General features: G+C 38.1%; 2 protein-coding genes and 1 non-coding gene across 3 annotated transcripts; 2 read left to right on the forward strand and 1 right to left on the reverse strand.

Moving 5' to 3' along the window:
• Window positions 1-30,207: 30,207 nt before the first annotated feature.
• On the reverse strand, window positions 30,208-55,548 carry LOC112170462 (embryogenesis-associated protein EMB8). The gene is made up of 14 exons (XM_024307759.2): window positions 54,502-55,548; window positions 54,351-54,412; window positions 48,847-48,947; window positions 48,246-48,335; window positions 35,315-35,437; window positions 34,532-34,609; window positions 32,902-32,987; window positions 32,603-32,651; window positions 31,790-31,846; window positions 31,672-31,688; window positions 31,377-31,490; window positions 31,175-31,258; window positions 30,885-30,951; window positions 30,208-30,673 (listed from the first exon to the last, which is right to left on the reverse strand). The coding sequence occupies exons 1-14, from the start codon at window positions 54,954-54,956 to the stop codon at window positions 30,353-30,355; spliced, it is 1,704 nt and encodes a 567-aa protein (XP_024163527.2). The 5' UTR covers window positions 54,957-55,548; the 3' UTR covers window positions 30,208-30,352.
• On the forward strand, window positions 33,744-33,894 carry LOC112174946. Its single transcript, XR_002926256.1, has one exon. It is a non-coding gene; the product is annotated as a small nucleolar RNA snoR135 (small nucleolar RNA).
• Window positions 55,549-57,993: 2,445 nt separating the features above from the next.
• Window positions 57,994-60,675, forward strand: LOC112168765. Its single transcript, XM_040507487.1, has 11 exons — window positions 57,994-58,079; window positions 58,198-58,278; window positions 58,364-58,458; window positions 58,542-58,623; window positions 59,221-59,345; window positions 59,542-59,608; window positions 59,708-59,770; window positions 59,939-60,045; window positions 60,138-60,205; window positions 60,339-60,458; window positions 60,541-60,675. Exons 1-10 carry the CDS (start codon window positions 58,038-58,040, stop codon window positions 60,428-60,430), a joined length of 822 nt encoding a protein of 273 aa, XP_040363421.1. The 5' UTR covers window positions 57,994-58,037; the 3' UTR covers window positions 60,431-60,458; window positions 60,541-60,675.
• Window positions 60,676-60,948: the final 273 nt, after the last annotated feature.

Genomic DNA, 60,948 nt, shown 5'->3' on the forward strand with positions numbered 1-60,948 from the left:
ACATAATGTCATGAGTTATCAATAACCAATTCCCGTTACCCCATGAATTACCTATATGGCAGACAGGCTAGAGCTTTAACTGAAACGTAACCACTCATCCGGCCAAAGACGTGATTACCTAATATTCTGCACAAGGTCATAGACCTTCGATCCTCGGGCCGCACAGTCCCTTGGAGCAAATCATTAAAGCAGTCGCACAGGACTCAAAAACATTACACAAATCGCAACGCTTTTGAAAACAATCGAAATCAACATTTCCATAATCATTGTTTTCCGAAAAGCCATAACACAAAATAATAAAACGCATCAATTCATGCATATTATTTTCATACCCAAATCTCAACACTTTTCCCAAGGTCATAGACCTTCAATCCTCTGGCCGCACAGTCCCTTGGAGCAAAACATTAAAGGAGTCGCACTGGACCCAAAATGTGTCACAAATCTCAACACTTTTGAAAACAATCGAAATCAACATTTTCATAATCATTGTTTTCCGAAAAGCCATAACACAAAACAATTAAAACGCATCATTCATGCCTATTGTTTTCATAAATCCACAAACCACCAAAACATATATATATTTCACGTAAATATATATATATATATGTAGTCATCCACTCAGGAATGCTTACTAATACCAACTATAGTTTGCAGTTAAATCAATAACTCTCAAAACGATAAAGGTAATTCCGTTCGTAAATGAACCTTGGGAGATTACTCACCTCGAAACTCCCGCTGCGTCTTCAATACAGAACAAGGCAGCCACACCACAAAATAACTGTCCAAGGATACCTCGTCAAGTACCTAATCACATACGGTTTCAACTTAGCAACAATCCACAACCGATTTAAGTCCGAAACCCCTATTTTGAACTAAAATCCCCAAATTGACGCCAATCGAGGCGAAACCATATCCGAGACCACCCAATGTCTCTGAAATACTTCTACGATCGATATGCCAAAACCACAAGTCGATCGGATAGTCGGATCCTCACGGATTGAATCATCAAACGGTCCAAAACCGTAAAAACCCTAACATACTCATACGATCTCCAAAAATTACAAACAGTATATCGAAATGCTTGTATCGACGAGTAGATCGAACTCAGGAACAGAAACTATCCCTGAGGTGGCCAGAAACCGCCGGAAACACCACCACAGTGGCGGCACCGCCGCCAGACCAATGTCAGAATTTGACAAAACTTCCAACACCAAAGTTCTTCATCTCAACTCCAATTTAAACTTTCATAACTAACACAAAGTCTAAATCATAGCTGTTTGGCCGGAATTTACCTCGCAATATCTGAAATTCGATGAACCCTAGAATTTCAAAGCTTCTATTCATCCTCCACAAGTGAAATCGTCCCAAGCCGCTTTGGGAGAAGCATCAACGTCCTACGGGCTTCAAAAGCCCTCAAGAAACACTGGCTATGGTGGCCGGAATCGAAAGTTCCGATCTGGGTTCGAAGCATCGCCGCCGCCAAACTTCCCGGCCTTGTAGCGCCGTCTACGATGCTTCCCACGATGAATCACCACCACGGACATGTAGAGGGGACTGAGGAGAGCAGGATTCCCTTTGGAATCGAAGCAAAAGGTGGCTGGAGAAGGAAGAACGACGCCGGCGAAGGTGAGGGGGCGAACCGGGCTCGGGAGAGAAGAGAGAGAAAAGGTTTCCAAAAAGGGAAATATGATTTTTCTGGAAATTTTCCGCAAAAATCCCATATATACTAAAATGGAAACTTTTTCCGACGGCCATAACTTCCTCATACGAACTCCGATTTCCGCGTTCCACATGTCCACAAACTCGTATCGACGAGTTCTACGACTTTCGTGAAGGAAGTTTTTAGAGAAACCCAATGAATAAAAAGTCAACCTTTGCAGCCCCCCTAAAACCATATTCTTCGAATAAAAATTCGTCAAACACTTCCGCTCCATCCACGAGCCACGAAACCGTCCCATAACCATAAATTAGATTCCGGAAATTCCTCGGAAAATAATTACAAATTTCCGGGGTATCATAATAATGCTGGAAATTCATCACAACCCGGAATTTTCAGACCACGAATAAAGAACATGGCTTTTTTAACTTCATTCATGTCAACAGGAAGATGCAAATTACTCATATCAACATCATCAATGTGAGGGAAAAGTCATGGGATTAAGTATCTTGTATAAGAGAAAGTAGACTCAGGAAAAAGATTTTGAAAAAAAAAATTGACAGCAATATTCTTCATAACTCCAATTTCAGTCTGCCAATGACCATTATTATTATCATAGAACTCCTCGATCTTTTTTTTTTCTTCTTCTCACAAGTGTAGTTAAATGAAACAACTTGATGTTTCTATCCCCTCCTTGCAACCACTGATCTCTAGACTATTGTTTCCAAAACAAGTTTTCTTGATCCCTTAAAGTTTCGTACTCTCTAACACTCTCAGGATTGATGAGAAATGAATTACTATAACTATCAGTAGCTCTGAATGCCACCAATGCGAGCAAGAAGATGCCTTTTCCTTTTGAAGATGCTGCCAAATATATTGACATTCCACTACTGCAAATCATGGGAGAGGTCAGTGGTTTTTTTAACAAACTCTCCATCATAGGATTACCAAGAGTCAGCAACAAAGATAGAAAAGTCACGGTGAGTTAACCACATCGCTTGAAATCTGAAATGAGTGACTCTTCTATTAACATAATGGACTAAATTCAGTTTGCCCCTTCAACTTTGGGACAAACATCAGTTTGGTCCCTGACCTTTTTTTGTAATCATAATGGTCCTTGCATTTCTATTTTCCATCACGCAAGTCCAAAATTCAAATTTAGCTTGAAAGCTGACGTCATATGCTGAGCTGGACCAGACATCCGGGCCCACTTTTCAGCTTTGTCCTCTCATTTTGTGCGAAATGTCCTAAGTAACCCATGTTACTGTTTTGAGCCAATTATGGCCCCATTACACGATCGAAAACCAGTAATCAAAAACTAAACCCTCCTCTCCTTTCTTTTCCTTACCCACAACCCTCCCGCCGCTGCTTAGGGTCAATTGCAGCCACAACCTCATGACCCCGAAATCAAATCTCCAGCTTTCAACAACCTCTTTCCACCACCCCTTTTATCACTTTTGGGTCACTAGAACCCATTACCACCACCTGGACAGGTCTGGGAATGTCAAACCCCCCATCTGCACACCCAACAAATTTCATCACCAATTTCTTGGATTGCTTACCCAAACCTTGATGAAGTTGAAGATGCGAGAATGAAGATGCAAAGATGAAGATCATGTCTGCATGAGAGGTGAGGTCGGATCTGTGCAAGATGAAAGGCGGTGGAGGAGGGCATGCGGTGGCTGAAGAACTGAACCAATGCCCACTTCTTTCTCCATAAGCTCCGTCGACGTGTGCGGCGGCTCTGGTAGCAAACAAAGGTTAGGACCAAGGGGTTTTGATGAATTGTGAGGCTCTAATTCTAGGTAGGGTGGTCATGCATCTCGGACATGGCCGGAAAAGACGAATCAGCCCTTGCATAACCCAGATTCCGACAACGGCACATACTGTGTCGTCCGGCTTCGGGTGGCAATGAAACTTTTGGGTGTTCTTCTCTATTGCTTGCTGAGTGCAGTGGTGATGGTGGTGTGGTGAGGAGATGGCCGGAAACCGTTGAGGGTCGTGGAACAGTGGCGTCACAGGTTTGGAGGTCGTGTGAGGTGACCGGAGGGTCTTGATCGGGTTTTCAGTTGTGGTTCAGATGATGATGGCTGTGTAGTGAAGTGGTGACTGGAGGTGGTGGTCTCCAGTGATGGCAGTGATGCAGAGGAAGAGAAGAAGAAGAGAGGTCGGGAAGAGAGAGAGAGGTCGTGCGGCAAGAGAGAGAGGCAAAGTGAAGCTAGAGAGAGAGAAATTAGATAGAAAAAAGAAAAAAGAAAAAAGAAAAAAAAGAAATTAGATAATAAAAGAAAAAAGGAATTAAATTAAATCAGAAATGTCTATTTTGCCCTTATTAGCAATTTAAAATCTGAAAAGTGGGCCCGGATGTGTGGTTCAGCTCAGCATATGACGTCACCTTTCGAGATAAATTTGAATTTTGGACTTGCGTGATGTAAAATAGAAGTGCAAGGACCATCATGATTAAAAAAAACGGTCAGAGACCAAACTGATGATGTTTGCCCCAAAGTTGAAGGGAGCAAACTGAATTTAGTCCTGACATAATTATTAGAATGTAATATTAGCAAAATGGGACAGTGATCTGATTTCATTTTAGGATGATGTCTGATGAAAGACTCAAAGAAATATGTTCTCCAATCACAGTTGCAGAAAACTCTATCCAATCTCTCTTTAATTCTATTATTAAACCAATTGCAGCAAGAACCAAGAAAACTCATATCAATAACATAGTTACTATCAACCCAATGCCTAAGACCTCCAATTCTACCACATATAGAACCAAAGCTCTTATTAGCACAAGAATAGAGCTCATTAAAGTCTCTCCATAAAAATCCAAAGAACATGATGAGTTAAGGCTAGACTTTCCAAATACTTCCACAGATTACTTCTCATTGAATTGATAGGGCTAGCATAAAGAACAGTAAGCATCCAAGCAATACCATTTGGTTGAGAGATTTTAGCAGTGATTGACTGACAATTTGATGTAGGACGAGATTTTAGCCAATTTCAACAAAAAATCTCAAAAAGAAAGAAGCGTCTTCACATTAAGAAAAATAATTTGAATATTGGAAATTGGTATTCAAATAGGCTTCTTAATGATGGAATTAATCATAAATTACTCTTTTGGATAGATCGGGATTCTCGAGCAAAATCTTGATTGGGATTCCAAGCATAATATTTTTTAGTATCTAGGATTCTATTTCCGATTTTTATTTAATCAGGTTTAATTAGGTTTCCTAGTTTTAGTCTATAATAAATTGTTCTTTTTGTTTTCTAGTTGTATTAGGTTTTTGTTATGTGCCCTATATAAGGCACCTCTTAGATTGTAATTTTCATTCAAGTTATCAATAAAAAAAAACCAAATATTAGAGAAGTTTTTTTATGTTTCTTACTGCTGTGCCCATAATTGCTAGTGGATTATAGCTCATCTCATATGGCTTTCGACACTTGACGGAGTCTCTTGCTATCATGTTAACGCTTCCCGCATCACAATTCATATCAACAATGTCAAGTTTACTGATTATAATTCCAAAATAGTCAAGTGTCACTAGAAAAACTATTAGCTTCGATCAATATCTTCATAATCAGTAAAGCCAAGAGATAGTAAAGTATCCTTAGCTTTAGAAAACTGAACTGGAGGCTCACAAAGAGCTAAAATGTAAATAGACTATAGTTTAACAAGATCTATAATATCATACCTAAACTTCTCACTTCCAACACGTCTAGAATTCCAAAAAAGAATTTTATGCATTGAGCAAAACAGGGAAAGTGAGGGTGGAAACCCAAATAATTGATCAACCACAATGAAGGATAGGTTAGTTTTTTCAACAAGAGTCTATGAAATATCAGTTTGAGCATGCTTATTAGGAAAGGCAGAACTAACCTGACCATTGCTAGAAGTACCTTCTCCAAATGAGTCCACAGCAGTACCGTGGGAGGAGTCAATTATTTTAAACATGCAATTATGACAACAACAAAAAAAGCATGCTATGAATGCGGCAATGAATACGGCTATAAATGCGGTCATGATTATGGCTATAAATACGACAATCATTGCAGCTATAATAATTACAACTATAAATATGGAAATAATTGTAGTTATAAGTGCAAAATTGATGACAGTCGTGAATGCAGTATACGGCCATTAGTACAGTAATGATGATCGTCGTAAATGAGATAATGAATTCATCCCTAATTTTGATGATAATTATAACAGTAAATGCGATAACGGTTACTCAGTGATGCTCACCTATAAATAGAGGGCTCAATAGCCAGGTAAACCACCTCATTCCGACTCATTTGACTACACTCAACTAAGAAACGTACTGACTTAGGCATCAGAGAGTTTTCTGCAGGTACCCCTCCTTCTCCTTGAGCTGACGGTCAAACTTTGAGTCAACGCTTCAGGGAAGCTAGGCGACTGTTCCTGGTAAGCTCTAGATCCAGTTCGCATTTATTGGTGAGTCAAAATCATCTTCAGAATTTTTCATCACCAACAAGTACAAGAAGCATTAACAAAATTGTTCTCAAGATGACAATGCCCAAAAGATGCAACAATATTAATATGAGGATGAGCACCTTGTACTGATGAACTAGAAGCATTTAAATTAGATTTACCTGTATTATTGTGGTGATTTGAGACTTTAGTCTTTCTAACTTGATATGTGATGGTCCCTTTGCTCGAAACATGACTAGAGTCACTTCCTATATTGACCTTAGCGGAATTTGTTTAACATGTACTCAAGTTGAAGAAACTTATTCAATGGCCACCGATGATTGCTTTTGGTCTCAAATCTTTTGGGTTGCTTTTTTCAATAAACGTTGGTTACATTTATTACAATTCCTATAGTTGATTTTCTATGTCATGAGAAAGAAGTTGACCATATGAAACGTTAAAAAGCAAACGATTTCCCATTTTTTACTTTCCTTGAATAATTAATCTAAGTGAAAGCACCTAATTTAATCCTATTGAACATGGAATCATAGTCTAGAAAGCTAGCTACTCAAGAACACATTCAATGCATGAATAGCAAAGAAAGGATGTCAACCAAAGTGCACAACCTAGTATGAAAAAGTTCATCTATTTGCAAGCCTCCTTAATTGATTTTGACTTTTGTCCAAAGTCTTTACTACTTATGATTTAGGGTCACAAAACTATTAGGTGAATTGTTAACCTAAATCTAGCTCCAATTACATGCATATATCCTAAGTTGGCACCAAAGAACACATACATATAAAAGTTTTCTATAATTCAAAATCAATTAAGCAATCTCACATAAGCAACATAAAAATCAACACATAGAAATCACAACTTTATTTCAAAACATATAAACAGGCTTTAAACTTTGCCCTTAAGTCATGTTAACTAGAATTCATAACTCTACGAATCAAACAAAGGAAAACAAAAGAAAGTATGAAATACACCGTGAAAGATGAATGACAAAGCCTTGAGACGAAGAACTTGACGATCCTTGAAAGCAAGCAATCTTCTAAGGATGACACAAGGGTGGATGGCGGCTAGGATCTTGATGTATTGTATGACTTCTTCTCCTCCTTGGTTGAGATGCAGAGCTTCTGAAGACTAGAGAATGGAGAGAATTTTTTGTGTTTAGAATTATGGGAGAATTGGTGTCAATGACGTCCCAAGGATGATGCTATATATAGGAAACGGCTTCTTTGTCTCCAAGGTTCTGGATCCTTCTTTTTATTTTCTAGGAATTATCTGCTTGCACCACATAACTCCAACCAATCAATTAATTCCACGTCAGCTTTGCTATGTCATCCAACCAATGAGAAGCTTCCAATTTAACGCCTTGATTTAAGGGAGATTATATTTTTGCCGAATTTAAATAAATAATTTCTGATTTATCTCTTCAGTTTCGGCTAATAATGAATGTGGACTTCAAGGAATGTATGTGGACCTGTTTTCAACCTTTCTACATGTTGTAACCCCTTGAAATTCTCCTTCATTATCTGTAGAAGTCTCCCTTTGTCCATAATCATGTCTAGATGCATTTAGAATTTAATTGAGATGTCATTGTCCAGATATATTCTTGAAATTCGGCTAAAATCAGTCTATGTCTAATACGGACTCCAAATTTGATTTTTAACCATTTTTTCTTGTCAAAAAGGGTTATTATCACAAATGGTACCTAAACTTATCCTCTATTTTATTGATGGTACCTGAACTTCAATTTTGATCACAACTAATACCCGAACTTTTCGATTTCATTTTAAATGGTATCTAAAGCCACCTTCGGTCACTATTCTGATAAAAAAAGTCAAATTAAAAAAAAAAAAAAAAAACAAGTTCCAGGCAAGTCTATTACCAAAAAGATCATCACTTTGATCGCAGCCCTTGAAATCACGAAAGATCATCACTATGATTGCCTCACATGCCGTTTTTAGTCGGAATAATGACTGAAGGTGGCTCTAGGTACCATTACAAAAGAACACCAAATAATTCAGGTACTGGTTGTGACAAAAAATAAAGTTTAGGTACTATCGATACGATTGACGTATAGTTTAGGTACTATTTGTGATTTTTACTGTGATGCCCCGGAAATTGGCATTTATTTTCCGAGGAATTTTCATAATCTAAATTGTGGTTATTGGACGGTTTCGTGGCTCGTGGAAGGAGCGGAAGTGTTTCGGACGAATTATTTTTCGAAGAATATGGTTTTAGGGGGGGGGGGGGGGGGGGGGGGGGTGCAAAGGTTGACTTTTTATACGTTGGATTTCTTCGAAAACTTCCTTCACAAAAGTTGTAGAGCGCGTCGATACGAGTTCGTGGACATGTGGAACACGGAAATCGGAGTTTGTATGAGGAAGTTATGGCCGTCGGAAAAAGTTTCCATTTTGGTATATATGGGATTTTTCCGGAAATTATTTCAGAATTTCCAACTTTCCATTTTCGGAAATAATTTCTCTCCTCTCTCCCGAGCCGCAGTTAGGGACCGATTTTCTTTTGCCGGTTTCTTTGTCGTCCGGCCACCTTTGGACGCGATTTAAAGTGGGTTCTCTTCGCTTCATCCTTCTCTAGAAGTCTGTGGAAGGATTGAAGAGAGATTCGAGCTGTGGAGGGAGCTACATTGACTGGAAGTGGCCGCGGTGGATCTGCAAATTACTTTCGTCAGAGCTGGAGATTCCGGCCACCTTTGCTGGTAATTCTTGAGGGCTTTTGGAGCCCAGAGGACGTAGAAGCTTCCTCCTAAAGTGGTTTGCAACGATTCAAAGTTTGGCAGTCGAATTTTGAAGATTGAGATTCTAGGGTTCATCGGAATTCAAAGTTTTCGAGATAAATTCTGGCCATATGACTTTGATTCAGACTTTGTGCTAGTTATGAAAGCTGTAATTGGAGTTGAGATAAAGAACTTTGGTGTTGGGTGGTCTCGGATGTAGTTTCACCTCGATTGGCATTACTTTCAGGGTTGTCATTCGATTTGGGGATTCGAACTTTAAGCACTTGGTGATTCACTTATTTGAGATTATTGGTGATTAGGTGCTTCTCAAGGTGATTTGGACGAGTTGTTGGTGTGAGTGTTAGTTCGGTTATGTATTGAAGACGTAGCAGGACTTCGAGGTGAATAATCTCACAATGTTCATTTATGAACGGGTTACCTTATCGTTTTGATAGTTATTTAGTTAACTGCAAACTATAGTTGGTATTAGTAGCATTCCTGAGTGAATGTCTACGTCTATATATATTTACGTGAAATATATATATGTAGGTGGATTTGTATGATAAAACAATAATTGAGGGTGCATTCATTTTATTGTTTTGGGGTGTGACTTTTCGTGTAACAATATTGTGTGAAGGGGTTGATTTCTATTGTTTTGAAAAGTGTTGTGTATTGTGGAACATTTTTATTTCGCAGGTGGCTTATGAGTCATGTACCGGGAGTAATTGATAGAGATCAATTACGGAGAATCTTTTATTTTAGATTTATGTAACATTTTGGGTCCAATACGACTCCTTTAATGCTTTGGTATTTATACCGTAGATCCAAAGACTTACGAGTTGAGGATCGTGGATCACGAAATGTGATCGTGAGTGGGAAAATCGGAAATTCATGCCGTTGGCCGGGTAGTGGATACGATCAGTTAGAGCTCTAGTCTGTCCGCCGTGATTTGTTTCTTGATTGAAACATGTGAGTTTATCTCGTTATTCGTGTGAGTTTATCCCGTGATTTGTGTAAGTTGTTTCTTGATTGAAACGTGTGAATTTATCTCATGATTCGTGTAGGTTTAACCCTTGATTTGTGTGAGTTGTTTCTTGGTTGAAACGTGTGAGTTTATCTCGTGATTCGTGTGGGTTTATCCCGTGATTTGTGAGTTGTTTTCAGTTACTCATACGGGCTTGCAAAAGCTTACCGGGTTTGTTGTGTAGCAACCCGGTGCACCATTCAAAAGGTGTAGGGGTTAATCCTGCAGGTCAGGATAATCGTGACTGATGCTGAGGTAGCGCCATTTGCATATTTACGGTAGGAAGCCATTTTTGTGACTTTACCGTTATTAAGACTTCCGCTTGTAGTGAGCTCTGAGGAGCATTTACGTTTTATTTTGTTGTTGACAATTTAATTCGTAAGCTTGGATAATATATAACTCTGTGGAGCGAGTGTATATTAACTTTGAGGGTTCAGGGCATCAGTATGTACTTAGTTTAAAGGGAAAAAGTTTCCAGGTATTTTGTATTGATGGCTGAACGATAACGCATGTATAATTATGGGCTTATATATCAATTTTTATTTGTGTTAAAAATCAAGGGCGTGACATTTACCTTGTCAAAAATGACTCCCAATCCATATCACCTTTGTAGAGGACGTTTGAGCTTGTTCTTGGGCTCTCCTTGTCCGCCCAGGTATACTATTGTCATCAGGACTCCTAGTCCAACGAGGACTCTTCACATGAAATGTTCTTAAATCTTCTGGAATCTTCTTTTGCTTTCCTAGTTCAACTGGGACTCCTTGTGTCATTAGGATTCCCTTTCCTGCCAGGAGTAGGTTTCCTAGTCCAACTAGGATTCTGCATTTTTCTTCATTTCTCCGAACATGTTTCCTAGTTAACCCAGGATTCCTACTTTTACTGGGTTTCCTAGTTAGATCAGGATTTCTTGGTCGGATCAGGATTTCCTGGCTGGACCAGGAAAACTTCATTTCTTCATTTCAGCTCATTTTTGCAGCCTTCGTGCCTTTCCTCTATCATTTCCAACATTCCCTTGCTTCTTATGTACCTTTAAGCTCATTTCTTCTCCATTTGCTCCAAGGTACCTAAAAAAGAAACTTTATTAAAATTGATTTATTTAAGGAAATAACTAAGTAAAATATGAGGAAATAACTATAAAAACATCGCATTAAAATACTCCTATCAAGGTCTGATGGCTTTTGTAGCAGTACCAATATGGTAGCGTATGTGGTAATGCCTATATAATGACTAGTGAAATGAGCTATGTGGAGAGTTTTCATGGCAATGCCTGTGTGGTAAGTGTTGTGTAAAGTCGTTGGTTGCGTAGTTAAGGTAATAATGATTGTGGTTATTGCTGTTATGATTGTGTTTTCTTGTAAGTGAAAGCATGTTGATTTTGATTGTGTGGAGTTACATATTTGGTTATTGAGTTATTTGATTCCTTCGTAATCTCCTGAAACAAATTATATGCAGAGATTACTGTTTTCTGAATTGATTGATTTAATGTAATCTCCTGAACTAAACCATATGCAAGGGGGTTACTATGACTCTGATTGACTCATTTTAATGTAATCTCTTGAATTAAACTTTATGCAGGAGTTACTATAATTCTGAATTGTGTGATTTTATGTGATCTCCTGAACTAATTTTTATGCAGGGATTATTGGTTATTACTTTGTTTAATTGTGGGTGTTTTTATGGTTTTAGATTTACATTGTTTCATAAAATTGTTGTTGCATTTTAAAGTGATTTAAATGTCACGAAGGTAACAAATGTATTGTTTTCTGAGAAGGGAGTTGAGAGTTAAGTGATGCTGATTGTGGATTTCTCCTTTAATGTTACTTGAGGTGGAATTATTTTGGTTGTGGTTTTGTGTAATTGAATACTGAGTTGAGAGTTTGTAGCATGTGAGTTTTAGTCAAGAGTTGATTTACTTAAGCATGATTTGAAAGATGTGAACTTGTTGATGCTATTGTGATAAATGCATATCAATTTTGTTAAATTGCGATGACTTAAGCATGTGTTCATGTTATGTTGTTTTGAGTTTAGTCACACGAGCTTCAAAAGCTTACCGGGTTTGTTGTTGCAACTTAGTGCACTATTTAATGGTGTAGGGTTTAATCTTGTAGGTTAGAGTAATGTGGTTGAAGCTGAGGTCAGTTGCTGTTGCAATCATAGGTTTAGGAACTTATTTTGTTGCTTAACACTTGTTAGTCTTCCGCTATGTAGTGAATGTGGTGAGTGTATACTTACTGAATTATTGTTTCAATTTGATTTGTAAACTTAGTGTAATGTAATATGTGACTCTAAAGAATGAGTATGTACTGACATTGTGAGTTCAGGGCATCATCGTGTACTTGTTTTAAAGGAAAAAAAAAATTTACTGGTATTTTGTGTTGATGTCTGAACCATCACGCCTGATGTATTTGTATTTGTTTAACTTGTTTATTTATTAGACTAAATTCTGATTATTACCCTGTACTTTCAAGGGTTCATCAGTTTAGTCCCTGCACTTCTAATTTAATCAGAAAAGTTCTTGCACTCTCTAATTTCATCAAATCAATCCAATCCGTCACCACTCTGTCAATTTTCAGGGAAAATTTCCAAACTACCCATCTGCATTCACAACACTAACACGTCAGCGGGCTGCCTAGTGATGGGTAGTTTGGGAATTTTTCCTATGAGAAGGTCCCACGTCAGCATTTTAACAGCCAAAATTGACGGAATAGTGATGGATTGGATCGATTTGATGAAATTGGAGAGTGCAAGGACTTTTCTGATTAAATTAGAAGGGCAGGGATTGAACTGATGAACCCTTGAAAGTACAAGGTAGTAAGCAGAATTTAATCCTTATTTATTTGTGCTTGAAAATCGAGGTGTGACAGGTGGTCCTTGGATTATTGCTGGGTAGACTCTAGTAGTGCAACAATGGAGACCTGATTCAATCATAATACTGAGAAAATTAATAAAATGGCTATGTGAGTTAGAGTTTAAGGGCTTCATGTTATACACTTCAAGCAATTTGCACTTTCTGGTATTAGCAAAATTCTTGGTGATATGGTCAAGATCGATAGAATGATTCTATCCCAATCTAAAGGTAAATTTGCGAGGTTTTGCATTGAAATTGATTTAGAGAAGCCCTAACTTCCATTTGTTGAAGTTGAAGGAATTGCACATGGTGTTGTTTATGAAGGTATATCCTTTATCTGCTTTAATTGTGGCTGCTATGGGCATCCAACTGTTGATTCTACCAATCCTGATTGGAATGTTGGAACTGTAAACCCTGATTCAACAAATAGTATTCCTACTGCTACTACTATTGAACCTTATAATAGTCATAATACTACAACTAATGCTTCTAGTCACTTTTTTGATTTGGAAACAGGGGGTGAAACTCAAGTGAGAGCTAAAGTTGCAGGTCATGGCCCATAGATATTGATGTCTTACAAGAACATACGAAAAGATCAATTCCAATAAAGTTCCTACTAAGAGAATGCCAACTCAATCTGGGTCTCGATATGCTCTTCTCGAGACTTATACTGAAGGGGATAATGATGCTTTGAGAGAAGAATAGCCTACTATTGTTAAAACCTTAGTGGCAGATGATAAAATTCTTGAGCCTGCAATGGTTGGCAAATGGAAAAAAGTCCAACAAAAGATGAAAAAGACTTCTACTGATTCTAGGAAATATGTGATTCCTCCCAAGACCATTCCCCAGAACAAGAACATTATTGACCAAAAAAAAAAAAAACTTTGAAAGACATTACTAATGGTTAGGCCCACCCTTGCTTCAACATTCATAACCAAAGTTCAATTATCATTATGACCATCCTGGAGGTACAAATAACATAAATAAATGTAACCTAATCTTGCCAGGAAAAGGAAACCTAATATGACTAGGAGTCCCTGTTGAACAAGAAAAGCAATTTGGATGGTTATAGAACATCCCGGAAATGAAGAATCCTTATTGGATTGGAAAACCTGTTGGCATAAGGAGTCCTGATGACAGTAGGATACTGCGTGAATTAGGAGAGCCCAAGAATATTTAAGAAGCATCTAGCAGAAGTCCAAAGCATCTATAGAAAGGACTTCACCTCAAAACAATTTAAGAGTTTCTGTTGTGCATTTTACGAAAAATTTATTTTAAAACAAATTGCCTAGTGGATTTGTAGAATGTAAATCAAATTTTCGGTTTATGTTTTAGAGACCTATGGCACTGTAACATATTTAACCTGGTGAGGTGCAGTTTGGGGTGTTACAATATTTCCTCATCAACATGGAAATATGGAAAATATTATGCACTCTGGTCAACATATATAGGAGGCAAGCCAACTCTATAGGCCACTTCTCCAACCCTTTCTAATAATTCAAAGGGTCCCACAAACTGAGGACTCAACTTCCCTTGAAACCTGAATCTCTTTACTCCCTAAATGGGGGATATCTTTAAGAACACACGATCATCCACTTGAAATTCCACTCTACTCCTTTTGACATATGCATAACCATCTTGCCTATTTTGGGAAGTGCGTAGGTATTCTCGAATCATTTTATCTTTTCCACAGTTTATTTTACTAACTCAGGCTCCAATAACTTCCTTTCACCCAAATCATTCCAAAAATAGGAGACCTGCATTTCCTACCATATAACACTTCAAATGGTGCCATCTCAACACTTGCCTGGTAAATATTATTATAAACAAACTCCGCCAAGTTAGATGATCGTCCCATGAACCTTTCAAATCAATAGCGAATGCCCTCAACATATCCTCTAAAATTAATTTGATAGTCTTTTTTGACTGGTCGTCGGTCTGAGGGTTGAAAGTGGCGCTAAAGTTCAATTTTGTTCCCAAAGCCACATACAAACTTCTCAAAAATCCTAACATAAAACTTCAATCTCTATTTGACACATTGTCACAGGAACCCCAGGTAGCTTCACTATTTTCTTGACGTGACACCCCAGGTAGCTTCACTATTTTCTTGACATACAGCTTTGGCAATTTAGCCAAGGTATAGCCGGTTTTGATGGCTAGAAAGTGGGCCGATTTTGTTAACCAATGAACTATAGACACTAGCAACAATATGCAAGCATAGCACGTAAGCTAACCAACACAAGGCCTGCATGGCTTGACACCAGTTCACATGGCTCGATACACCAAGGTGGGGGTATTGGGACCATGACTCAGTCATTAGTATAGAGTAGCCAAAGCAATTATTTCTTGCTGCTATATTCATGAAGGAGTGCTTGGTAGTAGGTGACAAGCCCTGAGAAAATGAGCATCCATTGCACATCGAAAACAAGGAAAAACTCCTCTACCTGGAAAGGTATTTAAAGGGTTGAACCACCCTCATTAAGGGGAGGACCCCTAATTAAGTATTGTTACTCTATCATATTATATACATAGCCCTGGTTTTGGCATCAGAGTGGCCTCATCGGGTCATCTACTCAGCATCGCTCTTTCTATATGCCTTTACCCGACTATAGATAAAAACATTTGGCTCCGCCTGTAGGAAACAAGGTGTTAGCCCACGACTGGTCATTACCATGGCTGAGTAGACCGATGATGTAGACAACCAACTAAAGGATACCGCGCGTACTCTCATATTTACCACTGATGCCTTCGTTAGTCAGGTGATAACTCGACCGTGGGAAACGAAGGGTTAGGAGCTCTGGACCTCACGGAGCCAACAGCTAGGACATCTGTACCAGCTAGTAAGAAACCGTAATGATGTTGAAACTCATGAAGGCCAACATATTCGCTCTCCAGGAATAGAGTCACCTAGACCGGAAGCAAAGCTGTCTCAATTACGAAAGCTCGTTTGCTCAAGAAAGACTCCAGGAACTAGAGGACGAGAACGCGACTTTGGCATGTTACTGGACTGTAAGATACAACAAAATGAGGTCCTGATGCGAGCGCTGGTCACACTATTACCTACCCTACAAGGAGTGTCCGGGCAACTCCCTAAACCGCAGCAGCTGGGGTAAACCAGTGGGTGGTCCATAAATCTGCCACTTTAACCTTGGCGTGTATGCCAGATCTACCACCCCCACCATTACCCACGAGAGTAGTCTGGAGGCGCAACCCCAACAACATATTCCCGATGAAAACATTACTCCCTCAGTTCAATTGAGCCAGTCTATCGCTGGACTTCAATCTACAATAGAGCTAAGAGAGAAGCGAGCTACATGGCACCCAAATAAATGCTGGATTCGAGGATCGTTCCAGCCTTTTACCCAATAGGCCTGCAACTTGGTGTGTTCCCTGTCATAAGTCCCTGAAAATAGATTACACAGGGACTAGCGATCCCTATCAACACCTAGATGCGTTCAGATAGTGGATGAGCGCAAAAGGTTACTCAGATGAGATTTGTTGCAATATGTTCTAGGAAAATCTCTCCGGGGAGGCAAAGTTGGTTCTATGAATTAGCGGCCTGTTCAATAAAATCATTCAAGCAACTTGCTGACAAATTTGCAGCCCATTTCATCCTACGAACTGATGGATACCACACCTCGACCTAACTCTTCCAGATCCAATGAGGCAAGAAGGAGAGCCTGAAGGCTAGGGGTGGGCTCGCGAAAACCGAAAAAAAACCGCACTGAAACCCGAACCGAAGCCGAACAAAACCGCACGGAAAAAAAACCGAACAGAAACAAAAAACCGCACCGAAACAGATTATGTTCGGTTCAGTTTTCGGTTTCGGCCCGGTGAAAACTGAACCGAACTGCAAACCGAAACACTGTTCATAATATTCAAAACGGCGTCGTTTTGTTTTAGGGTTTGGAGATTAACCAAGCAGCCTCAGATCCATCGAATCTTCATTCCTCATTTCCTCAGTTCCTCACATCACAAGTTCACAGCGACTGAAGCCACCCCTAACACCGCCTCAGGCCCTCAACCCTGACGACACTTCCTGAGTCTCGACTATTTCGCCATCTTCATTATCCTCTTCATGGGACTCAGCAGCCTTCCATCTTTCAAACTTTGAAAGGTAAGTTCTTTCTCCGGCAGCTTTCTAGTTTCCATCCATTTGATTTTCACCGATCTGTCGATTTGATGTGTAAAATCTCTGTCTATGTGTAGCTGTCGGAGCTCCTACCGTCCACCGCCACTTCGAACCTTAATACGCCTGAGTTCCCAATTCAAGAAGCTTCTCCTCAACCGTAACTCCTCAAGTCCTCACTCCTCACCCGCTCACTAAGTCACCGTACTGACGTACTCACTACTTAGCGTCAACGATCCAGGTTAGGTCCTGCTAATTTAAGAGATTTCATTGTGCTTTTGTTTAAGAGATTTCATCTTTTTACTTTTAATCTTGCTAATTTTGTGTTCTTCTGCGTATCAATACCAGCATAAGGAAACACAAATCAGCTGCTACAAGTTATAGTGGTGATCCGAAATCGACCTCATCATCTCAGGTAGCAATTTTGTTTCTTTTTAGTGCTATGGGTTTTGGATGTTCTGGATATTGGATATTTGGATGTGTTGAGCATGTATGAACGTGACTTTGCTAGTTTGCGAATTGCTGCATTTTTCATTTTTTCTGTTTGCTGGTTTGCCTATTGCATGCATTTGTTAGCTTAAGGTTGAGTACTGTATTTTTCTATTAATTCTTTAGTAACTTGCTTTTGAGTTTGGATCAGAATGATTTGTTGTTTAATTACCTGGAGGGGTGTCTATCTCTTCTATCTTTGTTTTTTCTTTTTGGTGTGAAAACTTGACGTGTGATTAAGTTTGGATGGACTGTTTGTTTACTTCCAAAAGACTATAAGCTTGAGTAATGTTTCTTTCTCTTTCAATATGTAATCAGTTTCTACTAGTATTGAGTGTACCTGTGTTTTGTTTTAGAAATTGTCCACTTGAGTAATTTGGACCGTGCTTTAGCAAGGGAGGAAGAAGTTAAGAAGAGGCTTTGTGTTGACTGTGTTCCGATTGAAAGGTAAGTAATGAGATGTGCTTTTGTGCTTTTGTTTAACAGATTTCATTGATTTACTTTTATTATTGCAATTTTTTTGTTATTATTGTTGTAGATTAGCTTGGAATAGACTTGCAGATTTGGGCTAGTTCTAGATTTGATATTGCTGAAAATGAAGAGGCAATTGGAGAAATCTAAGTCATGTGGTACAAGTTCAACCTCAGCCCCTAAACATAAATCGTCTTCATCATCTCAGGTTGTCTCTTACAAATGAATTCTTCATTTTCTTTTTTATGACAAATGAACTTTAAATGAAATTAATTCTTTTGGTCTATAGAACCTGGAATTTTCAGACATTAATACTTCATTTTGGACATTAAGGCAAGGAGCCTGCATATTGTTTCTGTTTGGTCTATATACTGTTTCTATTTTGGTTTCTTATTGCAGTTTCTGTTTGGTCTATATACACAGCAGTTTTATGTTTTCTGTTTTGTAATTTTTATTGCAGTTTATATATTTTGTTTCTGTTTGCAGTTTTATTTTTTGGTTTCTTATTGCAGTTTCTGTTTGGTCTATATACACAGCAGTTTCTGTTTTCTATTTTGTAATTGTATTGCAGTTTATGTATTTTGTTTCTGTTTGCAGTTTTATTTTTGCAGTTTCTGTTTGGTCTATATACATTGCAGTTTCTGTTTTCTGTTTTGTATTGCAGTTTGATTTTTGCACTTTCTTACTGCAGTTTCTGTTTTTGGTTTCTTATTGCAGTTTCTGCTTTATACTAGTGCTCATTAACTTTCGTATTCTGTTTTCACTTTCTTACTGCAGTTTCTGTTCTGTTTTGCAGATCAACACTAGTGTTGGTGAATCTACAACACCAATACCTCCCCACGAAGGAACTTCTACTGCAACTCCGGAAGTTCAAGGAACTCAAGGAAGTCAAGCAACCGAGCTTGAAGATGATGGAAGTGTGGAAAGCATTCTTTTTGTGATGTTTAATCTTTTAGTGAACTTAATTTGTGAGGTTAGTGTTGATGTAATGATGGACTTTTATAAATTATGGACTCTATATTTTTTGACAATTTCATATGTTGATGCTAGAATTTGATGGATTATTGGACTATGTCAATTGAATTATATGGACTATGGAGTATCGAATTATAGATTATTGTCGATTGAAGTACAAAGCATGTATTAGTAAACTTGTAGACTTCTTGTTATAGATTATTATTATTATAGGTTCGAAGAAACAAAAACTTCTTGAGTTACAATATCAAAGAAGTATGAGTTACAATACCAAAGAAGTATTTTTGATAAAAATATGTTTTTCTAAAAAAAAAAAAAAAAAAAACCGAAACTGGGCAGAACCGACCGAACCGTTCGGTTTAGTTTGGTTTTCAGTGCCAACTTCGCAAAATGCAAAAACCGCACCGAACCGCACCGATTCTAATTTCGGTTCGGTTTTCAGTTTAGGCTCAGAACCGAACCCACCCCTACCGAATGCATTTGTCAATTGTTGGCATATGGCAACAATAAAGGACCGAGATAGGGGTTAGCAGAAATAGCCTTTCGCCAAGGGCTTAGACCGAAGAACTTTTCTTATGTGATCAACACCAATTCGCATGTAGACTACGATAAGCTCATGACAACTACCATAAGGCATATGTATGAGGAGTTTGAGACCTATGGTACTGGATCCTTGTTGAGAACTCAGCAGGCAACCGAGAACAAGTAGACACAAAACCCCTCAATCTACGAAGAAAACAAGAAGCGAGAGTGGAATTAGGAGCCTAATCGGTCGAGGTATACCTTGAATATGAGAAGTAAAGACTAGGGAAGCAAGAGCGGTGATCGGTAGGCCAAACCATATCAAAGGGAAGACAAGAATAAATCTGATAGCTATGCTAAGCCCTCATCTCCCAAGTTATGAGGTTTTCATAGTCCTTACCGTGTCCTGCGAGATGATCGGGGATAAAAATAGAGATGAAATACCTGAGACACCTCCAAGGAAGTTCCCAAAGAGAAAACTCACATAATGGGACATTGGTAGGTAAAGTACGTATCACGATGATGCAGGACATAACACCTAGCATCATATAGAAGAAAATGATCGAGTCATTAGTACAAAGGGGCAAGCTGCAACGGTGGCGAAACCTATCGACGTCTATTGCAAGTTTCTCACAATCTACAGTGGAGAGCAGAGAAGTTAACTCTCCTATCAGGCTAAAAAATGATGTACTCGGGCAAGGAGCACCATTGAGTTGTTCAGTTTCAACAAAGGCGGATCAACTACCGCTAAGAGCAGCTGAAAATCAATCACCTTCCATGAAGAAGAGAAGGCAAGTGTTTGGATGCCTCCTCACAACGACCCGTTTCTCATTACCATCTAGATTGATCATTATCTCACCAAGTGGGTACTTGTCGACACTAGGACGTCTGTTAATGTATGTAAGTATTTGGGCCAATACCATTCAACACACACTTTCCTATCACCACAGGGAGATCAAAGATTACAGAATAACAGGAGAATATGTCTCCTACATTTTAGGAAATCCAAAGGAACAAGAAGAAGATTGCAGAATCAGATAATACAGCGAAAATCAAGGAAGATCGCCTCACTGATCTTGCGTTTAAGGTAGGACTCATACATATCATTTTACATGATTTGCATATCGGATAAATGATCTGATATGCTTATCTTCATTAAGATGTTTTCATCTTGCGAGATTGGATATGCACGAAAATAAGGAAAAGTATTTTCTGTTTTAAAGCCTTTACATGTATATCTTATTCAGTGATGCAATAGGAGATTTGAAAAAGGGGGAGTCTTGCACCTCTATAAAAGGTTTCGAAACAGTTTTCTGGTGTAGGTTTTTTGACTCTAAAACAATTAGTTTTCGTTGTGTGTTGCTTAGCCTTCACATACTGGTTTTCATGTCAAAACTTCAACTGTTATTTATATAGTTTGATTTCTCACTACATACATACCATGAGCCATATTTGTAATCAGTGAGATCAGTGAGTTTGTGATCCAAGCAACTGAGGGGGAGATCTATAGTATAGAGATTACACTAAGCATTGGCTACGTGTGTAGAATAGTTTCTGCTACAGCAAACAAGTTAGCATTGTGTGCTAGTAAAGTGATTGTGATCAATATCACTACTTGTTATTGTATTCTCTTTACACATAGTGGATTTACCTTTCGTGTAGGCTACGTAAACAGCCTCGCAGTGAAGTTTCCTCAGTGGAGAGGTTTACACTGCGTCAGCAAAACTTGTGTTTGTTTTACGTGGATTGGTTGATTATTTAGTATTGTCTTTTATTCACATCATTGTTCCATCTGGTGTTTTCAATTGGCATCAGAGCGAGTTCTAGAACTGTCTAGTGATCCCAGGAAAGATGGAACACTCACGCGATAGGGCTGCTGGTGGATCTATAAATAGTCCTCCATGGTTCGATGGTGGATGTGAAAAATATACTCAGTGGAAGATATACATGAAATCATATCTTTATGCTCAAGATGAACATGTGTGGAATATTGTAGAAAATGGCTGGACTATACCTATGGTAAAAGCAAAAGGAGAAAGCTCTTCCACTACAAATCCCAAACCAAGGAAGGACTGGACTGAGGAAGAAGTTCGTGATCTGCAAGCAGATTTCAAGGCCAAGAACAGCATTTTCACTGCCCTATCTGAACGGGAAAAACTGAGGATAAGTCACTGTGATACTGCCAAGCAGGCATGGGACCTTCTACAGACTACATATGAAGGAAATAAAAAGGTACGTGCACAGAAATTACAAGCACTGGTCTTTGAATTTGAAACTATGACTATGGGAGATGATGAAACCATTGATGACTTCCATGGTAGAATTCTTAAAATTTCTGGTCCGTGTCGGAGTCTGGGAGCACCTTTCGATGAAGATAAGATTGTCAAAAAAATCCTCAGAGCCTTGCCAGAAAAGTTTCACTCAAAAGTCACTAGTATAGAGGACTCTTTTGACATTGATGAATATCCACTTGATGAGCTCATCGGCAATCTCAAAACCTATGAGATGAGGTTAAAACCTGAAAAGAAAAACAAGGGAGTTGCCTTCAAAGCCGTAAAAGGAGCAGAAGAAGAAGAAGAAACACTAGATCTCGCTCTACTAACGAAGGAATTCAAAAAATTCCTCAAAAGCAAGAACTCCACTAGAAATCCAAATGCTCCTAGAAAAAACTCTTATGGAGGAAGCAGTAGTAGCGGTGATTACAACAGCAAGAGTGGAAAAGGAAGCTTCAAGGGAAACCTCTCAGGAAAGCCGAAATGTTATGAATGTGGTGGCTATGGTCATATCTCTACTGACTGTGGAAATAGGAAGCATGGAAACAACAACAACAAGTCTCTTCTCTCAACTTGGAGTGATGATGAATCTCAAGAAGTTGAAAATCTGGCTCTTGTATGATCACTTCTACCTGATTCAGACAGTGATGAGGCCTTCTCTGATGATGAAACAAATGTCCGCTGCAGACAACTCTACAAAGCCTCAAAGGTTACTCTGCTTAGAAACTTGAATTTGGAAAAAGAAGTTGAATCTCTGAGAATCGAAAAAGAAAAGGCGGAGCGTCTATTGGAATCTTCACACTCTGCATGGAAATTAGAGAAAAGCAAACCTATGAGTGATCTACTAGACGACCAAGAGCTGTTGGCATGGAAGATTGAAAAAAATGAGTGCCTCAACAGGATCAAATTACTAGAACTGGATGTTAAAGGACAACAAGCATTAAACCTGGAATTGTCGGCTAAAAATGAGTCTCTTCAAGATGAATTGAGATTGACTCAAGAAAGATTCACCAAGTTTGATATCAGCTCCAACTCCATGTCAAAATTGCTCGGATCTGGAAAAGCTCCCCATGACACTTGTGGTTTAGGATACACTGGAGAGAATTCCAAAAGTACCAAGTTTGTAAGAGCATCAAGACATTCTGGAGAAAAAGAAGAAGTCACCACTAATGATCATGTCAAGATTATGAAGGAAGGCAAGACAATTCCAAACTGTCAGGTAAACATTGACCAAGATTTCCCCACTGGTCAAAACAGGTACGCAAACTCCAGAACCTTTGTTCCTATTTGTCATCAATGTGGTAAGATAGGCCATATCAGACCTAGGTGTAATGAAAGACTTTCAAACTCACAGTTCTCTCAAGAAAAATGTACGGTTGAATCCCTACAGGTTGAGCTTAAAGAACAAAAAGAACTCATTAACAGACTAGCTGAAATTGTTTCTAAGAAGGACTTTCAAACTGGAAAAAGGAAAAAGATCTGGACCAAGAAAAATGAAAGTAATTATCTTAGTTCTTATGAAACTAATGATACATGTCTTTTCGCATGTGCAAGCAAAGCTCAACAAGGCTCTCACATTGAGGCAACTTGTTTGGTAGCCTTGACTGCATTAGCTGACAAGCGACGAGATTTCTGGTATGTTGACAGTGGTTGCTCAAGACACATGACTGGAGACAAATCTTGGTTCACATCCTTTGACGATGAAAACACAACTGGATCAGTCACGTTTGGAGATGGAAGGAAGGCAAATATTCTAGCTCAAGGCACAGTAAACACTGCAGGTATACCTAATCTTAAAAATGTCTTATTTGTTGAAGGCTTAACTGCAAACCTGATTAGCGTCAGTCACTTAGCTGATGACTATGAAGACGTATGGTTTAACAAACAAAGATGTTTGGTCTTAAATCAGAAAGGAGAAGGTATCATGGGAGGTAAGAGATCTACTGATAACTGTTATCATATTCAAGCTAATGAATCTTCTAGCGTGCAGTCTTGTTTGTCTGTAAAATCTACAGAGGAAACCTTTGAACTTTGGCACAGGAAGATGGGACATGTTAACTATCAGGACTTGCTGAAATTATCTTCCAAGCAATGTGTCAGAGGCTTGCCAAATTTAAGGGGCAAAACTGACAAGATATGTGGAGAATGTAAAATCGGAAAACAAACAAAGGCACCTCACAGAGTGATAAATTCTACAACAACCTCAACAGTATTGGAGCTGTTACACATGGACCTCATGGGACCGGCTCAATCTGAGAGTATTGGAGGTAAGAGTTATATACTAGTAGTTGTAGATGATTTCTCAAGATACACTTGGGTAAGCTTCTTAAAAGACAAGACTGAAACGTTTGAGTCTTTTAAACACTTGAGTCAAAAATTGATTGTTGAGAAGAAATCATCTAATACCAGTATAGTGAGAGTAAGATCAGATAATGGTACTGAATTTAAAAACTCTGCGTTTTCTAACTATTTTCTTGAGCTTGGTGTGTCACATGAATTCTCAGCTCCAATCACTCCACAGCAAAATGGTATTGTGGAAAGGAAAAACAGGGTATTGTTAGACATGGCTCGAGTAATGCTACATGCTGCAGGTCTCAGCACAAATTTTTGGGCTGAGGCTGTCAGCACTGCGTGCTATACAATGAATAGAGTCCTTCTCATACCAGGTACTGAACAAACAGCATATGAGCTATGGAAAGGTAAAAAACCAAATGTGGGGTACTTTCATATTTTTGGAAGTCCTTGCTACATTTTACGAGATAGAGAACACCTCGGTAAATTTGATGCTAGAAGTGATGATGGTGTGTTCTTGGGATATTCTCCGAACAGTAGAGCTTATCGAGTTTACAATAAAAGAACTCGAATTATTATGGAATCTATTAATGTCTCTATTAATGATCAATATATGAAACAGGAAGAATCATTTGCTGATCCGTCTCCCTCTTCTACTACACAACCTCAGAACACAGAACATCCAAATGCAGAAGAAGGAGAAGAAATCTCTGAAAACATCTTCGAACCAGCTCCAAATCCAAGGAGAGGGTTCAAGCAAGTTCAAAAGGACCACTCCACTCAAGATATCATCGGGAATCTAACAGATGGAACAACCACCAGGAGAAAAGCTACAGCACAGGTAAACCCCTCCGAGGTAAGTCAAGAGAATGTGTTCCTATGTTTCGTTACCAAAAATCTGCTAAGCATGAATATTATCTCTCACTTTGGTTTTGTGTCCATTATTGAACCAAAGAACATTAAGGAAGCCTTGTTGGATGATAACTGGATTAGTGCTATGCAGGATGAGCTGAATCAGTTTACTAGGAATGATGTGTGGTATTTAGTACCTCGACCTAGAAATTGCAATATCATAGGAACCAAATGGATTTTCAGAAACAAAAGTGATGAAAAAGGGAATGTGATTAGAAACAAAGCCAGACTAGTTGCTCAGGGATATTCTCAGGTTGAAGGTCTTGACTTTGACGAGACCTTTGCTCCTGTAGCTAGACTAGAATCAGTTCGCTTACTTCTCTCTGTAGCATGTCATCTCAGGTTCACTTTATTTCAAATGGATGTCAAAACTGCCTTTTTGAATGGGATCCTTCAGGAAGAAGTTTATGTAGAACAACCTCCGGGTTTCAAAGATCCACATAACTTAGATCATGTCTACCGACTCAAGAAAGCCCTGTATGGTCTGAAGCAGGCTCCCAGAGCCTGGTATGCAAGGCTTTCTACACATCTTGTGGAAAAAGGGTATACCAGAGGCTCCATTGACAAAACATTGTTTGTCAAACGAACTAAAAATGATATTATCATTGCTCAAGTGTATGTTGACGATATTTTTTTTGGTTCCACATCCAAATACCTTGTCAAAGAATTTCAATCCGTCATGGAAAGTGAATTTGAAATGAGTATGTGTGGTGAACTAACCTTCTTTCTTGGATTGCAAGTAAGACAGATGAAAACAGGACTGTTTCTATCTTAAACCAAATACGCTGAGAATTTGATCAAGAAATTTGGTCTCGAATCTAAGAAGACAGTGAGTAATCCCATGAGTACCACTACTAAGCTGCATGAAGACCAGGAAGGGAAATCCGTTGATCCGACACTCTTTCGTAGCATGATTGGAAGTTTACTGTATCTTACTGCCAGTCGACCTGATATTTCCTACAGTGTGGGAGTATGTGCTCGCTTTCAAGCAAATCCCAAAGAATCCCACTTAGAAGCTGTCAAAAGAATCATTCGATACATTTCAGGTATAGTCACCTGTGGTATTTTCTATACATTCGATACTAACGTGGAGATCGCAAGGTACTCTGATGCTGACTGGGGAGGCAACCTAAAGGATAGGAAAAGCACTTCTGGAGGCTGTTTCTTTATTGGCAACAATCTTGTAGCTTGGCACAGCAAGAAACAAAATTGCATTTCTTTGTCCACTGCAGAAGCTGAATATGTTGCTGCTGGGAGCTGTTGCACACAAATGCTGTGGATGAAACAAATGCTTCATGATTATGGCATTTCTCAAGGTAAGTTGTCTATCTTCTGTGATAATACAAGTGCCATTAACATCACAAAGAATCCTGTTCAACACTCTCGAACAAAACACATTGATCTTCGATATCATTTCATTAGGGATTTGGTTGAGCAAAACATTCTTGAATTAAGCTTTATGCCCACTGAGAGTCAACTTGCTGATCTATTCACTAAACCTCTTGACACTGCTAGGTTTGAAATGTTGAGAAATGCTCTTGGCATATGTTCTAAGCATTAAGGTACTAGAATGTCTGTCCAATGTTGATTGAGAGATTAATGCTATTGATACACTTGGACCACCATCACTCGTGAACTGCATATGTTTTCAACTATGTACATTATCTGACCATGCCTTATTCTGGACTAATGCTTCTGTACTCATGATTAGTCATTGACCCATGTCGCATTACTTTGTCATTCATTTATTACTTTATGTGGTGGCAAGTTTCGTGTTCATTGTCATGGGAGAATACTTGAAGAGGCAAAACGTTTAATATGCTCAGATGGCTAATTTTCTACTCTCAAAGTAATCAGGTCCTTGTTGTGGTGAACTTTCAAGGATTTGTAAGAAACGAGAATGATTATCTATATCCTATCACTCAAAGTAATCAGATCTTGGTTGTGGTGAACTTTCCAAGGTTTGCAAGAAACGAGTTGATTCGTGCACCGTGTGCGTCTAATATGAAACTTCAAACAATCACTCGAGACTCTCTTCTTGGAGCATCCTTGCTATGCTCAGTACCCTAAGATCATCTGGTCTGGGAGCTGCTAAGACGAGTCTTGCTACATGAGTTCTTGTTTACACCATAAAGAAGTCTATGCCTCAAATCATAGGTATCTGGGAAAAATATGTCCCACTCCCTCTCGGAGTTCTTCTGAGCTTGATCTATGGTTGCCGTTTATCCTCTTCACTTCTTCTCTCCTTCACTGAACATGTTTCACGCCCCATGCCCTACTTATGACCTTGATCTATGCGTACACTAGGTCATGATTAATACTGAGTACACATCCTAATTGTTGATGGAATACATCATGGTCTCTACATGGAAATATGTTCTGTTCATTAATTAATTCATGCTCCTTGTGTTTCCACTTTGCTTTAATCTCTCTATTCGATATGACCACTGCATTCATTACCTTGATACTTAGCTCAAGAATAGATTGTGTGATACGGTCGCTGATTTTGTGCTTCTAGTTGTCTCTTTGCATTCTAACTTAATTGCACTTACTTCTCTTATTGGTTACGCCTAAATTAAGAAGGAGACGAAATCTGCATGCGTGTATCTAGGAGAAATCAATTGTCATAACTCTTCTTCCTTTGTGACGCTATCCCAATCGGTGTATCGTTTGGTTTTCCCAAACCCTACCGGCTCTATATATCTAGTCTCTTCTGTCTCTCGGATGTTATTCTTGTTTGTCTCAGTGTGCAGGTTATCTCATCATGGTTCGCACAAAGATCACCACTCGCCTTGGCGGACACCAGCGTCTTCCTCCTCCTGATGAGGGCCGTCAGGCCGCTGCCCGAGCCGGCATCCTTCATCCCGGCATGCACCGTGAACGCAGCCGGAGCCCTCTTCGTCGTCCCTCTCCTTCTGGTGCCCCCTCTGCTGTTCCTCCTCCTTCTGTATCTCTGGATAGCCTTCGTGACTCCATCCTGGTGACTGACTGGCGGCTTGCATGTCTTACTACTGACATGGACGACATGCACTCTCTTCTGGTTCGCACTCATCATGCCGTAACCAACCTAACCAAGGAAATCCGGAACCTGCAGCGTCACCCTCCCGGGTTTGACGCTCCCGGTCCCTCCACCGCTGTTCCGGCAGCAGTCGCCCCTGCGGAGAGCTCGACCTCGATGGATAGCGAGGAATTTCACGACCATGTCATCAAGCTTATGGAGGAAGTCGAAGGGCATTCCCCTTCAAAGGGGGAGAAGTGATTTCTTTTTATTTTTACTTTGAATTTTTTTTATTTTAAACTCTGTTGGACAATGTTTATTTTTGCTTTTGGGGTGTAAGTGCATAAGCACAAACTAACTAGGATGCTTATTAGTTCATCATATTTTGTGATATTTCCTTATGGCTACTTGGATCCGGAAAAGGATGGAAACTGATTCCTTGATCCAAGAAGCCACTCTTTGTTCTCCTCTATTATCGGTAATAATCTATGATGCAGGGGTTCAAGCAAGAAAAACATCATGTGTTGAATGGGAATGCCCAAAGGGGGAGATTGTAAGTATTTGGGCCAATACCATTCAACACACACTTTCCTATCACCACAGGGAGATCAAAGATTACAGAATAACAGGAGAATATGTCTCCTACATTTTAGGAAATCCAAAGGAACAAGAAGAAGATTGCAGAATCAGATAATACAGCGAAAATCAAGGAAGATCGCCTCACTGATCTTGCGTTTAAGGTAGGACTCATACATATCATTTTACATGATTTGCATATCGGATAAATGATCTGATATGCTTATCTTCATTAAGATGTTTTCATCTTGCGAGATTGGATATGCACGAAAATAAGGAAAAGTATTTTCTGTTTTAAAGCCTTTACATGTATATCTTATTCAGTGATGCAATAGGAGATTTGAAAAAGGGGGAGTCTTGCACCTCTATAAAAGGTTTCGAAACAGTTTTCTGGTGTAGGTTTTTTGACTCTAAAACAATTAGTTTTCGTTGTGTGTTGCTTAGCCTTCACATACTGGTTTTCATGTCAAAACTTCAACTGTTATTTATATAGTTTGATTTCTCACTACATACATACCATGAGCCATATTTGTAATCAGTGAGATCAGTGAGTTTGTGATCCAAGCAACTGAGGGGGAGATCTATAGTATAGAGATTACACTAAGCATTGGCTACGTGTGTAGAATAGTTTCTGCTACAGCAAACAAGTTAGCATTGTGTGCTAGTAAAGTGATTGTGATCAATATCACTACTTGTTATTGTATTCTCTTTACACATAGTGGATTTACCTTTTGTGTAGGCTACGTAAATAGCCTCGCAGTGAAGTTTCCTCAGTGGAGAGGTTTACACTGCGTCAGCAAAACTTGTGTTTGTTTTACGTGGATTGGTTGATTATTTAGTATTGTCTTTTATTCACATCATTGTTCCATCTGGTGTTTTCAATGTACTATTTAGAGACGCTTACAAAGCATTGCAACGAGGAACGTCCAAGTTGTCTTAGGACAATGAACTGTTGATAACTTAGGTGAAAGCCCAAATTATGCTTCGGTGGAGACGAAATTTATTGTGGTGGACTGCTTGTCATCTTACAACACTATCCTCGAGCTGCCCACTTTGTGGAGCCTGAAAACCTTCATGGCAGGTCACATGCTTATGATGAAAGTACCTACAACGGTGGGTGTAGTGGCTATACGAAGAGATTAGAGTGTAGCCCAACAATGTTATTCCCTCACGGTTTTCTTGAGAATGGGGAAAAACTAAGGTCCTGTTGATGGAAAATGAGCCTTCACCTTCAGACATATATGAGGAGCGACCTGGTGCCACTGAAGAGGCCGAGCCTAAGGTCTTGTCCGATGCATATTCATATTGGAAGGTGTACATCAGGAGTAATCTCCCAGCATCGACCCGAGATGTCTTGAAAAGGAGTTTACAAACCAAAAATTGTAATATTTTGTAAGCTATAAAGAACTTAAAAATAATAGAAATCAAATAAAAAAGGCTTGATATTAGTTTTCTTTTCAAAAAATAGAAAACCGAAATTTCAAGATCTCACACTTAATAAATATGTTTTTGAATATTATATACTATTTCTTTTATGTATTTCATCAATCATTAATATCTTTTGCGATATTTATTTCATCAATTATTACTTTATACATTTGCTAGGTCCTTAGGATATCTAGAAAAATTATTATCTTATGCATTTAGCGAGATTTTTAGTAATATACACCAGTCCCAAGTCGGGACTGAAGAAATTTATTATTTCATCAATTATTACTTTATAGATTTTCTAGGTCCTTAAGGATATCTAGAAAAATTATTATCTTATGCATTTAGCGAGATTTTTAGTAATATACACCGGTCCCAAGTCGGGACTGAAGAAATTTATTATTTAATCAACGTTATTAATTTATCGAGGTTTTATTGTACATTGGGTTTTGCAACTTAATTATAAGTTTTACATAATACACAGGTGATGCTAGTCATGTATTAAACTGTATTGTTTATTTATATAGTTGGGATCAAGAACCTAGACTTGGCATACAATATTAAGGTAAATAAAATGTGCTCATGTTTTGAGGAAAGCGTCAGGTAAGACATTTCTGAGCTTCTTTTGTAATGCAATCTTGAGAACAGAACCTACCATCGGCCAGCTTGTCATAATAGCAGTATAAACAAGCAACCACAATGGCCACCTACTCTGTCGAGATAGCAGATCTAAGCATCTTCTAGCATGAGCAATTACATCAAGAGGCATAGTAGCTTGTTCAGAAGATTGTACGACATTAGCCAAAGAATCTGACTTTGGCTGTGACCTCTGTTGATCTCGCTCTGCTGAAATTTTACCTTCTCCTGGTTCAATTATTAATGGTGGGTAAGAACTTGCCACCTGAAAACACGTGAAATTCAACACTTAATACTAGCAGAATTTAACCAGTATGTTGTAGCATGCCAACAAAATAGAGCACGAAGTTATAAGAATATTAGTTCCAACACTTTTCAGTAATAATCAACTATTCAACAGTATCACAAAATACAATGCACAAATCACATACACCAACTATTACTTCATTAAGCATTTAATGAAAGCAAATTTATACCTTCTTTACATGCATATGTTGGCTACAATGTAAAACTTTTAAGAATTCGTCCACAGCCCTTACCCACCTGCAAGGAAAGAATATAGACAACCAAATATCAGAAGGGAAATTCTAATGCAGTTTTCTCAATAAATGCACAAGTAAAGACGCCGTACAAATTTCAACTTCATTAAAATGGCTGTAATAAACTTTTACATGATTAGTAGCATTTCATATGTAAAATGGAATGAACTACATAGATGTGATTAACAAATTTCAAAATAAGGTGTTAAAGTAGAAACATTAAATACCAAATGCCGGTAGCAGTTAATCCTTCAAAGAAAGCTAAGTGTCCTCCACGCTTTGTGGTAGCCAATACAATATTTAAGTTTGCCCTATTGATGACGAATATCAAACATGTGCTTAAATTATGGGGAAGAAAAAAGTGATGATTGAAAGAAAGTAATCGATGGAATATTAAAGCAATTGATGGAATATAAAGAGCAACTCCACCTGCATTCATCCCAAGGAATGGCTTCCCAAGTACAAACTGGATCATCTAATGCACTGATACAGAGTAGTGGCACTGACACATTTCCCACATAACTAGCACTGCTACAATGCCGAGAGATTATTCAGAGCACCGCCGTGCACTTGCACCAACAAAAATGAATGGTTAGATTGCATTAAATACACTTTTTGTTTATTAAAAATAAAGTTGATAATAAATATCAAGGGTTGAGATTATTTTATAAGTGTTGGATCACTTACACCGTCGGTGCATAGAATAATTTCCATACAATGCCTGTAATATGTGTCCACAGTCTGACACAAAAGCACAATCTAGTTAATCAGAAAAAAAAAAAAAAAAGTTAAGAAAAAAATCAGCTGAGCAAGAAAAACTAGTAAATCACGTCCATTGATACCTCAAATTTCCCAAGAAGGCGAATAGCATGATGATCAAAATCACGAATAGAACGCGACTTTTAAAGCCCAAGATAACAACAAAGCAAATATTAGTAAAGGCAAGACACACACACAGATATATATTATAGCATCAATGTTTCAGCATTAAAATATGTTAAACAAAGCTAAAATGTTATCGGTCCAAGCTCATCCTAGGAGATGTGAATGGTATAAAACTATAAATCAAGGTTTTCAAAAGGGTGCATGCCTCAAGGATGAATCTAGATGCTTGGGCAACATACACTGAAGCCCACAAGGCTGACAAGAACCTAACTTTCTCCCAAAGGTCCTCCACCCACTTCCCCTAGTCTTCAAAGAACCTTCTAATATCAAAAACTAACAACTGAAGGTTAAAAGTGATAGAGATGAAAGAGAAGATGCAAGGGGCGAGTAGCTGAATCATATGTGGGGTATGAGTGGATATTTCACTTCTTTCTGGGTAGAGTGTAAGCACAATTATTTTGATGCCATTTATTTTAAAATTGCAATGCACTGATATCTAAAGCCCTAAAAGTTTGGAGTTTGGTTGTTTTTTTTTCTGGCTTTTGTTGGTTTGTAGCCTTCTAATCTAGTGGATTTCTAATACACTATTTCCTTAACAAATTCTCATCTCCTGCCAAGAAAAGTAAATAAATGAAAGAATCATGCAAGAATTTTATTGTTGGTCAAACTATTGTTTCCAGAAGTGTTAAATTATCGAGTCTCAAACTATTAAAAGCTCTTCCTAAAATAATGATGGGCATTGAAAATCTTAAGCATGTGACAACACCTACCTTTTTAATACCTTCCCAATTAGTGAGCCGAGAAAAAATAGGCCGGTGTCTGCAGTAAACAATTAAGAATTTCTTCACATAAACATCATTTTGATAAAGACGTTCAAAATTGGCTTAAGAGCAGCTGCACCAGCCCTTTATTCAAAGAAAAAAAGAAATTCAAAACTTTAAGATATTCAAGTAATTAGATATGAATGTGTAACATATATATATGTATGAATAAAGCATATAAAGTAGAAAATTACACAATCATTTAGAAGCTATCTACTACCCAATTCAAAAGGGAAGCACGTACATACAATTGTACGTAGTCTTGAAGGCCAATTGCAAGAACTCTTCCATAAATTTTTTGCAACAGCCTACGGTGTAAAAATCTATCACTAATCTGTAGAGCAAATCAAAATAGGATAAGTAAGTTCACTGTTATAAGGGACTACTGCCTATAGATAAAGGACGATGATCCATTAGAATTGTAAATGAGCATATTTGTTAGAGCTTTTGGTTTGAAATCCCAAAAAACCAACATTATTTTTACAATATCACAAATTTCACAATAAACTGTTTAGCTAGCTAAAACATATAACTTTCATTTATTTATTATTTATTTTTGATGAGATAAAGCATATAACATTAAAACAGGTACTAGTGGTGAATGCAACAGTTAGATATTTTTCTACCTAAATAAGTGAAAGGATATATAGAAGAGTAATTCTATATACACATGCCTATTTACTTAATACACACCTTACAACTTTTTTTTTTTTTTTGCCAATCTTTTCTCTTGAATTTCCTCTTATGTCTCTTATTATAAAATATGAAAAAAAAAAGTAACAAGTTTGCTTGATGGCGATGGAGGTTGCAAAGTTGATAAAGGCTGGCTAGTGTTTTTGATGAAGGCTGGGGTCCTAGAGGAATTAGAGATTCATGACCATGACAATTAGACTGAATGATGAGTTCTTGTAGTATAGACTGCATATTTATGTTTCTGATCCAATTGGATTGTAATTATATTTGATTTGGACACTCTGGCATATGATTCTCATTAATCTTCTCTTCTCTACTGCCCTAATTTAAGTTTATTAATTTATGTTTTGATTATTTATTTTTATTTATAATATGAATCTTATAAGTTGGTAATATGATAGCATGGATTATGTGTATGAGTGTAGTGCTATAAGCACGAACATTGATCCCCGAGAATTCTCTGCAATATTGATTTGGGGAAGATGTGTGCAATTAGTTGATTTTATTTTAACCTATCAAAATTTTCAACAATCATCGATCTCATCCTTTTCGTATTGTCCATCTTTATTTACATTTTTTTTTATAACTTATTCTTTTGATTATACAATAGAGAATTATGATAAATTTTGCACCTCTCAACCATGGTGGTCCGGATCTAAGTTGTCCCTTTTTTTTTGCCCCTTCTTCCTAGGTATTCTTAGTTACGAGTGTAAAGATGTATTAAAGAAAATTTTTAAAAAATGAGAGCGTGTATTAAGGAAATAGGTAGGTGTATTTAAAATTTCTCTATATAGAATCATTTTTGAGGATGTATTAACAAATATCCTAAGATAAATCCACATATATTTAGATAATAAAAAATGATGCATAACTTCAGGGATACTTTCAATATCCGGGTACTTGCCCTAATTTGCATACGAAGTCCATCTACATTATTTAAATAAAATAAAAAGAATGAGCTAACTATGAGGCTCAAAAGAATGTCTATCCACATGCATGGTTTGAGATTCCCGATGAAACAAAGCATGCAACATAGCTAGTATTATAATTTGCTTAAGTCCTCATTGTTTTAGAATCCTTTTCCCAATGGGATAAGAATTATCTTCTTCCTATGTCGTGGTATTTTTCCAAAAATTACTATGAAGAAACATTTTCATTCACAACAAAATTAAAGCACTTACTAACCAGAAGGTCCCAAGGAGAACATATTGCTACAGCTCCAGCAACTGGAATACTATCTCCATCCTCCCCAAGATATTTCACCTAGAATAAATTAAATTATAGTTGAGTACTAGAATGGAACTTACAATGAGATTTGGTTTAAGAACCGCGAACATTACTAGAAATGCAAGGTTAAGTGAGATATTTTTTTCTTTCCCTAGTGTAACAATCTTCGTGGATAAAAGAACAGACTACAATAGTGGACAAGGTATATACCGAGGAAAAGCTAATATAAAATAGCAAACTATAATTTAAAAGATTAAAGAATCACTAAACAATAAACTATGAATGCCCTAATGGATGCCCATAAACTAGCCCTCTCCCTTTACATCATCAAAAACCATCCTAGTTTATGTAAAGGGAGAGGGCTAGTTTTTGATGATGTAAAGGGAGAGGGCTAGTTTATGGGCATCCATCGGGGCATTCATAGTTTATTGTTTGGTGATTCTTTAATCTTTTAAATTATTGAGAACTTTTATATAGTTTGCTATTTTATATTAGCTTTTCCTCGGTATATATTAGCTTTCTTATAAAAATTTAGGTAACTATATTGCACCACCAAACTCAATCCAGTGCCACCAAACTCAGGTAACTACATTGCACCACATCTCCCTAAAATCATAACCTTCTTCTTTCCTATAAAAACTTAAGCTTCTCCTAAGAAAAAATTAAAGCAAAAGTAAAAGTCAAATAGTAGCTTCTTTCAAAATGCTTAGAATAATTATATAACATGACCACATTACATACCAAAATGTTGGCTCCCATACTCATTCCAACAACAAATAAAGGAGCGTTGGGGTATTCATGATGGAGATGATTAATGACTGCCCGTAGATCCTCTGTCCAACCAGCATCATAAAAGCAATCGGACTGAAACATGTAATAATAAAACACAGTGGGATTACCTATATATCAATAAACTTAATGAGAAGTTAATAACTAATAGGAAATTTGCAACAGCTAGAAAACTTAACAAGAGATAAATACAGCACAACTCACAAAATTGATGCCATAGATGTTAGAACAGTAAACTACAAAACATCATGCCTACACAACTCGCATACAGTATTTAAGACCACTTCCATTAGTAGGGTAATTGAAATAAGGTTTTAACATTCAAGTGATTTCCCTAGTCGTTTTGTAGGGAGGTTTTGTCTTCGGGTTGTCTAACGGAAAGACAAAAGTTAATTTAGTATTATGATCTTCTGTTACAGTTCTGAGGTTAGGAATTCGTGTTATATTTTCAACCATGTTTTTTTTTTTCTATAATCGATTATGATTCTTTCAGTATTTGAAATTAGACTTATCAAGGGTTATTTTGGCATTGAGTTTTAAAAAGATATATCAAGAATCGAATTTATGGTGATTTTTCAAGTTTGACACAGAGGAAATAGACTTTCTGCTGACATAAATTAGGAACATGTTGCAGTCATTGTTTGAAGGGTCGAATGATTTGTTTTATTCTCTAAATTTTTTTGAATATTTTTCGCTGGGTCTATTTTCTGGGTGAAAATTTTTATGAATTTATATTTTGTAGTTATTATTTTTATAAAATTCATTAACTATTTGTACCTAGGTGTTTAGGTGGAGAGGCTTATCTTGGGTACTGTTTTGAAGACAGCTTTTGGGGTTCGGAAAAACATGGTTTTGCTCTCAAATTTTTACTGTATTCTAAGTGTTTAGTACTAAATAGGTGTGTCAAAATTTCAATATTCTTGAGACAGTATTGAAAGCTGTGGAACTTTTGGATGTGTCATTGACAATGATGATTTTGTTTCCTGGCAGCAACAGTGGTCGGTTTTGATGTGATGCCCCGGAAATTCGTATTTTATTTTCCGAGGATTTTCCGGAATTTAAATTGTGGGTATCGGACTGTTTCGTGGCTTGTGGATCGAGCGGAAGTGTTTCGGGCAAATAATTATTCAGGAAGCGTCGTTTTAGGGGGGCGCAAGGGTTGACTTTTTATTCGTTGGGATTCTCCAAAACTTCCTTCATGAATGTTGTAGAGTGCGTCGATACGAGTTCGTGGACATGTGGAACGCGAGAATCGGAGTTCGTATGAGGAAGTTATGGCCATTGGAAGAAGTTTCCATTTTGGTATAAATAGAAGTTTCCCAAGTGGGAAATTTACTATTTTCATTTGGTTTCCATTTCCGGAAACTGATATCTCTCTCTCTTCTCTCTCGGCTGCACCTTCAGAAACGAAAATATCCAACTGACCAGACCCGGACCCGGCCGACCCGACTTGGCTTTTCAGACGAACTGCGACGGTCTCCGGCGATGAAACTTTCCAGATAGGATCGTCTCCTTCATTTGGTCGTCCCTCTTGTGTCCTCTAGCGCCGATTCTCCTCCACGGCGGCGCTGCAAGGTGGCGCAGTTGAGTGTTTTCGGACCCGATCGGTTCTTCGATCTCCGACGTCGGCGGGGCTTCGAGTTGAGCTTGGGGAGCTCAGAGTAGCCTCCTTGATCGATCCTTGGTCGTTGTTTGGATCGATTCACGTAAAACTTTGTTCAACTCAGATTGGATTACTGTTCACAGCTTGTGAGGTAGTTTTCGACCCTTTATGCTTGTTTTCTGACTTCGAGCTAGTTATAAAAGTTCACAAGCATGCTTAGATGAAGAACTTTGATGTTGGGAGTTTTGTGAAATATTGAGTTTTGGCAGGCGGTGGTGCGCCACTGCCTGTGGCGACGTTCCGGCGGTGTAGGGAACTGTTTTTGGTATTATATATGTTCTACTCGTTGATACGAGCGTTTTGATATATAATATGCAAATTTTGGAGTTCAAATGAATTTGTTATGATTTTTACGGTTTCATACCGGTTGATTTATTGATCCATGAGGATTTGAGCATCCGATCGACTTGTGATTTTGACATATCGATCGTATAAATATTCCGGGGATATTGGGTGGTCTCGGATGTGGTTTCGCCTCATTTGGCGTCACCTTGGGGATTTTGGTTCTATTTAGGGTTTCAAACGTTATTCCTTGTGATTCGTTGACTGAATCAGAGCTGTAATTCCTTAGGTACGTGACGGGGTATTCTTTGGACAGCTATTTTGGGTGGTTTGGCTGCTTTGTTCTATATTGAAGATGCAGCGGGAGTTTCGAGGTGAGTAATCTCACGAAGTTCATTTACGAACGGGCTTACCTTTATCATTTTGAGAGTTATTGATTTGACTGCAAACTATAGTTGGTATTAGTAGGCAGTCCTGAGCGAATGACTATATATAGATATATATATATTTACGTGAAATATATATGTTTTGGTGGTTTGTGGATTTATGAAAACAATAGGCATGAATGATGCGTTTTATTGTTTTTGGGTTGTGGCTTTTGGAAAACAAATGATTGTGGAAATGTTGATTTCGTTTTGTTTTGGAAAAGTGTTGAGATTTGGGAAAAGTGTTTGAGGATGTGAGAGTCACAGGTTGTGATTTCTCCTTTTGATTTGATTGAACGTTTTGATCCGACGACCGGTGGTTTGAGGATGTGAGAGTCACAGGTTGTGATTTCTCCTTTTGGTTGATTTAACGTTTTGATCCGACAACCGGTGGTCCGAGGATGTGAGAGTCACAGGTTGTGATTTCTCCTTTTGGTTGATTCAACGTTTGAGGTCTAGTGTGACTCGTTTAATGTTTTGATATGAGGGTCAGGTTGGCCTAAGGATCCGGGTTGCAGGTTGCATCCTCAGGCAGTGTTATATCGTAAGGTTGAACCTTGGTCGGGTGACAGGTTACGATTCAGTTAGAGCTCTAGTCTGTCTGCTATGGTACTTCATGGATCTAAGTAGGTTACTTACGACTCCTGGGTACGTATTTTGTCCAGGTTGGACCAAAGAATCATATTCTATTTGTTAGGTTAACTATAGATATGATGTGTGTTGATGTTTTGTCCAGGTTGGACCTATTTGTATTTTGTCCAGGTTGGACCGATTTGTTGTTTTGTCCAGGTTGGACCGATTTGGTGTGTTTTGTCCAGGTTGGACCGATTTGTTGTTTTGTCCAGGTTGGATCGATTTGGTGTGTTTTGTTCAGGTTGGACCGAATTGTTGTTTTATCCAGGTTGGATCGATTTATCATATTTGAATTGTTAGGTTAACGATTATATGATTTTGTCACGGTGTGACTTTGGTTGATTTCTTTTGGGAAAAGAATGTTGTTTTGGGAAGCATGGTATGTTTTCCTTATTCTCGAGTTGAAAGGTTTTCCTCGTTTTTGGTGTGAGTTGTGTGCGGTTTGAGTTACTCATACGGGCTTGCAAAAGCTTACTGGGTTTGTTGTGTGACAACCCGGTGCACTATTCAAAAGGTGTAGGGGTTAATCCTGCAGGTCAGGGTAATCGTGGCTGAAGCTGAGGTAGCTTGTTGGCAGCAGAACGGGTAGGAAGTAATTTTGATTGGCTTTGCCATTGTTATGACTTCCGCTATGTTGTAAACTCTGATGAGCATTTACATTTTATTTTGTTGTTGACAATTTAATTCGTAAGCTTATGTAATATATGACTCTGTGGGCGGGTCAATATTGACATAGTGGGTTCAGGGCATCAATATGTACTTGGGTTAAAAGGAAAAAAGTTTTTAAGTATTTTGTATTGATGGCTGAACGTTCACGCATATATAATTATGAAGTTATATATCGATTTTTATTTGTGATAAAAAAATCAGGGGCGTGACATTTGAAAACTTATTTGGACAAGTTTTTAGCCTTCTTTTGACTTGAGATTTTTATATTAGGTACTTGAGGATGTCTACTTTACTCCTGTAATTAGAGGTGAAACTATAATACTGTCTGAAGGGGTCGGAAGCCTTCCAAAGTTTTTCACAGATCTCGTTCACTATTATGGTACAGTGATGGAAGTCAGAGAAAATTACTTTATTTAATACATGGACCCCTCCCCACCCAATTACACACTACCACGTGCCACTTGAGAGGAATAAAAAAAAAAACATAAAGGCATTGTCCACGTGACTATTTTTTATACAAGATTTTATTGAATTAATTAGTTAACTATAATTAACAATTATTCAGAAAAATAAAAATAAATAGTAAGCCATAAATGTTAGGGTTTTTAATGGTTATGGACGTGAGAAATGTTGTCAATTTTTGTGCCTCTATTTTTCTATTGCAAGTCTGTGACTATAATGGCGTGAAACTAAATTTTTATTCTCAATTGAAAAGGGTACAATTTTACAAGATTTTGCATACTTAGCCCCTTAAGTTGTGATGCCCCGGAAATTCGTATTTATTTTCTGAGAATTTTCTGGAATTTAAATTGTGGTTATTGGACGGTTTCGTGGCTCGTGGATGGAGCTGAAGTGTTTCGGGAGAATAATTATTTGAAGAATATGGTTTTAGGGGGGTTGCAAAGGTTGACTTTTTATCCATTGGGATTCTTCTAAAACTTCCTTCATGAAAGTTGTAGAGCGCGTCGATACGAGTTCGTGGACATGTGGAACGCGTCAATCGGAGTTCGTATGGGGAAGTTATGGCTTTCAGAAGAAGTTTCCATTTTCGTATAAATAGAAATTTTCTGAAATTATTTTCATAATTTCCAAGTTTCCATTTTCAGACACTCTCTTTTCTCTCCGTTCTCTCTCCTCAGCCTCCGTGCGACCCGACCCAAACCCGGTGACCCGACCAGACTTTTCCGGCCGTTCCTGACATCCGTCGGCGACGAAACCAACGCAAGCGTGATCGCCACCATCTCGCCGTCCTCCCTCTGGTGCTTGACGGCGACGGAGACCATCGGAAAGTGGAGATCGGAGGAGCTACAGTTGACGTAGTCGGATCCTGTAGGATTTTCTCAGTTTCCAGCGACTCCTCCGCCTATCATTCTCAGTTTCGGAATCTCCTCCTCCTTCTAATCATCCTCATACCCGCCTTGAAGGACGATTTTGCGTGTGGAGTGGAAGATCAAGGGTTGAAGATCAGCGGTGCACAGTGAATCTGGAGCTTGATCAGACGGCAGCGATTGGTCGATCTTGTGAGCTTGATCTAGGACTATCTAGACAGATCTAGGCTTAGCTCCAGGTATGAAAGTTGCTCTACTCTACATGATGATCATGTTTGTTGGCCTTGATTTTTCAGTGGTCGAGTTTGACCCGGCGGCGGTACCACCGCCTGTGGCGGCGTTCCGGCCATGTAAGGGATAGTTTCTGGTATTAGATATCTTCTACTCATCAATACGAGCGTTTTGATATATAATATGCAATTTTTGGAGATCGTATGATTAAGTTGTGATTTTTACAGTTTAGGACCATTTGATGATTCGATCCGTGAGGATTTGAGCGTCCGATAGACTTGTGATTTTGACATATCGATCGTATAAGTATTCCGGAGACATTGGGTGGTCTCGGATGTGGTTTCGCCTCATTTGGCGTCACCTTGGGAATTTTGGTTCGATTTAGGGTTTCGAACGTTATTCCTTGTGATTCGTTGATTGAATTAGAGTTGTATTTCCTTAGGTACTTGGCAAGGTATTTTTGGACGGCTATTTTGTGGATTGGCTGCTTTGTTCTGTATTGAAGATGTAGCGGGAGTTTCGAGGTGAGTAATCTCAGAAGGTTCATTAGTGAACGGAATACCCTTATCATTTTAAGAGTTATTGATTTAACTACAAACTATAGTTGGTATTAGTATGCATTCCTGAGCGGATGACTACGTATATATATATTTACGTGAAATATATATGTATTTGTGGGTTTATGAAAACAATATATAGGCATGAATTGATGCATTTTATTGTTTTGGGTTGTGGCTTTTGGAAAGCAAATGATTATGGAAATGATTGATTTCGATTTGTTTTGAAAAGCGTTGAGATTTGTGTAACATTTTGGGTCCAGTGCGACTCCTTTAATGTTTTGCTCCAAGGGACTGAGAAGTCCAAGGAACGAAGGTCTATGACCTTGGGTATAATGTTTTGCTCCAAGGGACTGTGCGGCCCGAGGAACGAAGGTCTATGACCTTGGGCAGAATATCAGGTAATCACGTCTTTGGCCGGACGAGTGGTTACGTTTCAGTTAGAGCTCTAGTCTGTCTGCCATATAGGTAATTCATGGGGTAACGGGAACTGGTTATTCATAATTCATGACATTACGTGGTTTTTAAGGTAACAAGGTGCAAGTTTTTTTTCCTTATTAATGATTTGATAGAAATCAAGGTGTGAGTTGCTTTCTATGGTATGATTATGGTACATTTGATAGAATTCAAGGTGTGAGTTGTCTTCTATGTTTTACTGATAGAAATCAAGGCGTGAGTTGCTTTCTGTGGTACGATTATAGTACATTTGATAGAATTCAAGGTGTGAGTTGTTTTCTATGTTTTACTGATAGAAATCAAGGCGTGAGTTGTTTTCTATGGTACGATTTTGGTACAATTGATAGGAACCAATGAGTGAGTTGTTTTCTATGTTTTACTGATAGAAATCAAGGCGTGAGTTGCTTTCTATGGTACGATTATGGTAAAATTGATAGAATTCAAGGTGTGAGTTGTTTTCTAAGTTTTACTGATAGAATTCAAGTGTGGGTTGTTTTCTATGGTACGATTTTGGTACAATTGATAGGAACCAAGGAGTGAGTTGTTTTCTATGTTTCGATTTGAAAGGAAATTAAAGTGTGAGTTATTTTCCTTTATTTTGTGTTTTTAAGGATCAAAGTGTGATTTGGCTTCTTGATTGAAACGTGCGGGGTTTATCCCGTGATTTTGGTGTGAGTTGTTTTGAGTTACTCATACGGGCTTGCAAAAGCTTACCGGGTTTGTTGTGTGACAACCCGGTGCACTATTCAAATGTTGTAGGGGTTAATCCTGCAGGTCAGGGTAATCGTGGCTGAAGCTGAGGTAGCTTGTTGGTTGCAAAACAGGTAGGAAGCAAATTTGGTTGGTTTTGCCATTGTTATGACTTCCGCAATGTTGTAAACTCTGATGAGCATTTACGTTTTATTTTATTGTTGACAATTTAATTCGTAAACTTATGTAATATATGACTCTGTGGGCGGGTCAATATTGACAGTGGGTTCAAGGCATCAATACGTATGTAGTTTAAAGGGAAAAAGTTTCCAAGTGCTTGGTATTGATGGTTGAACGATCAGGCATATGTAATTATGAGATTATATATTGATTTTTATTTGTGTTAAAAATTAGGGGCGTGACATAAGTAATTAATATCATCACATTTTTACTCAATTCTTTGTTCATGAGTATTTTTGTTTGAGTATTGTTTCAATGTTCTTTTGGATATTGCATAAAATTTTAATAAATTTGTAGATGAAAAGTGATATATATCGGCTACATTTAACATATAGTTAACCAAAAGAAATAAATGAAAATCCTAAATCTAGTAATCTCTTACCGCACTCGACCTCCCAAAGTAAAAATCCTAGTTCCACCCCTGCTTGTAATATTTCAAGGGTTTTGGTCAATAATTGTGGCAAGTGATATTTTTCTATTGGACGTAGGTTTCTGCTAGATTGCTTTTACTACAGGTTTTAAATTTCTAGTTCGTGCTCATTTTGAGTGTTTGTTTGCTTTAGGCTGAGAAACTGCAACTTAGGATGATGTACCAATTGCTTGTCTAACTTGGTTATTGAGATAAGTAACTTTTGTTTGCTCCGGAACCATGATAATATATTATTGATCATACGTTACTATATTATTATATGCTTATGATTTTGAGTGCACGATTTTTGTTTCCGTAGTGATTGCTTTGGCTTATACTAGTACGTGTGCTTTATGCAAAATTTGATAAGTTTTAAAAGAGATTTCTGCTTGGTACTCTTTTGGCATATTAATACCAGTAGGCTGTCTGGGGAGAAATCTATTCTGTAAGTGCAAATTATGCCTTGTTCTGTCTTTGCAGGTTTTGTACTGTCTGTTATATGGCCCACATTGTGGGTTCGTCACTGATGGGTGATGTCCATCTCACACCACTTATAAGTTTGGGTCTCACTGGTAAGTTATGTTTAGAGGGACATAGAAAGTTTAGTTTGATTTGTTTTGAGTGCACTCCACGTACTATGCATTTTTGCTATATTGTATATAAATATGGAATGCTTCTCTATTTGTTGCATGTGGTGTGTTATAGTTATTTATTGAGTTTATATCTCATTAGTAAATTTGTTGTGGTTCCAGGTACTAAAGATGAGTTGAATGCTTAGAAGACTGGGTAGCAGCTAGTGGTTGTGTTGGTGTCCCTTAGAATAAAAGTTCAAGTTTCTTACTTGAGATTGTTCTAATTTTAGAATGGAGCTTCCACTATCTTTTTTTTCTTCAAGTTTTTGTCTTCAAATGAACTTAAGTGTATTTTGAAGCTTTTCTTTATATCAATTCGACTTAATAAAAGTACAGTTTTCACCTCCAAATTTTGGCAGGAAGTGTTTCGGACGAATAATTACTGGATACGTTTTATTTTTGAAGGGTCAAGGAGTTGACTTTTTATTCGTTGGGTTTCTTTGAAAACTTGCTTCATGAAAGTCGTAGAGCACCTCGATATGAGTACGTGGACATGCAGCATGTGTAAATTGGAGATCGAATGAAGAGGTTATGATAACGGAAAAATCTGATATTTTTGGAAGTTAGTATAAATAGAAGTTCCGGATTGGGAAAATCATTATTTGATATTTTCTGAAAGTTTCTGAAATTGGAAACCCCTTCTTTTCATTCTCTCTTCTAAAACTTGAACCCAGTTTGAAACCCGTCCCACACGCCCGACTTTTCCGGTGTAGTTAGATATTTTTTGTCTGCGCCACCAACCCAAATCATTTCACTGTCACGTCGCCATCCTCCATACTGGCTTCGATCTCTTCCACCGATTGGAACCATGCACAACTGATTAAGGCTCGAAACACAACATCAGCGGTCCGATGGTGCTCCGGCCGATTCCGGCAATGATAGGCTCGAAATTACCCAGGTTTTCAAGCTCTCCTCTTACTGATTCCAACCATACCAGCCTTGAAGTCTGACACTGGATCCCGATTTGAAGGTTTGACCTTTCGGCAGAGATCTAGGCGTATCTAGGCTGAATTTGTCCAAGCTCCAGGTACTAAAATTGATCGTCGTGTTGTATTCTCCATTATGACTGTTGAATTGGCCTGAAACAGAGGTAAAAGTGGCGGCGCGTGGGTCCCACGCGCATCCTCCATTGGCAGTGAGTTCAGACTCTGTTAGAGCTGATCCTTATTCCGTTATCATCTACCGTCAATATCAGCATTTTGATATATGGGTTGTAGCATTTGGCAATTGTTTGAGCATGTTAGGGTTTTAGTGGTTTTGATTCCTCGGTATTCGATCTGTGAGAATCTGGCCATTGGATCGTTCTTTTGTTTGGGTGATCTAATCTTTAAAGTATTTCGGAGACTTTTGACATTCTTGGATGAAGCTTCATCTCGATTGACGTTGTATTCGGGCCTTAGTTAGAGTGTTTTGAACTTAGATGCTTATGTACCTCAAGTGGTATTAAGATGTGACTTTGATGTGATTAGGTACTTGATGAAGTTGTGGTGGACGGATTGTGTTATCTCGATTCTTGTAAGAAGACGCAGGGATTCAGAAGTGAGTAAATTTCACAATGTTCATTTATGAACGAAGTTAGCTTACTGTTTTCAGAGACGTTTATTTAATTGCTACTGTAGTTAGTAGTAATGGTATTCCTGAGTGAATGACTATGTGCGCGCGCGTGTGTGTCTACACACACACACAGTCATTCACTCAGGAACCTTATGGATTGATTTACGTAATGGAACAGTATTAGTGAATGTATTAATTTTATTTTTTGTGATGTGACTTTTTGGGAAAAAATATATTGGGGAAATTATGATTTCTATTGTTTTGAAAAATATTGAAATTTGGGTCCTGCGTGACTTGCTTAATGTTTTGGTCCTTGTCACAAATGGTGATCAAGATTGGGAAATCTTTTATTAGATTCGGGTAACATTTTGGGTCATGTGCGACTCGCTTAATGTTTTAGTATTTGTCAAAGTGATCAAGATTGGGAAATCTTTTATTAAATTTGGGTAACATTTTGGGTCAAGGACGACTCGCTTAATGTTTCAGTCTTTGTACCTGGGGTCACAGATGGTGATCGAGATTAGTGTAACATTTTGAGTCTTGCATGACTTCTTTAAATGTTTTGGTCTTTGTACCAGGGGTTTGAAGACCAGAAGGGTCAGAAGATACGGGATCACATATGGTGACCAAGGTATATTTATCGGGAACCAACCCTTGGCCGGGTGATTGGTTGTGATCAGTTAGAGTTCTAGTCTGTCTGCCATTGTATCTTATGGGGGTAACGATCGAGGTTACTTAGTACTCATGAGTACAGTTTTCTTGAAAGAGAGTCTCGAGAGAGTATTCTCTTTTTTATTGTCCATAAAGGACTTTGGGTTTCATATTTTAATTGTTGAGATTTCAATTAATTGATTTTGTCACGAAGTGACACATGTTTTCCTTGTAAGTAAAGGATGGGAAGTTTTGAAAGAAATCAAGGTGTGCGTTGCTTGCATGAGTTTCTTCCTTGAGTGAATGGGTGGATTTCTCGTGATTTGTGTGAGTTGTTTCGATTGATATATTTGAGTTTACTCATACAAGCATTCATAAGCTTACCGGGTTTATTGTTGCAACCCAGTGCATCATCGATGATGTAGGGGTTAATCCTGCAGGTTAGGGTAATCGCGGATGAAGCTATCATCTAGTTGTTGCAGCTATACAGGTAGGAAGCTAATTTTGTGATTTAGCTGTTGTTAAGACTTCTACTATGTATAAGCTCTAAGGAGCATTTACTTATTGTTTTGTTGTGCAACTTAATTCGTAAATTTATGTGATGTAATATATGACCCTATGGACCAAGTCAGTATTAACATTGTGTGTTCAGGACATCAGTATGTACTTGGTTTAAAAGGAAAAATTTTCTAGATATTTTGTATTGATGACTGAACCATCACGTCTGGTATAAATATGAGATTATTGATTTTTAATTATGTTTAAAAATCGGGGCGTGACATAGAATGTATCCATAAGTACGGAATTTAACAGAGTACAAAAGGGCTAATTCCAAACAACATTTAGATACAACAAAATGCAAATTTGGATATGATTTTTGATATTTGTAGAAGCTGTTTGGTGATAGATGATGTTGTTTGTACTACAGTGGACAGCTTGTCCAGTTTTGCTTACAATATAGGATATGTGTATTCCTCATCTAGGAAATCGGTGCTTAACTAGGATATTCCATTTAGCAAAAATTCTAATATGGATCAAGGTGTAGGTGGATCATAGGCAAAATGAGACATTTGATGGCAAAATATTTGATTTTTTTGCCTAGGTGCAGGTGGACCTTGGTCCATGGACGTTTATCAAACAGGGCAAGAGTAATGAAATATTTCCGAAGTGGTTATTGAACTTTCTGCTTTGTACAGATATACTCCATATCCATCATTCGTAGTACTTTATTTTCAATTTAAAATAAAACCTAATGTGTCTTAAAAAGCAATAAAGAAAGTGATACCTTATACTCCTTTCCCAAAACTAAGATGGTGCTGGTTATGGTGTCATCTGATAATAGCTCCAACGAGTTCTAGCACTTGCTCTACAAATTTCAGTAATTGTGTAGAATAATCTCATCAGTGGCCCTACCACTAACGGGTTGGGAGGAACAACTAGGCTCATGGTTTTCTCCCATGTGGTATGGGGTTCAAACCATCTCATATACCTAGCTATTGACTACAGTTTCCTGTCTCCAAAAGATTGTAGGCTAGGAAGGAAGAGCATGCTAGTTTGACGGAAACCCCAAAAACATCTCAAAAAGAAAAAAAAATTAACAGACAAATTTATAAATGGCCTAACTAATTCGTACAGCGAACTTAGTTAAATACACTATGGAGCCATTGCGCAATACAGCGTTTTGGAAAATCAAATGTTATTTTCAGGGGAAAAGACAACAAGATCCCAATAAACTATTTGGTAATGTTAAAAAATAGAAATTTGGTCAGTTTCCAATGTCTATTCATGTTTCCAAGTTAACGGGGCCAATTTTATCCTGACATTTCATAACAAATGTATTCCCATGTGAAGGACAAAGCAAGTCCTAAGAGCATCTCCAACAGAATACTTATTTTAAAAAAAATTTGAAATTTAACTAGTTTTAGGCTAAGTTTGATCTCCAGCAGACTAGCTAAACAAAAGCTAAATTTAGCTTTAGCTAAAAGACCTAGCTATATTTAGCTAGAGATGAGAGAGAATTTAACTAAAAGTTAAATTTAACTTGAGTTTTAGGTATTTGCTGGAGCATAATTCAATATTCAACTAGCTATATTTCAATTTTAGCTACTTTTAGCTATCCAGATAGCTATCACTGTTGGAGATGCTCTAACCGATCTCACGGGTTTCACTCCCTCCCTGGCTTCTGATGAGGCAGGATTCATTTTTCCAAACCTGTATTTACTAAGCATGGGACTGAAAGTATTCTCCATTCCCTGCAACCATCAGTTGCTTTATAGCTATTCATTGTATACACGAACTAATTTTTTCACCAATAAAGCTTGACGTTTTCATCTCAAAAAAAGAAAAGAAAAGAAAAAAGAAGATTTAAATTCAAAAGCAAACCAGGCTTTAAGTATTAGTAGATATATATGGATATAGACTTGCAAAATAAGTGCAGGAGAAAATTGGTAAAGAGCTGCTTACAGTAATTGGAACACCACCCAAACCTCTGTGGTTGATAACAACAACGTTCCATCCCTTTTGCGCCGTGTTAAAAGCAAGATGCTTTATACTCTGCAGTATCAATATCAAACTACATAAGTCACTCATCATATATGCAAAAACCAGCCCAAGAAGATAACTGATTATATCAAGAAGTTGAATAATGTAGAGTAAACCCAATATGGCGATAATTAACGTTTTACATGAAACATGCAATTTCATATCTTTTAAATCAAAGAATTAATTTAGCAGCCAATACCCGAGAGGCGCGGGGGGGGGGGGGGGGGGGGGGGGGCGGGGTGACAGACAGACACATCCAAAACTAATTATATTAATTTCCTAGAGAAACCACTTTTATTAGAAATGTGGACAAGAAGTCTAGAGCATAGAAAAAAAAAATCAATAAACCAGAAAACTAGATTAAATGCAAGACATAAGTCACATAACCTACAGCTGCCTTTCAATCTAGCGGAATAGAAGGAAACCTGTACAACAAGATTTTATTGCTAGAGACTCTAGAATTACACCAGAAAGCATTGTCAGACCCAATAAAAGAATGAAAGTAAACAAATATAAAGCTTACAGCAGATTCGGAGTCACTTGTCAATCCAGGAATGGCTAGCACAATCGGGTTTATATCATCTTTCGGAATAGCAGTTGTTATGTCAAAGTTATTTCCCAGAACTGAAGCAAAGAAAAATGATATATAGTAACCATTATCATAAAGCTCTAAGTATTCAAATACAAGAAATATATGTGTGTGTATACATATATTTATGTGACTGAGGGCTAAAATCACAAGTATCAAGACATGTAAGATCTACAATTGTTTTATTACCAGTTGGAATACTATCTATATCTAATTATAGATAAAATAATCCAAGTATAACCAGGACAGCAGAGATTTGGGTTAGGTGTTCTAAAATAAAAAATAAAAAACATACTAAAGCACGATAAAAGTACCGACAATTTTCCAATTGAATACTAAGAAAGTCTAACATAGATCGAACACTTGCAAAATCAAATAAAAAACCAAAATCTAATCTTTGCCCATCTCCCCACACTGTCCCTTCCAATCCACGAAAGCCCTTCTATTTCTCTGCCACTACAGCACTCATAGAACAACAATGAAGAAACCACCCAAATTTTTTTACCAACGTACCCCAACCAACTCTAGCCTCATTAACAAGGTTGCACAATCCTCTAGAATTACCGGCTACTACTTCTGTGCAATAAGCTTAGGCCTCGTTTGGTTCGCTGAAAGGAAAACAATTCCTTTGTATATCCTATGGGAAAGGAAAGCCAGTGGGAAGTTAGTTCTCATTTCCGCTGTTTGGAAACGTTTTTTTTTATAGAAATAGATAACTTCATTAACTTATCTATGGCCAGAAAGCACATACATCACATGTTGTTTCATACTAACCGTACTAAATGGCACAAACTGCCAAACAAATGACAAGTGACCCTTATTGTAAAATATGCACACTTTTAAAGTGCCTCGCTAAATGTTCAAAACCCAAACTATCTATTCGCCTAGAGACCTCAATTGGTGTACAACTAGAGAAGCTAACTTACATAGCACCAAACTCTAAAACAAATGCTAGGTACCAGGCCGGCCCACACCAAGCACAACTAGAGAACCAGCCCAAACAAGCCCAGGCCGAAGGGAGGAGGGGAAAAAATGGGCCGAAGCAAAGAGCCCAACCCACTACCCCATATGCTGTTTGGAAACGTTAGGAAAGCAACGAGAAAATATATGTGTGTTTCCATTTTAGTGTTTGGTTTGTGCAAGGAAAGGAAACTAAATTATATTAAGATTTCATTTATATCCTCATGTATTATAATATAGAATTACACAAATCTCATAAACTTTTTTAATAAAATTGTCAATAATAATTTTTAACAGGGATAGAAATGTATTTATAATATGTAATTGATGCTGGGAAAGTAGAAGGGAAAATGAATCCTTTGGAGGATGGGAGGATCCACTTTCCCCCATATTTTCCCTTCTTAAAGGAAAGTTGTTTCTTTCCTTATGCACACCAAACATAGGAAAGGAATACATTTCCTTTCCCAAGTCCTTAAATCTGCAAGCCAAACGAGGCCTGAGAGTGCCATATTTGCTTCCCATTATCTTGTGCATAGCACTTTTCTTTCTATGTGGAAACTCATATCCATTTGTGAGCAAACCCTTGTTTTTAATTGTTACGCCCCGTATCTAGATTTATCCATTTACTGATCATTTGGATGGTAAACAATTAAATCTTTACTTTTTTGCTTTATTTCAAACATTTAGGGGACCTAAAAGTTGACATTTTCTTCAATTTAGTATTGGAGGAAACTTCCTTTTGGAAAGTTGTAGAGCACGTTAAACCGAGTTCGCGGACATCGGTACCCAAAAATCGGAATTCGTATGAAAAAGTTATAATCTAAAAATGAGAAGTTACTATTTCAGAAACCTGCTATAAATAGCAATTGCAACTTGCCATCATCTTTGAAGTATTTTTCGCTTCCAATATTTTTCTATTGGAGCTTCCCTAATTCCTTTTATGGAGCATAATGAATGTGAATCGAGCTTTAATGAGTTCTAATATGCAACATCAAGCAGTTCCGCTCTCTCGGTCTGAAAAGTGCATTGTTGGAACTAGGTTGGAATGTCAAGTGGCTTTAGCTTATGGGGTTCCCACTATAGCCGAGCATAAGGGAAAGATCATTTATACGGATACTGACAAGATAATTTTATCAGGCAATGGGGATACTCTAAACATTCCGTTAGTTATATACTAGTGTTCCAACAAAAATACGTGTATGCAACAAAAACCCTAGGTTCAGCAAGGTATTATATTAAAAAGGGATAAATTTCTGAAAAACTTTCCATTTCGGTCAGAAACCCTATTCCCCCAATTCTCTGTACAGTCCTGAACACCAACCTGACCCAAAACAGAAATCAGACAATTTCTTCGCTGTCCGGCTTTGGGTGGCCATGCCGCTGGTTCTATTCGAACCGCCTCCTCCCCTACAAACCCATGGACGTGGTTTGAGCTTTCTTGCCATGAGGAGAGAATCAAAGCAAATTTCACCTCAGTGTCGCGCCGTACTAACCAGGTTTGATTGTCGTTTTCCAACCACCTTGGTTTTGAAGCCCTTGATGCATCATCCCAGTATCCACCTTGTTGCCCAATTCAATCGCAGGTGGATGAATAGACTCCTTGAAGATTTCAGGTTTAGAAACTTCAATGTCTGCAGATTAGTTAAGGTCGAGCGTGCGTAGGTGTTGAGGCATAACATTCACCACCTTCATCTTCGTTGTAGGCTACTATTTAACCTCCTTATATAATATATCGGTTTAATTCTTAGATTGCTCTAATTACTAACATTTGTATGAATTTGTATTTTAAGCAGATTCAAACTTATTGAAATTGTTGGGGAGTTGGTACTAATTGTGGGGAGCATATAGGCTCCAGGAGATGAGGATGGTTATGATTATTGAGAAGTGTTAGAATGTCTTTACAGGTTTTGGGTAGTCTTTTTTTAGGAGAAATTCTACCGAATTTTCGGTAGAGTTATTCCTAAAGTAAGCCCTATAGGGTCACCTAGGATTTTAGGGTGAAATCCGGCGTAGGTCATGTCAACTTGGTATCAGAGCATTAGGTTGTTAGATTCCGTTGACCTTGTTTCATTTTTGTTACCTCATGTACTTGGTGATGCTCAGTATCTCTTAAGTGATGGTCTGACTATAGTCGTTCCCCATCATATACTCTTTGGTGATGAGGTAATCATCAAGTGTGTGAGGTATGCGTCATTGTGTCATTTCATTCAATTACTTGACCTTAGTGTTTTCTCAGGTACTATGCCTGATGGACGCCGACCTGGTACTACTACGAATCCTTTGTCCGCTGAGGGGAATGATGATTATCGTGTACCTCAGGGTTTGTTAGGTACCATTAAGTGTGTGTTTGAGCGATTTGTAGCCGTGCTTCCAAACCCAAATACAGACTTCAGTGCAGAGCATGTCAGACGCCATGGAGCCTATTATGTTACCAGTGCCCCATAGGCATCTGCTATAGAGGATTGGTTTACTAGGATGGAGAGAGTGTTTGATTATTTAAGTTGTCTCACTGCCAAGAAAGTGTCGTTAGCAGTTGATTTTCTGGATGGTGATGCATATTTGTGGTGGCACACTATGAGGGCGAGAGGTTTTGACCCGCACAAGATGAGTTGTTCTCTGGGTCTTATGGTGACAGTAGACCTAACAGTTTTAGTTCTATAGCTAGACCGAGTTTTGGTGGATGTGACATGAGATATGATTAGACGGAAGAGTGACACTTCAAGGACAACACTGGTGACTTTAGTGATGCTTGCGATACTTATGTGAGTTAGAGCTACTTTCCATAGTGTTAGACTTGTGGCAGATACCGTAAGGGTCAGTGCCGAGCAATTAGTAGAGAGTGTTATCAGTGTGGCCAGCAGGGTCACTATATGACAGAGTGCCCGCAGTTGATTTAGAGGGAAATATCAGGACTTGGTCAAAACTCCAGTCAGGCATCAGGTGATGCTTCTTCTAGTGCATTTGGTAGTCCCTCCAGTAGTGGTACTCGTGATCGTGCAGCAGGCGTATTCAAATAGGCAAGGTAGGGGTCAACGTGGACTTCCAACATCTTAAACCAGACTTCAGGCTATGCTTCACAAGGAGAGTCATCCTTCATCAGAGGTTAGTATGAGTATATTATTCAATTTCGATCAAACTGTTTTACCTTGCTTAAGCCTAGTGATACTTCAATTATATCTTTAATAGACATGCACTTCTCATCATTACCCCATTGTCATATCTTTCATAACATCAACATGTTTCCTCGTCTTCGATAAATATACTTAGTAGAATGTATATTCCCATCTCTCTAGTTGACAAGTATGAAATTTTGAGGGTGAAATTTTTATAAGATAGGGAGATTGTTACGCCCCTTATCTATATTTACTTGTTTACTGGTCATTTGGACCGTAAACGATTAAAAATTTAATTTTTTTTACTTTATTTCCAACATTTATGGGGGGACCTAAAAGTTGACTCTTTTTTTTCGGCTTAGTATTTGAGTAAACTTTCTTTTGGGAAGTTGTAGAGCACGTTAAAACGAGTTTGTGGACATTTGGTATGCAAAAACCAGAGTTCGTATAAAGAAATTATGATCTAAAAATGAGAATTTACTATTTTGGGAAACCTTATATGAATAGCAGTTGAAACTTGCCGTTTCGGAAAACTTTTCATTTCAGTCAGAAACCCTCGCAAATCCCCATTTCTCTCGACATACCCGAATATCGACTTGACCCGAAACAAAAATCTGGCATTTCTTCGCCTTCCGGCCATCCCAGACCACGCTGTTGGTGCCATTCAAACCCCCTCCTCCTCCTCTGCAAACCCATGGACGTGATTCAAGTTATCCCGCCATGATGAGAGAGAATTAAAGCAAATTCCACCTCGGTGTCGCTGCGTCGTAACCCAATTCGTTTGCCTTTTTTAGGCCACCTCCACTACACCACCAACTGGGTTTTGAAGCCCTTGATGCACTGATCATTCCAGTATCCACCTTGTTGCCCAATTCAATCAGAGGTAGGAGAATCGACTCCTTGAAGATAAAATTCCACTTTTTTGCCCGCTCTCCAGGTTCAACTTTAATCAAATTCCTTTTTCTTCTCAACTCACCATTATAAGAAACATCCTAGCAATACCATATCTCCCTCTCCACCCCATCCATACTTTTTCTTCCATGATTTTTTTATAAAATATTTTTGAAGAGCAAAACCAAAAGATTATGAAAATTAGACAATGACATAATAAATATTGTGTGGTACAAAAAGAGGGAATATTTAATACCGTGTCAGTATATATAAACTAACATGGGTCCGATGTTAAGTAAAAATTAGACTAGAATATAAGAACCAAAGGACAAATAGCACAAAACGATATATATTTAGACTTCAAATAGTATGAAAACAATGAAAAGAAGAGAACAACAACCAAATATAATGCCTATGCATATATGGATATATATGTAGATGCACATTAATCAATGTGAAGGGATGAATGGTTACCATCAGAGTTCAGTAACCAATCCAAGGCAATAGTTCCACCATCAGATAGATGAAAAAGTTGTCTGAGAGATAAAAGCATGAATCAAAAATTCAAGAGGGAAACAAATTCAATTTGGAATTGAAAGAGGATGATTGGTTGATAATGGAGTACCTCCGGTAGTTGAAAAGTGGAGGTCGACCAAAGATACTGAGGAAGGCGGTCTGTACATGAGGGCTTGAGAGCCAGGGCGTGACCAAATACCTGGAATGGAGAATCCGACACTTGGAAACGACGTCATGGTAGATATGGGAGGAGGAGTGGTAGGTCAAGGTGACAGGGCAGCCTCTGAATCCGGTGAAAAGGTCATGGAGGAAATGGAATTCAAGGAAATAGTAGAGGAATGCGAAGGAGATTGTGAGGAAGGCCAAGACGTAGTGCCAAATAGGAATGAGAAGGAGATCGTTCAGCAAAACAAGGTAGGGGCTGCTGCTCGCTAAAGCTGCACAGAGACCCCACCAATCCACCATCCTATGCATCTCGTTTTTCTTATCACGGGGAGAGGAAGATGAAGAGGAAAAGGAAGGGGAGTGCAGCGTTGAGCTCGATAGAGAGACAAATAGGGACATGTCAGGTTACTTAAGATTACCCCTTTTTTATTTTTTTTATAGTACCTAAGGTTACTAATTTAATATTGGCTAATCATTTATTGCGTCAGGTTAGTTTTACTCGTGTTTGCCATATTGGCAAGGTTAACAAACCTACCAAGGTGGCTCATTTGAGGTCAATTGCACTCGTAATATTAGTTTTAAAACTTGGGCAAATGTATCCATATACACCAGTAGGAATATACTGAACTATTAAATGAACTTTCTACTACCACCATACTACACCGGGACATCCAGACCACACACCGACACCGTGACACCAGTAGCAGGCAACACCAGAGGCCATTGGATAGTAGTAAAATCTCTTGGATTGAGGCTTGAACTGAGGAGCTACTTCCTATTTGGGAAGGCATCAATCCCACATCAAAGAAAAGGAAAACCTCCTGCCAGTTGAGGAGTATTTAATAGGCCCAACCACCTTCATTAATGGTAATGACTCATAATTAATTATTGTTATTGTTATGCCCCAAACTAGCTAGATAATGGTAGTTTGCAACCCAATAAATAAAGAATGGAGGCAAGCCGCCTAACTAATAATTCGCACATAATAATTAGGGAAAATTTCTATTTAGTCCCTGAAGTATGGTTTCGTTCTCGTTTCAGTTCCTGGCTTTATAATTTAACTCCAAATGTCCCTGAACTCACAATTTTCAGTCTAACTGATCCATTTCTTCTAGTCACCCGATGACGTCACTACTAGAATAATGTCATTAGACATCGCCACTATTAGATCGGTCAAGATTGCACCTGATGTTAAAAAACGTGCTAACACCAGTTTGTGAAAAAACCGATTTCTATTGTTATTATGGACATCAGTCACCAAATGAAACGATGTGCAAAGTTTTGTTTGAAAAATTTTAAAAAACGCGGAGGGACTAAGTTTAAAATTTTGAGAAACGCGGGGTCTAAAATTTTAATTCCCCCTAACACTTAGTCACTTTATCTAAAAACTTTCGAACCATAATCGATAGACTCTCACTCTGAGTCTCTGACTGCCTCCTTCGCGTCCCCGACCTCAGCTCCTTCTCCAACCTGAGCTCGTTCTCTGCGTTAAGCTCTTTCTCTGAAACTCTAGCGCTCTCCTCCCTCTCCTGCTTTCTTTCCACGGCTACTGTCTCTCCCTCATTGAACTACTGCCTCTGTCCCCTCACCGGCGCCATCGCCTCTGCCGGTGCTTCTCTTCCAAAGCCACCACATCGTTGCTCCGAGATCCGAACCCCAACTGGTCCAACCTGCCTCCAAGGAGTTTATCCTCCTCAATTGGTGCGACTTCAAGCACCAAATGCCAGCGACGGAGGAACTGAACACAACCACAATTACGACGGCGCAACCAGCATCAGGTACTCACTCATACACACTTTGTTCTTTGTTTTTGGGTTTGCAGAGTCCCCGTTCTTCCTGCTCTCTCTCCGTCTCTTCTGATTTTTATTTCTTTTCAGAGTCTCTAAAAGATTTTGTTCAAGATCTAAGAATTCATTTGTTTGTGATGGTTAGTGACACTAATATTGTTCTTTGTTTGATTTGAATTGACTGGGTTTACTTAGGTCTCTTTGCTTTGGAGAAATGGAGGCCACGATGCCCATTTGCAAGGCTGTTACTCCAACTCCAGTGAGTGCCTATATTTTCTGAAGCTTATTTTGATTTAGATCTGGGTTTTGAATGTACAGTTGTGTTCGGATTAGTTGGAATTTGATGTATATATAGAAGTTCACTACAGTTCTGTTAGCCTAACACTGGAAAGCTTTCATTCTTGTTTATTAGAGCTTGTTTTTGATTCGTGTATTTGAAATTTTTGAGCAGAAAGTTGGTTTCTAGGGTTCTTTAGTGAAGTGGATTAGAAGTACCAATTTTAATTTGGTATCTTTTCTTATTTATGTATGTATGGTGTGTTTCAGTTTAAGATGTGGATGAGGTTTCGGTGATTGAATCGTATATACTTAGCTTCATTCATTTTTAGTTTTTTTTTCAATATTTTGAACCACCCTTTTGATGTGTGTGAAACACTGTTCTCAGAGATATTGTTTTGAGTGGTGAGTTTACATTGAATTAGGCTTGTTTTGAAAGTACATTCATTTATCTGCGATCCACATTTGTAGAGATGGGTGAAGCAGTCAAGGTAGTGGTCCCGGAGTCTGTTCTAAAGAAGAGGAAGAGAGAGGAGGAATGGGCCTTGGCAAAGAAGCAGGGGCTTGAAGCTGCCAAGAAGAAGAATGCTGAGAGTAGAAAGCTTATTTACGACAAATTCAAACAGTACACCAAGGAGTACGCAGAGAAGGTACATCTTGTTTGGTTTATTATATTAAACCAGTACACCAAGAATTATTTTCCCATTTTCTGTGTTTATTGTTTGCAGTAAGTCGTCGGTAAAAATGGTTTCCTTCGAGATGAATGATCGGAAAAGTAAGACGAGTTTTATTACTAATCTTTGCTATCCTCATAGTTTCCCAATAGATTTGGAGTCTTTAATTACTTTCTTGATTTAAGCTATATGCATCTTAATTGTGTGAACTTGTTATGGGTAATATTGTTTATTGATTCAGTAAATCTGGCACTATAGTTGAGTCTAGTGTGACTGAAGTTGCTCTGCTTAGAATTTGGTTGTGGTTACTAGTCTGGTAATTCATTAAAATCTGGCACTATAGTTGAGTGTAGTGTGACCGAAGCTGCTGTGCTTAGAATTTGGTTCTGGTGACCAGTAGTTATGCCTTTTTCCGAGTTTGTGTAAATTGATCTGCAGTGGATTGCAACACATGTTATGTGCTGTGATTGTTGTGGTGAAAATTGTGTACCACTTGGAATTATTTCTAATACAAAAGAAGCTATTATAGGAACTTATTTTTCTAGTATGTTTATACTGCATTGCTTGTCCTGCCGCTTCTTACTGGGTGTCAAATTTCATTGAGAAAGGTTGGATTGATTGCCAGTTGAGCTGTATTTGATGTATTTGAAATTTTGGTGTCACCTCTAATTCATGCAATTTGAAATGAGATAGAGATCGAACTGGGATTGACAGGATTTGGAGTATTTTTCTCATTCTTGGGAATGGTTTTTTTATTTGACAAGGGATTACTTGCAATGGGAAATGTGAGTGTATTTTACATCTACTCTTCTTGCTAAGTTATCTGCTTCCTGTGCATTTATGTTTTGTTTTATGTATTATTGGATACGATATGTGTTTTAACACTTCTTATTTTTTAGTCAGATCCTCTTCTTCTCAGGGGTGACTTTAACAATTGGATTTAAGTCCGCGCTGCAATTCTTCATGAAACGTCAAAATTTTAAGGTTTTTGATGTTCAACTTTTCACTGGATCTGTGTCCTTGTATTTCAACTTTCTTTTTTCACCTTGCCTTTTCTTCTACTATACAGGGGTCAATTTCTTTTGGTGTTGGGTTCTTTGTGCTCATAGGGTGGCCAATTGTGGGCATGATTTTGGAGGCATATGGTTTCATTGTACTCTTCAGGTCTATATTGTTACTTTGACCCCTTTCATAGTGTTAATACTCTGGTTTAGATGTAAGTTCCTGATGGAAAGTATGTTGTGCAGTGGCTTCTGGCCAACATTGGCAGTTTTCCTGCAGAAGATTCCAATTCTGGGATGGGTGCTCCAACAGCCATATATTAGATCGGTATGTTCAGTTTGTTGATGTTTAGCTGTCAATTTAATCTTGTGTCTACTTGATGTGTGCATTAGTGAGTGCCATTGTATGCGTTGCTGCAATTACCTTTTTTCCTTGTGGTTTATTTTTTAGTGATTTACATCTACACTTGTCATATGACTGAGTAAATTCCAACTCTATGTGAGTAAAGTTCATGCCTGACCAATTTCTGCAACTTTACTTTTGTTCTTGTCATATGTGTATTTTGCCGAAATTCACTTATTAATTCCCTGCTGTAACATAACATCTTGAGCTCTAGCGCTTGCATAATCATCCTGGGAATTTGGGAATAATTATATACACATAAGATCCTTAGAAAGCTATTTTTTCTTATCACAAATGAATGAACTAAAATTATTTTATAGACTGAAGTTTGAGTTTCTGGGCTTCCAATCAAGTGGAATGGTGCTTCTTATGAATCGAGACTACTTTTGAAGCATTTTGTATTGAGTTCCTACCAGGATTTTCATTTCAAATTTGAAATGATTTTATTAAATGTTTGCTTTCATGGTTGTCTTTTGTCTTGTATTATCAGCCTTAACAATTAATACTGTGCTTATTGTTCAGGTGTTCAAAGACAGGAATCTGGTTACACGGCTTGTCAGAAGGGCTGAGAGGGCTGGTTACAAGGCAATAGTCCTCACTGCTGACACTCCAAGGCTCGGGCGCAGGGACACTGATATCAAGAACAGGTGAGCGGTAATTTAAGAATATCGCGTGGAGATAAAGAATTTCATGTGACATCTACTGTTACTATGTGGCTCTTTTGGTACATGATACTGCTTCTATGTTCCATATGCAATCAAATATCATTTTAAGGTTTGATATATCTTCTTTAACTTGATTTTGCGTAATGAGGTCCTAAAACTGTCTAATGGTTCTTCACAGGTTTACTATGCCACCAAGTTTGACATTGAAAAACTTTGAAAATTTGGATCTTGGAAAGATTGATGAGGTTGGACCCATTTACTTCTGATATCAGACCAAATAAAAGTCTCTGCAGTTACTTTTCATTTTGGCTTAGTTATTCAGCATTGTGTTAATGAAATTGCAGACCAATGATTCTGGATTAGCATCATATGTTGCTGGACTATTTGCCCGCTCTCTCAGCTGGAAGGTAAGATGATTGCTTCGATATTGATAATTTGAAGTAGCAATCTGAAGTAACAATTTGAAATATTTTATGGGTAACATGGGCTCACAGGATGTGAAATGGCTTCAGTCAATCACTACATTACCAATTCAGAGTTTCCTGCTAAGTTATTCTGTTTTAATAACTTAGCAGGGATCTGTCATTCGCTTTTCAGTATTAAAAGCACCTGGCATGGATGTACTGAAGATTTCTATGAGTCCACCACAAGAAATAGCAGATGGAGTTTCAATATGGGAATGGTCTGGTGCTGCCTTAGATGAGGGAGATGATGCATCAAAATGGTTTTCGGCCTATCTTGGGAAACCTAGTCGACTTGTTCGCTTTAATGCAGGTACAGTTTCATGTGGTACTTTCAAAAGAGTCAGGCACTGATTACTGAGAATATTTCTGACAGTGGTGGTATAAATTACAATTTTCAGTTCAGCTATGCAATTGCATGTTGTGCAGTTATTATGTATGTGTTGATATCATTATATTTTGCACATTTGAGACTAGGAAATAAAAATTTGATTGTGTTGTATTCTAAATGCAGCTTCAGAAACTAGACTTGTGAAACCGTCATTTTGGTCTCATAAACCTGTGGAACCTGAATATGTTGGGGGGAAAGCAAATCATGTTCTCTGACCTTTTTTCATACTTGATAGCGTCTCAGGTTAGGCAGATTGAGATGTGGAAATAGTAGTTGCTTCTGAGATGGGGGATCCAATCTAGACCTTGTCATTGTACTTTTGCAGGCATCATTGGATACACTAAATGAGCATCTGAAGGACCCTGTACCAATTAACCGTTTTAGACCCAAGTACTTTTCTTCTTATATGGCATCTCCTTATATTGTTTAACAAGCATCAAATTTGATCTTTTGTTTTTGGTAGTGAAAATTTTGTTGATTTTCAATAGCATGTATACTGTAATGCTTATTGTTGCCAGTACTTCTATTAAAGATAGACCTCAATGTTATCAGTTTCATGATAAATATGCATAGATCTGATTCTCAAATACTTCTATTTGCATGTCACAGCATTCTTGTTGACGGTTGTGAACCATTTTCTGAAGATTTATGGACAGATTTCAGAATAAACAATTTCACATTTCAATGTTGCATGCTGTGCTTCCGTTGTCAGGTATAAGAGCTATATCACTTC

This window comes from Rosa chinensis, chromosome 6 (assembly GCF_002994745.2).
Source record: "Rosa chinensis cultivar Old Blush chromosome 6, RchiOBHm-V2, whole genome shotgun sequence".
NCBI classification, from domain to species: domain Eukaryota; kingdom Viridiplantae; phylum Streptophyta; class Magnoliopsida; order Rosales; family Rosaceae; genus Rosa; species Rosa chinensis.

Excerpts from the sequence above, each read along its gene's own strand:
- LOC112170462 (XM_024307759.2), bottom strand. The coding sequence starts at position 54,956 with ATGTCCCTATTTGTCTCTCTATCGAGCTCAACGCTGCACTCCCCTTCC. Across the intron at positions 35,438-48,245 it reads TGGGTGGTGTTCCAATTACT|TCCGATTGCTTTTATGATGC; the intron begins GTAAGCAGCTCT and ends TACATGTTTCAG. Across the intron at positions 32,988-34,531 it reads GTTCTCCTTGGGACCTTCTG|ATTAGTGATAGATTTTTACA; the intron begins GTTAGTAAGTGC and ends TTTGCTCTACAG.
- LOC112168765 (XM_040507487.1), top strand. The coding sequence starts at position 58,038 with ATGGTTTTTTTATTTGACAAGGGATTACTTGCAATGGGAAAT. Across the intron at positions 59,771-59,938 it reads CCCGCTCTCTCAGCTGGAAG|GGATCTGTCATTCGCTTTTC; the intron begins GTAAGATGATTG and ends ATAACTTAGCAG. Across the intron at positions 60,206-60,338 it reads GAATATTTCTGACAGTGGTG|CTTCAGAAACTAGACTTGTG; the intron begins GTATAAATTACA and ends TTCTAAATGCAG.